At 42.2% G+C, this 72,089-nt stretch overlaps 1 protein-coding gene across 1 annotated transcript; it reads left to right on the forward strand.

The window, feature by feature from the left end:
• Positions 1 to 10,822: 10,822 nt before the first annotated feature.
• Positions 10,823 to 49,550, forward strand: KIF5B (kinesin family member 5B). The gene is made up of 26 exons (XM_060248183.1): positions 10,823 to 11,288; positions 20,050 to 20,137; positions 21,787 to 21,860; positions 22,530 to 22,634; positions 26,654 to 26,702; positions 28,945 to 29,000; positions 29,076 to 29,163; positions 30,156 to 30,280; positions 31,011 to 31,115; positions 31,437 to 31,582; positions 32,779 to 32,927; positions 33,383 to 33,576; positions 35,571 to 35,639; positions 36,489 to 36,695; positions 38,411 to 38,554; positions 40,095 to 40,283; positions 40,753 to 40,870; positions 41,272 to 41,337; positions 41,441 to 41,546; positions 42,099 to 42,200; positions 43,577 to 43,637; positions 43,719 to 43,790; positions 43,895 to 43,999; positions 44,744 to 44,960; positions 45,556 to 45,708; positions 47,104 to 49,550. Exons 1-25 carry the CDS (start codon positions 11,163 to 11,165, stop codon positions 45,690 to 45,692), a joined length of 2,898 nt encoding a protein of 965 aa, XP_060104166.1. The 5' UTR covers positions 10,823 to 11,162; the 3' UTR covers positions 45,693 to 45,708; positions 47,104 to 49,550.
• Positions 49,551 to 72,089: the final 22,539 nt, after the last annotated feature.

Here is a 72,089-nt window from a genome sequence, read left to right on the forward strand (position 1 = left end):
GGCCATGGGCTCGTAGGCGCTGCAGGACCTGGCGGACGTGCTCGGCGTGCTGGGCAGGATTGCGGGAGTAAATTAGGCTGTCATCCAGGTATATGATCGCGAAGCGGTCGAGCAGGTCCCGGAATACATCATTCATGAACCTCTGGAAGACAGCGGGGGCGTTGGTCAATCCGAAGGGCATCACCAGGTGCTCGTACTGCCCGTATCGGGTCCCAAACGCGGTCTTCCATTCGTCTCTGGGCCGTATGCGCACCAAATTGTACACTCCGCGGAGGTCCAGCTTGGTGTAGATTTGGGCCCCCTTTAAACGATCCAAGAGTTCAGGGATCAGTGGTAGAGGGTACCGGTCACGGATGGTGATCTTGTTCAGGGCCCGGTAGTCATTGCACAGCCGGAGCTCCCCACTTTTCTTCTTCACGAAGAGGACTGGAGCAGACAGGGGAGAAGTTGGGGGTCGGATGAATCCGCGTTTCAGGTTCTTGTCCTGGTAGTCTCGCAAAGCTGCCAACTCAGGCTCCGACATTGGGTACAGACGCCCCACCGGGAGTGGTGCCCCAGGTACCAAATCAATGGCACAGTCATAGGGTCGGTGAGGGGGAAGCTGATCTGCTCCTGTCTCTTCAAAGACATCGGCGAAATCCGCATACTTCTGAGGGAGCTGAGGACCACCACTCGGGATGCCGGCTGCTAGAGTGGTGGGAGGAGTCAGATGGGGGCATGGGTCTCGGAAGCGTAGTTCCTGCTGGGCCCAGTCCATGATGGGGTTGTGCAGCTTCAGCCAGGAAAGGCCTAGAATCAGCGGGAAGCGAGGCATGCGGGCGACATCAAACTGCAGCTGTTCTTGGTGCTGCTGGACGTGGAAGGTAGCTGGAGTGACGAGGCCAGAACGGAGGAGGCGCCCGTCAATAGCCTCCACCAGCATCTGAATCTCTTTTGGCTGCACTGGGATCTGGTGCTGCTTTACAAAGGCGGCATCTACGAAACAGTAGGCCGCTCCCGAGTCCAGCATGGCATACACGAACAGCCAGCGTCCATCGGGCAGACGGAGTTTGACTGGTAGCAGGAACGGGCCCGGGGTATCAGCCTGTTGTTCGGAGGACCCAGCTAGTCGCCCCAGGCTGGAGGGTCCACTTACGCCTGGGGCTGGCCTTTTGGCGGCGGTGGCAATGTAGGTCCGGGTATCCGATGTTTAGCAGGGCAGCCAGAGGCATAGTGGCCTGCCGTGCCGCAGTAGAGGCACAGGTTCTGCGTGCGGCATCTGGCCTTTTCTTCTGGAGTCAGGCGGGGTCGAGCAGCTCCAAGCTGCATAGGCTCACCCTCGTCTCTGGTACTAGCTGGGGATGGGAGAGGAGCCAAGTGGCATGGCGCAGGGAGCTGGCGCCCTCGAGTCTTGGCTTGGCGGCGACTTTCCAGGTGGCCATCGATGCGGAGGCAGAGGGTGATAAGTTCCTGGAGCGTGGGGGGCCGCTCCACCCTGGCCAGTTCGTCCAGGACTTCCTCTGCCAACCCCTCGGTAAACTGGTCCATCTGAGCAGCCTCATTCCACGCCAAGTCTTGGGCCAGGAGCTTGAATTCGGTGGCATACTGAGCCACCGAGGACTGGCCTTGTTTCAGGGCCCTGATTTTCCGGTTGGCTGTGGCTGCTTGGACTGGGTTGGAGAAGGCAGCAGACAGGTGGGCCTCAAACCCCTGGTAATCAGTCAGTAGGGGAGAGGACCCAACCAGTAGGGGTGTGGCCCACTTGGCCGCCTGCCCCTTTAACAGACTAATGATAAAACACACCTTCGTCTTGTCATTGGGGAAGTCCCGTGCTCTTAGTTCAAAGTACAGCTGACACTGTGCCAGGAAAGCAGGAAATTCTTCCACGGCACCCCCAAATCTGTCAGGTGGGGGAACTGGGCACTTGGCTGGAGCACTGGCTGCAGGCTGTTGCTGCAAGTGCACTACTGCCTGTGTCAGCTGCTGTACCTGGGCTTGGAGGGCAGCCAGTAGTCCTGCGGTTCCACTTGCTTCAGCATCCATCCTGTGGAATGGGTGTTTGTGGGGTGGAAGTAATCTGTCACGAGCTGAGGCCAGGCCAGGCAAAGTCCAGGGGCAGTCCAAGGTCTGTAACCGGTGAGCAAGAGTGTCCAAGGTGCCAAAGCCAAATCGTCATCCAGGTATCGTAGGTCAGAGGTTCAGAAGCCGTAGTCAGGGGGTCCAGAAGTCAAGCCAAGGTCAGGAGGTCCAAAGTCAAAAGCTGAAGTGGATGCTAGGACGTCAGGTAGATGACTAGTTGCTTCCACAAAGCCTTCTCTCAAAGCCTACAGCTATATAGCCCTCTGCTGTCTGTTGCCCATTTGGGCTAATTGCTGACTCAGAGGGCAGCCAGGATCCTGCTGGGACTCAAGTACCCTCACTCCTAGAAGGGCCAGAATCCTTTCAAAACTCAGGGCCCAGGGAGCGTCTTGCTTGTGAGCGTGCCACCCTCCTCTGATCCCTGAGGTCCTGACGAAGGCGGTCACGCACCCGAGAGGGCGAGGCAGGGGGGCTTGGATCTTCTCCAGCAGGAGGCAGGGGCACTGGTGCAGGTGGCAGGGGCACAGTTTCTTCTGCAGGCTCGGCTTCTTCTGCAGGGCCCCCAGCACCCATGACACAATTCCCATCAGCCCCAGCCAGCATGGCCAATGTCTGGGGCTGATGGGAGTTGGGGGGGAAAAACATCTGGAGAGCTACCATTGGCCACCCCTGAAGTACAGCAATGCTGAAGAATCAAACAAATGGGGAAAGGGAAGTCTTTTAAAGGCAGAACAGATCTCTCTCTCTCCTTTTCTCTCTCTCTGCTAGGAGACCTTTCTGCTGGTCCTTTGGATATCCTATGGGACTGATTCCTCTATAAGTATGCATAGGATTGCAGCCAAGATCTTTCCAGTCTTCCTTCTCATTCCCTGCTCTGCTGCAGCTCTTCAATTAGGCAGGGTACAGCTAAGTGCAATCAGATAATGACATATTACATAGTTGTGGATGACTACACATTTTCTCTTTGGTTCAAAATAATGGATAGCTCAGCAGTTAAAACAATTGCTTACGTAAGTCACCATCAGGGGAATTTTTTAAAAGGCAACTTTCACCGCTGATGGCTGTTTAGCTTGAAAACGAGGAAGAATTACTCCTTCTGTATAGTGTTATCAGAGCTTTTTTGTATTAAAAAAAGGAACTTATTTGCATATTAAGCCACACCCCTGACATCATTATTGCTCTGTGCAAGTCTTTTCTGCAGAAAAAGCCCAACAGGAACTCATTTGCATATTAGGCCACACCCCCAACACCAAGTCAGCTGGAACTGCGTTTCTGTGCATTCCTGCTCAAAAAAAAACCTCTGAGTGTTATCATGAACTTGAATGGAGCAAAAGATTTAGGGTATATTTAAGTATAGCTGAAGACATACATACTGGGACTTCACTCACTCTGTTCCTCTCTGGTCTTTCTCTTCTGGCAGCAAACTGACTTCAACTAACTTGAGTATATTTTTTTTTTACCCAAATCCCAAGCTTTGGTAAAAATTTGAGTGAATGGTTGATGTGTTTAACCTTTTTTTTTGCTCCCAAATCGCACTATATTTTTAAAATCTGAATTGCTCTGAGCAAGATGGGGAGGGCAGGGTTGTCAACCTCTAGGTAAGGCCTGTTTTTACAACTGATCTCCAGGGAATAGAAGTCAGCTCCCCTAGAGAAAAAGGTTGCTTTGGAGGATGAATTCTATGGCATTGCACCCTGCTGAGGCACTTCCTTCCTCAAAATCCGCCCTCCCCAGGCTCCTCCCCCAAAGTCTCCAGGCATTTCCCAGCCCAAAGCTGGCAACCCTAGGGGAGGGGGAGAACTGGCTTCATAACTTCTACAAAGACCAAAATTTCATACAGCCAAATAGCGGGATGGCTTTGTGACTGACAGAAGGGCCAACCAATCATTATTCTGCACACTGGCTTTCCCGGATACAGAAAGCCCACCTTGTTTCTGGGATCAGTACAGTTCAGAAGCTTGTTTCTGCATCTGTCTTCAAAAGGTAAGAGCAGATTCACAATTAATTCAGATTTACAATTAATTCAGAGGGGCCGTGGCTCAGTGGCGGCACATCTGCTTGGCATGCAAAAGGTCCCAGGTTCAATCCCTGGTATCTCTAGTTAAAAGATCTGATAGCAGATGATGTGAAAGGCCTCTGCCTGAGACCCTGAAGAACTGCTGCCAGTCTGAGTAGATAATGCTGATTTACATGTCCACGTGCAGTTCAGTAGGCCATGCTACAAATGTCTCTTCCTACCAAGTTCTAAATTTGGTGAAAATTATTTTTATATGTATAAATTCTGCCATGGCAATAAATATTTCAGAATTTATTTATTTTATGAATTATTTTTATTTATAGTGTGTCTTTCTCGCCGGGACACAAGGTGGATTATACAATTAAAACAAACTTTCCAGTCAATCAATCAGTAAATGATTACAAGTATCATAACATCAGGCAATCAGTAAACAGATTACAAGATATGATAACATTTGGATCTGACAGCAAAGATTTCTAATGATACATAATAATGCAATTGGGATTATAGAACGGGGGGAAACACCCATGCATCATTGGTGATTTTACCTGTTTGCAGCAAAGGTGTGCCAAAATCATTTCCATCACATAGTCTTTACTCTGTTAACAGTCTTAACTCTAGTTTATTTTAAAGCAACATATTCTCCAACATTCCATAGATGAAAATAGGGACACATTGGAAAGCCCCCAATTTTCATGCAATGAATATTAATGTACTGACCCATGACAATGTATCTCATTATGGCACTTTAGGTGTAGATATTAAATTGGATATAGCTATTAAACAGTTACAGTTCAATACTTTTCTCTACTGGTTATGGAAGAAAAATACTGTAGTAGTTTTCATGTGCATATGTTCATATGTGGATACATGCATGCCAGGATTATAAAAAGATATCTTCTGTCAGTCCATCTAGCACAGTACTGCCTACTCTGACTTGCCCTCCAGAGTCTTGGACAGTGAAAGGCCTTTCCAGTGGCTGCAATCTAATATTGTTTAACTGGCAATGCCAGGGATAGAATCTGGGACTTTTTGCATGCAAAGTCTGTGCTACCACCAACCCATGGGTTCCTGTCATGTAGCTCTCCCTTCAAGACTAAACATGGATGGGTAGGGGAAGGCAGGCAAAACTCAAAGAAGTTTAGTTCCTGGGTATACTTGCTAGAAAATGTTTAAAAGGCATCTCTAAATTCTTCCGATAAAATGGGGACAAGTATTTCACAGGTGTGGTGGAATGGGCCTGCTTTGGCTTGCAAGGTTCCCCTCTGCCCTCCAACACCTGGAGAGGCTTTTCTTTCTCTCTCCAGTAACCACTGTTACCACCTGACCTTTCCAAGGAATTGCCCTCTGAGAGGGTCAGGACTCCCAGATTCCCTTCCAAGTCCTGAGGCCTTTCCTCTGCGTTACCCGCTGCCCAGCTCTAGGTCACCATGGCAACCATTTACTGCCTTCTGCACACCTGGGGGAACAGCCACTTGCCAACTGGCGTATTCTTTACATGGGCCCATATTACAGGCTTACTTGGACTCTCAGTCCAGGTTCTAATTCAGTCATCTTGACTTGCAATGCATATAGAGCCTCCCTACCTGTAAAGGTTGTCCCATTAATTCTCATGGAAGGGGAGATCAGGCATGAATGGACTTCTCCAGGTAAGCAGGAGCTCCAGGCAGCCATTGCTGTGCTCATGGCTTCCTGGACTGGTATGACTGTATTTTGTACTTTTCATTTAAAGCAAAGGCATGGGCATATTTGTGAAATCTTGTAGAGTCTCCTGCCTTAGACTTCATCAAAGAACAGTAGCCTTGTAAAAGCTGCGCTCGCACTCTCAGCCTGGTGGAGAATGACTGCCTGCGGCAATTCTTTCGCTGTGAGGTAGAGCTGTTTCTGCTCTGATTAAGGCAGAACACCTTCTTTCAAGCTTTTGCTGTATTAGATGGGTGGACTTGCCACAACATGATCTTGACAGTGAAGACTGAAAACTTGCCTTACCACACTGAACTAAACTTTGAAATAAGTCCACGTTATATCACAACAAAAAGTCCCCAAGTTGTGTTTAGATAACATTCATGTGTTTGTTTTTGAGAGGGGCAGGACCCATCAAAGCGCTGCATGCTGACCTACAGTGGGGTGCACTAGTGATGTCACATCCATCACTTCCCACTTAAAAAAAGGAAAGAAGAAACAAGAACAGAAGTTCTAAAGATTCAGACTTCAAGACAACCCAGGCGTAGGCTGAGCCAAGTAGCCCCTGCAATGCTGGGACGGCTTATAGTAACAGAGACCCACCATGATGTTTCCTGCTAGATGCAAAGGAGGATGGAGAAGTTTTCTTTTTAATTGCTGTGTAGAAGGGGCTGTGAAGGTTGCAACTGAGTCACACAGGGATGAGAAAAGCCGTGCTTGCCAAAATGTCCACTTTTACATAACAGATAAGGATGCAAGAGTCTTGCTTTCCATCTAGAGAAAGAAAATGGATACAGAGGGGTAAAAAAATAAAAGGGGTCACATGTTGCAAGTAGGCTGAATGGTAGTCCTGGGTGTGAGAATTATTGCATTATCAGTCTTGACCACTGGTGCAAATACTATCCACCTAATATGTGCAATTGCTATCCATCAGAATTGCAAGGTGTTATGATAAAATAATGCAAGATACCTTGATTAACATCCTGAGAAAACATTATTTCCTGGGAAAGAAACAATAAACTCCTCAGATTCAGACTGAGAGAAGACAATTTTCTTTTATGGAGCCAAACAGGCAGATGAAGATTACCATCTGCCCACCTGCCAGGAAGGGGTAAGACAGAAGGCTATTTGGACATCCTAGGTTGGGCCATAAGGGTTTTGGGATGTGCACCTTCATTAGAGAAAAAGTGCAAAGCAATACACATGGGGACCCACTCCCAATTTCATGAGGGGTCAAAAGGAAACCCTCCCAGCTCGGAAAAGAAGGGTTAAGATGTCTGAATACCCTGTCAAAGGTGCACAATCCACGGACCAGAGAACAAGGGAGCAACGGAGTAATATCTGTCTTGACTAGCCTGTTTTCAAAGTTCCAGTGGGCTAGCATCCATGCCAGGAAAAGGAATATTAAGGTAATCTCAGTGACTGTAAAAAAAACTTCCTGCATTGTGCAGGGGGCTCAACTAGATGACTCTGGAAGTCCCTTCCATCTCTTATGATTCTAAGCCGTAACTCAGTTGTATAGGATCTACTATGCATGTGGAAGGACCCAAGTTCTGTCCCCAGCATCTCCAGTTAAAAGGACCAGACTGGTGATGTGAAATACACCTGAGAGGGTGAAGAGCCACGGCCAGTCTGAGTAGACAGTGCTGACCCTGATTTCCAAATGGTCTGATTCAGTGTAAGGTAGCTAAACAGATTTAGAAGTAGAAGCAGGGTAGATTTTTACACCCATTTTTTCTACCTCAAGGAGTTTCTAAGTGGCTTAGAATTACTTTCCCCCAAACAGGCACCTTGTGAGCAAAGTTCCCTCTAAGATGTGGAGTCTTGTGAGCAAAAATTCTACTTTGTGAGCTTCTGGCATGAAAGTTGTGAGCTACTGCATAGTTTGTTCTCGGGTTATTTTTCCTGAGCTAAGACAAAAATGTGTGAGCCAAAGTCTTAAAAATTGTGAGCTAGTTCACACAAACTCAGCTTAGAGGGAACACTGCTTGTGAGGTAGGTGGGGCTGAGAGAGTTCTGAGAGAACTGTGACTGGCCCAAGGGCACTCAGCAGGCTTCATGTGGAGGAGGAGTAGGGAATCAAACTTGGTACTACAGATTAGAGTCTGTGGCTTTTAACCCCTACACCAGCCTGGCTCTACTGTACTCAGAATCCTACTCAGCGGGGCTTACACCCAGAAAAGTATTCTTAGGATTACACTGTGAATCAGCCAGGCTCTCATAAATGCAACCCTAACCAGACTCTTTCTCAAATAACATTGATAAATAATGCAGCTGTTTTTTAGGAAATGTCTTGGCTGTTCTGAGTCATTCAAAGTTCCTGTTTTGGTAAGAGACTGATACCTTATCAATGTCAAGCCCATTTTAGGTTTCCAGTGGAGACTAGTGACTGCCATCTCTGAATTGTCTTAACCAAAATGCACCTATCCCTTGGTTTGTATAACAGGGGTCTCCCTCAGTCACCTGATGCTGAAAATGATTTTCAATACTTTGCCAAATGATAATATGGAGCAGCCTGCACTGGTGATTTCCAAGTCTTATAAAATTTGTAGTGCAGCGTTCTTGCAAACTCTCCCTCATGCTATTATTTTGGGCTGCCCTATTTTGATACTTCCCTCAGTCCTGGAGAGCTGAGTTGTTTTGCGGAGGCATTTGACTGAAAATGCACTCCATCACTTGTTACCCCTTTGATAAGACAAAATGAAACCAGGCCAAGGAATTCAAATGTTGGTCATAGGTAACTTGATGCTTGAATGCACTGAGAAGGGGGAGAAAGGAAATCTCTTAAGCACAAAACACGGAGTACAAGAGAAGAGGGAAAGAAAGCGCTGCTGCTCATAAGGAGCAGCTTCTGGTGGGATATATTTTGTTTTTCCTGTGTGGAAGAAGCCTTGGGAAGAGAGACAGGAAGTGAAATGGGAAGTGTTGTTTCTGTCCAGGCAGTCTGTTTGATGCTGCCAGATTTGATGCCTAAGGAGTGCGAAATCTCTTTTTGTATTTTTCATGTGTGTGTCTGTCTGCTCCTGGAAATCAAGTCGACCTCTGGTGACTAAACCTTACTGAACTCACCAGGTGCCCTTATACTCATAAATCTTTTTTCTGACTCTTCCCCTCCCTCCATGTATAATATGAGGATAGGATTAGCCTAAGAGACCCATGGTCCAGAGCGGTAAAGCTGCAGTACTGCAGTCTGAGCTCTCCGCTCATGACCTGAGTTCAATCCCAGCAGAAGCTGGGTTCAGGTAGCCGGCTCAAGGTTGACTCAGCCTTTCATCCTTCCAAGGTTGGTAAAATGAGTACCCAGCTTGCTAGAAGGAAAGTGTAGATCAGGGGTCCCCAACCTCTGGGCCATGGACCCGGTCCATGGCCTGTTGGAAACCGGGCCATGAGTTGTATAATTATTTCATCACATATTACAAAGTAGTAATAATAAAACAACGACATTGGATTTATATCCTGTCCTCCACTCCGAATCTCAGAGCAGCACACAATCTCCTTTATCTTCTCCCCCCACAACAGACACCTTGTGAGGTAGGTGGGGCTGAGAGAGCTCTCCCAGAAGCTGCCCTTTCAAGGACAACTTTGCAAGAGCTATGGCTGACCCAAGGCCATTCCAGCAGCTGCAAGTGGAGGAGTGGGGAATCAAACTCAGTTCTTCCAGATAGAGTCCGTGCACTTAACCACCACATCAAAATCAAGTCCACAACTGTATCATCCCAAAACCATCCCCACCCCCCAATCTGTGGAAAAATTGCCTTCCACAAAACCAGTCCCTGGTGCCAAAAAAGTTGGGACCACTGGTATAATGACTGGGGAAAGCAATGGCAAACCATCCTGTAAAAAAGTCTGCCGTGAAAACATGATGCGGTGTCACCCCAGAGTCGGAAATGACTGGTGCTTGCACAGGGGACTACCTTTACCTTTAAGAGACTGTATGTGAAGCACTCTGAACAATAAATGGTGTGTGTGTGTGTGTGTATATATATATATATATATATATATACACATACATACATATATATACACACACACACACACAGTATATAGAAAGGAAAGGTCCCCTGTGCAAGCACCAGTCATTTCCGACTCTGGGGTGATGTTGCATCACGATGTTTCCACGGCAGACTTTTTTACGGGGTGGTTTGTCATTGCCTTCCCCAGTCATCTACACTCCCCCCACCCAGCAAGCTGGGTACTCATTTTACTGACCTCAGAAGGATGGAAGGCTGAGTCAACCTTGAGCCGGCTACCTGAATCCAGCTTCCGCCGGAATCGAACTCAGGTCGTGGGCAGAGTGTTCAGACCGCAGCACTGCAGCTTTACCACGCTGTGCCACGGGGCTGCCTCACAGTATATAGAACCAGGCCTCAGATTCAGTGGGAGCTCACAGGAGCACAGCTCCTGAATCTTTCTGAGAATTCCTCCTCTTCCTTCTGAGAGTTCCATCTCCTTGTCCATTGAATAGCAGGTGCAGCTGCATAACAATCCCTGGATGAGCTTCACCACCTATTTTTCTACAAAATGACTGCTGTATAGAACTATACCATAAAAGCATAAACAGCATATATATTATATATATAACTTTAGTGTTTAACTCTTCATATTTGCTATTGTAATATTTATTCACTTCATTAATAATCCACCTTTCTTGCTGAGACTCAAAAGCATATTACAAAATATAAAACAAGATTGTTGCAGAATTAAAACACAATGTATATAGCGTTAGTTTATTTACTACTGTACATAACACAATATAAAACAGTCCACAGAAAGCACTTTATTATTATACCGACATCTAACAGCAGTACCATTATCTCTAAAACGTCCCCGCTCCCTCGCCCTCCACCTTCGGCGCCTTCTCTTCTAGAGTTCCCTCCGTTTCCTTACGCCTGCGCAGTATAACACACCGTCTTCCCTCCCCCTACATCCCGTACGTGCGCCTGCGCACTACACCGGCCCCTTCGGATCGCAGCCGTCTGGGAGCTCAGTTCGATTGCCTCGCTTCCCAGGGGGAGGAGAGAGGGGCTTTTTTTCAAGTTGACACTAGGAGGGGACTCGGGTTCGATTCTGCGCCTGCGTAGTGAAACCCCGGGCGCGCCGGCGGCATTCTCTGCAGAGGGTGACGTCATCCCCTCCCTGCCGCCCGCTCCGCCTGGTGAAGGGGAGGGGCCGCGTTCGCCGGTTGCAGGCGCCGCCATGGCTGCCATATTGGAGAGGAAGTGAGTGCAGGAGGCGGCGAGGGTGGCCTGGGCGGAGCAGCGCCGGTCCTTCTCCCCGGGTCTCCTCAGAGCTGCGGGTCTCTCGACGGTGGTGGCTGGCCGGTCCCTCGAGGCGGGCGAAAGCAATCCCGAGGCAGGAGGGGCCGCTGTGAGCACCCGGGAGGCGTTTTCGGCCTTGGCCTAAAATGGCGGACCCGGCAGAGTGCAATATCAAAGTGATGTGTCGCTTCAGGCCCCTCAACGACTCCGAGGTGACGCGGGGCGACAAGTACATCGCCAAGTTCCAGGGCGAGGATACCGTCGTTATCGCGGTGAGTGGGAGGGAGGGGGCGAGAAGGGGAGACCCCCACTGGCGAGTGGGTGGGTGGGTGGGGGAATTGGGGAAGGGGGACGGCGCCAGGGTGGGGAGGCTGCGAGGGGCGGGGCCGGGGGGCGATGGGTAAAGGGCAGGCCTTGGATTCAGCAGGAGCTCGCAGGAGTGCAGCTCCTGAACCTTTCTGAGGGTTCCTCCTCACCTACCTACCTTGTCCGTGGAATAGTAGGTGCAGCTGCATAGCAATTCCTGGATGAGCTGCACCATCTATTTTTCTACGAAGCGACCCCTAGTAAAGGGTGAGGGGAAGTGGGCGGCACGCAGGAGAACTGTTGCTTTGAGTGCCCGGGGGGTGGGTGGCCATGGGAGTTGGCGATGGGAATAGCCGGATGGGGTTGAGGGAAGGGGCTTGGGAAAGGAGCAGGGAGGGGATCAGTGAATGGCCAGGGAGAGTTTAAGGGGCTGGGCGCTGGCTGGCTCGGTGGTGTCAGCAGCAGCTGAGGAAACTGTTGTTGCCTCTGATCTCCGTGTCTGCGTCTCTCTCGCCTATATACGGAATAGACCTAGAGACCGCGTCGTATTGAAGAATAATTAGTCTTCTCAGTGTTATAACCTTAGCTGGGGCAGTTTGGAGGATTCATAATTTGCCGCTCAGCCTCTCATCTGAATTGCTGGCTTTATGTGAAGTGGGAGAGAGGGGGAAATAGAACTGTTCTGTCAATGCATTTTTATAGCAGGCAATTCATGTCACAGTTTTCCACTCCACCCTCCCATCCTTTATGGTGGTTTATATCTCTTCGGCTTGCTAATTGTAAAGTGTTGACTCGGGAGAAGCTTGCAAGCATGGGAGTGACGAATATAAAAGAGTAATCCAAAAAGATGGGCTTGGAAATACGTTAATAGGCCATAAGCTTTCTGTTGGTAGCTGTTTAAACTGCACTGACTGACGGTGGTGTAGTTGTATATTTTAATGAAAGCCTTCAAAAAGCCATTGCGATTGGATGGATGGATGTCCGAGAGATTGGTCAAAAGCCAAGTCACTTAAAGCTCGCATGTTTGGACTCCAAATGCTAATGCAATCTGTACATTGGAGCATGTCAATAATCATTGGGTTGGATCCTGGTCGCTGTTCTGCTTATTCTTGTCTGATGCTGTACATCTGTTGTGTCTATACAGAAGATAAGTTTTTGTAGTGAGTACCTGAACCTATGCTTAGTATTTAAACATTTTAGATACAGCATCACTTTTGCAGGAAGTCTGTTCTGCATAGAGAACTGAGAGATTTCATGGGAGAAGTGACATAGGTAAATATCTCTATTATTAGTTTGCTCACAGCAAATACTACTAGATTAGTGTACACAGGTTGCATTCTCAGTCTTTTCCTGACAGTAAACTCAAATGAATAAATGACTTCTACGTATGTAATGTGCGAAGGTTTTACAATACAGCATTTCTTTTCCCCCCCCTTAGAAGTCTTGAAATGTGTAGTACTAATTTCAGTGCCATGTCACACTAAGTCTAAAATCTTTATTTTAAAACAGGCTTTGATTAGAAACAAAGCCACCTCAAATCAAATTTTGGAAAAGAACAATTTTTGGCTAGCACCTGGATAAACTAACTCTGTGCATTACATTTACAATTTTAAGCTTATACAGGATATTGGACATTAATGTTTGGCTGATTTTAACTTTCACTGAGAACAGGATCATTTTTTACAGCCATATAAATGAAGGCCAGTATGTTAGTAACAGTGTCACTATTTTATTCCCTGTGGAACAATCACCATTGGTCTATTTTGTCTCCCCTGTTGCTCACATATGTATTTGTTTAGTTGCCTGGAGTTCTTGGCTATGCATTTAATTCCTTTTCTATTAGATTTCTCTTGTAAAAAGAGATCAGACACATGATGGTTTATTTAAACTCTTCTATCCTGCCTTATCTCGTTAGACTCCAGGCAGCAAAGGATGGGTAGCTTAAAGCTCTGGGTTTTTTTTGTCTAGTGATCTCAGTGAAAGAATATAGGAAAAATCTGTTGCCAGTTGTAATAAAATGCCTAAAGTACTGTAAATATGGGAGGAAGGGACTTAATGGTGGTGAGCTTGAGTCAAATCCCAGTTTAAATTGTGGGCTCAGTGATGTGACCAAAGGGTGACCAGCATTTGTCCCAATTTGTAAAATATGAATTATACTAACCTTTTCTGCAGTTGTTGTGAAGATGGAACACTAGGCTATAAAGAAGGTGTTGTGTGGCCAGCAGTACATTCTGTTCAAGAAAGGGTGAACCACACTTTAGGATGGGATCCATGATACAGATTAAGATGATGAAAGTTGGGCAGGAGTTGAAAAAGCTCCTAGGCATCAGTAAGTGATAGGGCAGGGGTGTCAAACTCTTATGAACATATGAAGCTGCCTTATACTGAATCAGACCCTCGGTCCATCAAAGTCAGTATTGTCTACTCAGACTGGCAGTGGCTCTCCAGGGTCTCAAGCTAAGGTTTTTCACACCTATTTGCTTGGACCCTTTTAGTTGGAAATGCCGGGGATTGAACCTGGGACCTTCTGCTTACCAAGCAGATTCTCTACCACTGAGCCACCGCCCCTCCCCATTTGTTATGAGGCCTGGATCTGACATAAATGAGACCTTGTTGGGCCAGGCCATGTGTGTACCTATTTAAGATTAGGTAGCAGAGATATAAATTTTATAAAGAACATAGACAAACACAAATAATATATTTTTAAAAAATTAAAACATGCTTAAAACATTAGCACTTATTGGTCTTAAAGATGCTTTCTTTGTATTTCTCCCATGGGATCCAGGGAACTGGGCAAAGGAAGCTCTGGCTCTTTCTTCCTTCTCCAGGGGACTGGGGGGGGGAGCTTCAGCCAATAGAAGGAAGAGAGGTTTGGCTCAGTAGCTCAGAACCTTTTTGGTCATATATAGTATCAGCCAGTACATATGTAAAGAGACGGACACCCCCCCTCAAAAAAAAAACAAAACAGCAGCAACAACCGTGGCCCTCTATGAGTTACACTAGCGACTCAACTTGGCACTTGTATGGTAGCATGGAGTGAGCACAAACTGCTTCTAGGCAAAATAGCACCTCTTTGTACCCCTTTTTTTCTTTCTTGCTGAATACTTGGAGATCCACAGAAAGTGTTCGACTAGTCAAGCCCTGTTTACCTTTGTAGCTTTTGGAGTTGACTTTGCACCTTCCTGCTTCGCCTCCCTCCCACAGTGGTCTGTAACAGCAGCCAAGTACTGTCTGACAATCTGCAGGTTGAATTGGGAAAGAGGAAGAATGAGTAGTCTGGACTGGAGAATGTGAACAAGCTCAATATTGGCCTTACCATTTAGAAAGAGAACAGGCAACTACCTAGGGCAGCACAATTCAAGGAGTCATAGAATTCTGGAAGAAATTTGTGGGTCCTGAAAGTAACACGAGTCCCAGCTCTTATACCAGGGGTGGCCAAACTTGCTTAATGGAAGAACCATATAGAATAAATGTCAGATGTTTGAGAGCCGCAAGACACGAAGGAAGGAAATAGATGGGGGATGGAGAGGTGGAAAGAAAGCAACTTTAAATGCATTCTCCGAGTTGGCTGACCCTGGTGGGGGCTTCAAGAGCCACACAATATAAGTGAAAGAGCCACATGTGGCTTCCGAGCCACGGTTTGGCCACCCCTATTTTACACCAATTTTGTTGTAAGTAAACCCTCAATTTTATCTGAACGTGTGGCAGACACCCATGCCTAGTAACTACATAAAGTCCTGATTGGTTTAGAGCAGGGCGTTTTTTGTAGCAGGAACTCCTTTACATATTAGGCTACACACCCCTGATATAGCCAGTCCTTCAAAAGCTTACAGGGCCTGCAGTAAGCTCTTGGAGGATTGGCAACATCAGGGTTGTGTGGCCTAATATGCAAAGGAATTCATGCTACAAAAAAAGCCCTGGTTTAGAGACATTTCTCTTCCCCCCCCACACCAGTGGTAGACTAACACACTTGATGAGCTGGAAGATGTTTGTAGTTACCTGTAAAGACCCTTTCACATTTGCAATTCACCCATTCTTAGTAGAACCCTGTTGTTTTAAGGTAACAGTACCTGCCTTTCTTACAGTAGTGTTTTCATCTAGAACAGACAATAGAAGAGAAAATAGGTTTGATGTGGCTCAGTAGAAGAGTCTCTGCTCTGTATGCAGAAATTCCCTGATTTGATCCCTGGCATTTCCGGTTAAAAAGGACCAGACAGTAGGTGATGTGAAAGATCCCATCCTGAGACCCTGGAGAGCTGCTGCCAGTCTGAGTAAACAGTACTGACCTGGATGGACCAATGGTCTGATTCAGTATAAGGCAGTTTAATGTGTATTCATGTGTAATACTACTCAAGGAAAAATATGCCTCGTACCCGTTCACCAGCACAATGCCAAGATTTTCTAAGAATATTTGAATCAAAAAATTTTCCAATTAAAGAACATAAGAGAAGCCATGTCGGATCAGGCCAGTGGCCCATCCAGTCCACCACTCTGTTACACAGTGACAAAAAAACCCCAAGTGCCAGACCTCATAGTTCAGCCTACCACTGATACAAACCCAACTGTCTATTGGCTATCCAGAAACCCATGCAGTTTATGTTGCATTGTGCCACTGAGAACAGCTAAGACAGGGATAGCAAAATACTTGGAACATATGCTGCCTGCCATAGGTAAACAACTTAGTAGGTATTTGCATGTCTGTGTTTGCTAAGCATGTGTTAGCATTATTTATTTATTTATTTTTTATTTTGGTAAATTTATATTCTGCCCTTTCCCAAATGGGCTCAGGACAGAGCGCTGATAGTACTATGTTGTACTATCAAAACATACTTGGAATCAAGCTTTGGCTTTATGGTATGGCTTGAATTCCGAGAGTTCAGGTTTACTGAAGCCCAGAAAGAATTGCTTCCTGTTCTTTTGTACTTTTCTTTCTTCAGATGGTACTTCTCATCAAGAAATATTCTTCTGGCAGTTTGAAAAATGCAAGATACATTTTCATTTTTAATTTGTTTTGGTAAAACCAAACACTTGATGTTTCAAAAGAAGCAGTGCTGTGCAGTACTATCAATTCATTTTTTTTTGCTTACATTGTTCTGTAAAATGGCAGGTACACTGATGCCACTGTATAAACAATAAATATTTATAAAGCACCTATATTATAACGAGATTAAGATTTCAGGAGCATTTGCAGCACAGTGATGTGTTAGAAGTTCCCACTGGGATGATAAGGTTTTATTTCAAGCCAATCTGTTTGAAATGTTACATCTAAATGCTTAGATGTGTTTCCTTCCAAAGTGAATTAGTTTATAATAGTATTGATTGCAGTGGGGGAGGTTTAGATATTTCTCCATTTAATCATATCTAAAGCTGCTCCATTTTGGATCATAATTTTAATTCTTTGCTGTACTTATAAAGTTATAAAGTAATCTTAAAAAGAGTCTCTGCTTCATCAGACAATATATCTTTAGCTTAATCTTGAACAGTACATACTTCTAGATGGCATATTCTGGCCATTATAGTCAACAAGCAAGGGCCTGCAAGAGTTGCAGGGGGAATCCCGTCTTACCCCCACTTTCTCGCTGAGAGACTCACTGAGATCACCTCCAGCTCTCTGCAGCTTGCTGGAGGGGGAGCCTGTGCTGGCTTCCTTCAGAGTCTTACCTCCCCAGCTGCTGCTCTTTGTGGCTCACCTGGAGCAGTTCCAGGCAAGCAGGCAGAGACCCCCCCCCTCTCTATGTGGGCCTACAATGAGGAGGGAAGACATGTGTGTGAGAGAAAAGGGAATGTGTTTATGTGTAGGTACAGACAAAAGCCAATCTGCAATAGACAAGAGTTAGGCTACAATGCCATTCTAAGTACAGGGGGAGGGATGGTGGCTCAGTGGTAGAGCATCTGCTTGGGAAGCAGAAGGTCCCAGGTTCAATCCATGGCATCTCCAAAAAAAGGTCCTGGCAAATAGGTGTGAAAAACCTCAGCTTGAGACCCTGGAGAGCCGCTGCCAGTCTGAGAAGACAATACTGACTTTAATGGACCAAAGGTCTGATTCAGTATAAGGCAGCTTCATATGTTCATATATGTTCATATGTACAGTTACACCCTTCTATATCCATTGAAACCAGTGGGCTTAAAAGGGTTAAGAATCTTCTTAAGATGGCACCATTACTTTCTGGCACAGAAGATAAAATATAGGAAATACTGAAACTATGATTATTAACCTATCAACTAGCTGTCTGAATCCAGTCCTGCAGTAAGACAGCTCTTCTGTCTTGTACTTGAAATACCTCCTTGGGTGCTACAATAAGGAGCTGAATATTATTGTATTCCTGGTAAAACTAGGGAAAAGACTACTAGAAATGCAACTGTATTCACCCTAGCCTCAAAGCCTATGTAACACTTAATTAACAAGTTATTTGGGTGGGTGGGTGTGAAAATTAGAAGAACATGGGTTTTACTCAAATGAATTCTTTTTTGCATACTAGCATTTCTTACTCTGTGTTTCAGCTGACGCTTAAATTAGGAACTTTAGATGTTACATACAGGCTGCCTTCAAGAAGGCATGATGGTTTTGTGCAGAGGTCATTAGGTGGAAGCAGCCCTGTGGCGCAGAGTGGTAAAGCTGCAGTACTGCAGTCCTAAGCTCTGCTCATGACCTGAGTTCGATCCCTGCAGAAGCTGGGTTCAGGTAGTCGGCTGAAGGTTGACTCAGCCTTCCATCCTTCCGAGGTTGGTAAAATGAGTACCCAGCTTGCTGGGAGGAAAGCGTAGATGACGGGAAGGCAATGACAAACCACCCTGTAAAAAAGTCTGCCGTGAAAACGTCATGATGCAATGTCACTCCAGAGTGGGAAACGACTGGTGGTTGCATAGGGGATTACCTTTACCTTCTACACTTGGTGGAAGAAGAAGAAGACTGCAGATTTATACCCTGCCCTTCTCTCTGAATCAGAGACTGGAGTGGTTTACAATCTCCTATATCTTCTCCCCCCACAACAGACACCCTGTGAGGTGGGTGGGGCTGAGAGAGCTCTCCCAAGGACATCTCCTGAGATAGCTATGGCCAACCCAAGGCCATTCCAGCAGGTGCAAGTGGAGGAGTTGGGAATCAAACCCAGTTCTCCCAGATAAGAGTCCACACACTTAACCACTACACCAAACTGGCAGACTTGGCTTGACTGTTTCTCATTATGCATTATTATCTTGTTGGTGGATAGTTGATTTTTGTGCCCTTGCAGCTTTTGCTGCTTTGTTAATTGCCTTGAATTTGAACAGACAGTGTGGGTTATAAATATTTTAAACAAAATTACATATTACATATCTTTGCCAGTCATGCATTGAGCAAAGTAACAACTTGGAGAATGCTCCCCCCACATTACTTAAGAAGATATTGGATTTATATCCCGCCCTCCACTCCGAAGAGTCTCAGAGCGGCTCACAATCTCCTTTACCTTCCTCCCCCACAACAGACACCCTGTGAGGTGGGTGGGGCTAGAGAGGGCTCTCACAGCAGCTGCCCTTAAGTGATTTGTTAGTCTTGAAATGAAGTTTTTAACATCAAATCTATAAGTAGAATATAAATTATTTATTTATTTATTTTATGATTTATATCCCGCCCTTCCCAGCAAGTAGCTCAGGGCGGCTCACAACATAGAATCCCACATAAATAGGGCTTAAGCATTTAAACAGTTAAAATAATTAAAACATTTAAAACATTAAGGACAGCAGAAGTCTAGTAAAACCACACTTAGTTTCTTGTGCCAGTTAGTTATAGGGCAGCCGGAAGAGGGTTGTCTTACGGGCCCTGTGGAACTGAGCAAGGTCCCGCAGGGCCCTCACCTCTTCCGCCAGCTGGTTCCACCAGAAAGGGGCCATAACAGAAAAGGCCCGGTCCCTGGTATTTTCTCCAATTAGTGCATATATAATAAAACACCTTAATGGATCAGACTAAGACCCATCTAGTTCAGAATTTTGTTTGGATGTGACCTGCCATATCCCGCTACCCATCTACAGATGGGTAAATTAGCTTTAATTTTTAGTGTTCAGGATATCAGTATGTAAGAGTGTATCTTTAATTTGGCTGTTATGCTCAAGCCTGTAATGAAGAAGAAATTGGATTTGTACCCCACCCTTCACTACCAAAAGGAAGAAGAAGACGACCACAGATTTATACCCCACCCTTCTCTCTGAATCAGAGACTCAGAGCGGCTTACAATCTCCTATATCTTCTCCCCCCACAACAGACACCCTGTGAAGTGGGTGGGGCTGAGAGGGCTCTCACAGCAGCTGCCCTTTCAAGGACAACTCCTACGAGAGCTATGACTGACCCAAGGCCATTCCAACAGCTTCAAGTGGAGGAGTGGGGAATCAAACCTGGTTCTCCCAGATAAGAGTCCGCACACTTAACCACTATACCAAACTGGCTCTCAGAATGGCTTACAATCTCCCTTCCATTCCCCTCCCCACAACAGATACCCTAGGAGTTAGGTGGGTCTGAGAGCTCTCCAGTGCTTTTGAGCAGAATAGCTCTGAGAGACCTTGTGACTGACCAAAGGCCACATCAGCAGGTGCATGTGGAGGAGTGGGGAATCAAATCTTGTTCTCCCAAATGAGATACTGTGCACTTACACTAAACTGGCTTGCTCTAATAAAATAATTGGGATACTATAAAGGTTGATACAACTAATTTATAATTCTGTTTCTATACTTAAATATCCTTTTGTATCTTTTCAGTCCAAGCCGTATGTATTTGATCATGTATTCCAGTCTCACACGTCACAGGAACAAGTATATAATGATTGTGCAAAAAAGATTGTCAAAGGTAAGAGAAGACTTTGGAACATGTAGTAGTAAAAAGGCATGAGTCACAAATGGAATTTTGTGGTATGATATTATGTGTGTCTTGTATTTGACCTAATGGCATATTATAATTGTACTAATTGTAGAAAGGGTTGGAAGTAACTGGTTTAGATTGGGGTGAATGATTTTGATCCTAAAGCCTTAAGGCATTTTTTTCAGATTGAGTGCTTTTAGTCTCACTTTCAATTTTGAATACATCAGAGATAATCTTATATTGCGCGATTGTTGTTTCTTCATTACATTAATGGAATATATATGACCATAAGGTTAATGGATTACAAAAAAAATCTAAAACAATGATAACAGAGGGATCAATGAATCTTACTTGTTAGCCCCTCGGGAGAATAAAACTGTCACAGTGTTGGTGTGGTAGAAATGTCTCTGGGAGGAGGTGTTCTATAAATAGAGTACCATCTCAAAAGGCTCTGTCCTTGGCTGTCACCCACCCTCTTCAAGGGCAACCCAGCTGCTGTTTGAGGGACATCCTTTTGGGTTTTGGTGGTTTGTTGTAAAATGATTGACAAGTGAGGTTAATTTGAGTATAACAGTCAGGTATCTGAGAGAGAATAAACTGAAGTTAAATCCAGGTAAGAGTAAGGGGATGTTGGCCAGAAGGGTCACCTTAAGGGCTTGGGAGTCTTGCTGGATCCTGGTCTTTTGTTGGAGAAATAGGTGTCTGTACAGTCAAATCTTTTTCCACCTACAGTTAATTAGGAATCTACTGCCCTCTTTGTAGATGCTGGATCTTGTCATGCTTATCCATATTTCGGTACCATTGAGGCTGAATTACATTAACATCTGTGTGGGGTTGTTCTTGAAGAAAATCCTAAAATTGGAGCTAGTGCAAAACACAGCTGTTTATTATAGGAGGCTAGCTGCTAGACCCATATTAGTTCAATTTTGTGGGGTCTTTGCTGCTGATTAGCGTCTGGATCTGTTGGATGGGCGCTCACATTTAAAGCCCTTCATGACTTAAGGCCCACATGCTTGAAGCACTGCCTCCCCTTGAATGTTTTCTTATAGCAGCTTCCTGTCAAGGTCTGTTGTCATCATTCCCTTTGTCTAAGGCATATTCTTTGACACTTCTTGCTTGTGGAGCAGCCTCCCAGAAGAGGTTAGGGGGATGTTTACTCGTCTGACTTTGTGGCAAGGCTACAAAACCGAGGTACTCTGGAGAGCGTTGGAGGCATCCTGAGCCTGGTCAAAGAGGAAACATCCTGGGAGATAAGATGTCTTTAGAGTGGTTTTGATGTATTTTATATATTTGTTTTAGTGTTTTTATTTCATTTTTATCTACCTTTAAGTCCAGAAATGATCAGGAGACAGGCTTAAATAAATATTTTAAATAATAATAAGACTACAGTTGCTTGGAGTTGTCCTGTGCAGTACAAAAATAAGTGCTAACCTTTTCCCATTCAGTTGATGGTGAATAGCCCAAGACTACTTGTTTTGTCCCCCTCCCATGCTAGATAAGATGTTTATTGCATACTATACAGTAAGGTCTTAATATTTGCTGAAATCTTTATGAAAAATAGCCCTGCATGTGGTGCTCATCTTGAAATAGGTGCTGTCACATAATATCTTCTTAGTGTGTATCCTCTTTTATCCTAGATGTACTTGAAGGATATAATGGTACAATATTTGCTTACGGACAGACATCATCTGGGAAGACACATACTATGGAGGTAATGTGTCTGGAAATGAAACTTTAATGAAAATTTTTGGTAGGAGCATTAATTCATTCTAATCCTTTCTTTCATTGTAAGCTGTGCAAGACAACTTACTATGTACTCTTAATCAGAGTAGTTAAATTATAAAGGATAGAGTTACCACAGCCTTTTCTGTTCTTGGGAGGACAGCTCCCCTTTGTGTTTAAAGCTCCCCCCCCTTTAACCCTTTCCAAATAAGGTCTCTATTCTTATTAACCATGTTAAAAAAATCTTTCTTTGCTTCTTTAAATGTAATTGTTCTAGTAAAACTGTACTAGTGTAACTGTTGCTCTGGATTTCTTTGTTTTTAAATGGTTGTCTTAATGTTTCAATCAGGTACACTTCTATTACATTTGCAGTTGTCCAGGTAGTGTTGGTCCAAGGTGTGCTCAGCTCTAACATTGATCCTTTAACAGTGTTGCATGAGACAAGAACAGGGATCCAAAGAGCTCTATACAGCGGGGGAAACAGCGTTGTTCTTGCTGTAGTAGTTTGCATCAGACTTCATTTCCGAGGGTACCCTAATCTTCAGGAGCAGCTTTTGTTGGGGCATGAGCATCACAGAAAAGTACTGTGTGGTCATTCATGGAATGTTCTTAATGGTATACTGCATTTAAATTTGTATTCTTTCCTTTTCATCTCAAGGGGAAACTACATGATCCAGATGGAATGGGGATTATTCCAAGGATAGTGCAAGATATATTTAATTATATTTATTCCATGGATGAAAATTTGGAATTTCACATTAAGGTAATCTTTGTTTTCTTTAAATATTGTGGGTCAAAAGTGTCTCAAAACAAGCTTGTTAAGATGTCAGCAGGTATTTTTAGAGAAGAGTTTTTAAAACACTTTTAAAAACAACTGGTATATGTACGTGTTTCTTACATCAAACAGCTTGATACCAGAGTCCAATGCTCCAATGCTGTTTATTTTCTCAGTTCTGTTTCCTAACTTTGAAACAGAGCTAGCAAAGTCAGTTTAAACCAGAGGTGTTAAACTCATTTGTTACGAGGGCCAGATCTGACATAAATGTCACTTTGTCAGGCCAGACCATGTTGTACAAGATACTGGAGATATAAACTTTATAAAGATTATTTCAGATAATGAATGGCAGTAGCAGGCTTGACTGGAATTGGTGTCATATGCAGAGGGGCAGTAGGCATGGTGATATCACCATTGGTAATGTGATAGGTCTCAGTTTGGTACAGGAGGATGCAAAGAATAAATGGAAATAAGTCTAAAGGAATGAGCAGTGACTCATGAAAGCTCATATCCTACTGCAAATTTTGTTAGTATTTAAGATGCTACTGGATTCTTACTCTTTTTTACTGCTGTTAGAAACCAAAACATTTAAAAACCAGCGGGGAAACGTTTTAACCTTCCTGGACATTCAGTTGCTGACCTAAGAGTAGCAGTTCTCTTATAAAGGAATTTCAAATGGAGAATAGAAAGAAAAACTGCTGAATTGCAACTGATAATGATAAAGTCAAGTCAACACATCCTCCTGGACTGAACTGAGACCTAGGTTTCTTCTCTAGTTACCAGTGCCTGGTATTGTCATTTGGCATCTGAAATCAGTTCACTCTCCAAGGAAAGATGGACTCACATTCTGGCTGTATTTGAAGAAGTGAGCAGTGAAAGATCATGCCCTGCCATAAATTTTGTTAGTTTTTAAGGCACTACTGGACTCCTGTTCTCTTCCACTAATAAAGATTGCAAGCTGTGCTGTTAGGATACTTTCCCCCCTCATCTGTTAGAACTGGAAATTAGGATCGGTTTCCCCCTCCCTTGCGGTCTTCCACTAATAAAATAGTGCAGGATATGCTGCTAGGTGTCTGTCTGTTAGAACTGGAAAAGGGGATCTTTCTCTCAGACATTTTCACTCTCCCTCCATCTCTCTCTCTCTCTCTCTGAAGTGTGCATGCACATGAAAGCTTATACATGGAATAAAACTTTGTTATTCTTAAAGGTTCTACGGTACTCCATCCCTCCCTTTTCCTCTTCCTTCTTCCCCAAAGGAGGGGGGGAAGCCTTCAGGCAATTGAGAGAAGGGAGTCTTGGCTTTCTTTCTCTCCAGGAGAGGGGAGAGCTGGGTAAAAGCGAGCTACGATGCAAGAAACAAATGAGAGCCAGTTGCTCACAGGCTGTATAGAAGCCCAGGCCTGTTCCAGCCCATGGGCTGTATGTTTGACACCCCTGGTTTAAACTGAGAGCTTGATGTTTCTGTTTGGTTTGACATGTCTGTAGTGCCTAGCAATACAGATGTGCCTGAAAATGCTTTGATTTAATACTAGTTTTGACTGGTAGATTATTTTGTTCATCTCAGTAAATTATCTTGTTCATCTCAGTCACTACTCTAGAAAGAGTGCTTGTTCTGTTGAGGTTTAATTGTATACCAACTGCTCTTTCATAGGCAGACTTACTAATGCCTTTATGCTATCCAATTTTGCCTTTGTGAAATTTTATTGGTTACTCATTTAAATGACTGCTTCATATGTCAGTTGCAAATACATTTTGCCCCCAGATGTTATTGTACAATGAAAACTGTTCTTCAAAACTTTGAGATTTTAATGTGTTAAGCTTTACTGGAGCATAACAATTGAGTCAGCATCTTCTGCTCTGGTATTTCCAAGATCCCATGCTGCTCTCATCAAACCTAATCATTAATGGTTTTTATGATTATGTTGAAAGCTAGTCTGTTCTCCTTCCGTTTTATGTCTTGACTGTCTTTCCTTGTAGTGAACAGTGACTGATGAAAAAGGAGTATATTTCTGTCAGTAATCTATTAGGTTCAAGAAATTAATTCCATGTTACGAATAATAGAGAAACATAATGAAGATGTATAGGTCTAGTTGGTTTCAGAAGTCTAGTGACTGTGACCTGAGAACTGTCACGGCTGGGGCCGGGTCAGGCAAAGTCCAGAGGCAGTCCGAGGTCTGTAGCCAGTAAGCAGGAGGGTCCGAGGCGCCAAATCCGAATCACTGTAGAAGTATCGCAGGTCTGAGGTCCAGAAGCCGAGGTCAGGGAGTCCAGAAGTCCAAAGCCAAAGTCAGGGAGTCAGGAACCAAAGTCAAGCCGGAGTGGATGCTAGAATGTCAGGGAGATGACTAGTTGCTTCCACAAAGCTTCCTCCCAAAGCCCACAGCTATATAGCCCTCTGCTGGCTGTTGCCCGTTTGGGCTAATTGCTGGCTCAGGGAGGCAGCCAGGATCCTGTTACCACTCAAGCATCCTTGCTCTTAGAAGGGCCAGAATCCTCTCAGAACTCAGGGCTCAGGGAGCGTCTTGCTTGTGAGCGTGCCGCCCTCCTCCGATCCCTGAGGTCCTGCCGGAGGCGGTCACGCACACGAGCCACCCGAGAGGGCGAGGCAGGGGGGCTGGGATCTTCTCCAGCAGGAGGCAGGGGCACTGGTGCAGGTGGCAGGGGCACAGTTTCCTCATCAGACTCAACTTCCTCTGAAGGGTCCCCAGCACCCATGACAAGAACATCGCTTCTTAAAATATTTGTTTAATTATTGAAAAAGATCATCCTGACTTATTAGACCCTGCTTGATCTGTGAACATCCGCATTAAAGTGAAACTTGTATGTCTTACTAAGCTCTTTAAGAATATATAGTAAGAATAACTTTATATCCTATACAACATAAAATTTGATCAACTGATAGTTGTGCCATAATTCTCATTCACCTAAAGTGCAATTCTTACAATGTTGCAGTTGTCTAAACAGGCTATTCCAAAGTTTGGAGCAAAATGTTGGTGTTTGTAATCAGGTCCCCAGATGTGTATTTTGGGCTTGAAAAGCATCCCTAGAGAGGGTACTCTTCTATTCTGGGTCTAAAAGCAGTGTGGGGGCTTGGAAATAACACTCAGGATCAGGGAAACTGCTCGAGGTGGGGAATCAAGCCTTCCAGTGCCATGGCCATGTTCTGAAGTGATATACCAATACATAGGAGTATAGAGTGGGAAAGCTGCAGTACTGTAGTCGGAGCTCTGCTCATGATCTAAGTTCGATCCCAGTGGAAGCTGGCTTCAGGTAGCCGGCTGAAGGTTAACTCAGCCTTCCATCCTTCCAAGGTCGGTAAAATGAGTACCCCACTTGTTGGGGGGGGGGAAGTGTAGATTACTGGGGAAGGCAGTGGCAAACCACCCTGTAAAAAGTCTGCCGCGAAAACGTGAAAGCAGCATCACCCCAGAGTTGGAAACGAATGGTGCTTGCACAGGGGACTATCTTTACCTTTAAGACATGGGAGGGATGGTGGCTCAGTGGTAGAGCATCTGCTTGGTAAGCAGAAGGTCCCAGGTTCAATCCCTGGCATCGCCAACTAAAAAAGGATCCAGGCAAATAGGCATGAAAAACCTCAGCTTGAGACCCTGGAGAGCTGCTGCCAGTCTGAGTAGACTGTATTGACTTTGATGGACCAAGGATCTGATTCAGTATAATGCAGCTTCATACGTTCATGTTCATATGTACATTAATTTGGAAGATTTGTGCGAATATTGCTGAGAAGAGTCTTGTCTGTTTTACTGCAGACAATGTTTGAAACATTTTGGCTATAATGTACACATTTCGAATATGTCAGCAGCATATGAAACATCTAAAATGACATTAATATAATAAAGTGAAGTTGCTGCATTTGTTATCTTCTTAAGAGCTTTGTCTGACCTGGATCATCTTTGACCTAGTAGAAATGTATAGGTTTACCGGCTATGTTGTGTAGTTAGATAGGGATTACTGTTTTCATTATTTCCAGATATTTCTTATTCTTGCAGGTGTCATATTTTGAAATTTATCTGGATAAAATAAGGGACCTTTTGGATGGTGAGTGCACATTTATTCTTTGGAAATGACAGCTTGAAACAATATGTGCATGCTTATCATTGATCCAATGTTTGTTGAAGAACTAGAGGGACAGTCAAGTTAAGACCATGATCTATGCTGAAACTAGACAGAATAAGGTTAAGTGTGCAAAGACATATCCAAGCGGGCAGCCGTGTTGGTCTGAAAGCAGGAGTCAAGTTGTACCCTTAAGACCAACCAAGTTTTATTCAGACCGTAAGCTTTTGTGTGCTCTCTTAGCACACTTCTTCAGAGCACATGAAAGCTTACGGTCTGAATAAAACTTGGTTGGTCTTAAAGGTGCGACTTGACTCCTGCTTTGTTCAACTGCTTCAGACCAACACGGCTCCCCACCTGGATCTACAAAAGGACATGTATTTCCTTGTTGTTGTCCACCTAATTTATTTCTCAACATCAATCTATACATTATAAACATCATTCTAGTTTGCCATTAGAAAAAAAGAATACATAAAATGAAAATGGGTTAAGTATATGTAATGAGATAAACAGCCAATATCTCTTATTTGTGTATGTGAATATAAAACATTAATCTGATACACTGTTATTAAAGAGAAATACATTGGAATACTGTGGAAGTATTCTGTGATTTAAACCAGGCTGCAGGAGAAGGCAGCCCAGCCACAGGGAGCAGGTTGTTCCATGCTGGCTCAGCTCTGCGCTGGCTTTTCTTGCATCCTGGTTTAAACTAAGCTGCAGGAGTAGTGAAGCCCATCCCAGGATCAGATTGGCATTTTTGAAAACTTTTTTTAAAAAATTGGTTCTATGGGGAAAAATTTAAGATTTCTGCAAAATTATGGATCAAAATACCATACCAATATGGGAATCCCAATTTCCCCTCCCCCCTGGATCCAATAAACCCAAACCGAAAAAATACCAGTTAAAAACATTTGCACGCTCTTAATTACTTCATCAACAAAACCTGACATTTTGGCCTAGGCACATATGCACGTAGACACTCAGTAGTATTCTAACTTCTCAAAAAAGCCAGTTGGGGTCTAAATTATGCTGTGGCTGTCTTTTAACTTGATGTTGATGTTTATAGTGGAAAGGAGGGGTGGGGAGATTTGCACTTTATTTTTCATTTTTGCTGGAAGTGTTTTTAACTATTGCTGTGAGCTGCCTTGAACCACCCGGAAAGATGGATATAGATGCTTTTAATAAATAAAAGCTGATTGAAAAGTTCAGTGTCCTGCAGCAGGAAAGGACTAGTTCGGAGTTCTGAAGCATCAGGAAGCAGATTGAAAAGAGATACTAAATTTTGTAACTCTACAGTAGAAGGCTGTGGTGCAGCCATGCTTTGCAGCATTCCAGTCAGCCCATCTAATATCTTTAGAGTACAGAGAATGGTAACTGAAAACTGTCAAGCAATTGGGAAGCTCTTCCAGCGAGAAAAGACTAAAAAGTTTGAGGTTTAGAAAAATTTAACGTGCTAAGCTCTGTGAAGTGCTGTGATAAGCTCGTAAAAGAGAAATGGAAATAAGCTCGTAAAAAATAAGCTTGTAAAATTATTGATGACAGAAAGTTGACGGATAGGAAAGTTGGCTGGCAAGTAAGTTTATGACTGTCAAAGAAATACAGTGATGGCTACTAGGTTAGTAGTATTTAAACCAGGATTACAGAAATTCATATGGCGTAGATGTATCCACACATTTAAGTAGTGATAGTTAACAAACTTTAGAAGGGTATCTAAAGTGAACTAGCTGTTGAGAAACAGACTTGATGATGATCACCTTCATGTCTTCCTTGTGAGCTTTTCTGTGAGGCATGGATTACTCCTACTAGAAACCGAAAGAGATAGCAAGTGTTTCCAATGGGCAACGGTAATTTTTTTTAAAATGGTATTTTTTGCCATCTTTTCTCTATATGATCTCCAAGGTTTTAGGACCAATAAAAATCCCAATAAATAATTTAATTCAATGATAAGAGCAACGGATCAGTTACCAAAGGCTCAGGAGAATGAAACTGTCTTTGACAGAATTGGTGCAGTGTGTTCCATTAATAGGGCATTGGTTTAAAAAAACATGCTGTGTTTGTAGTTGCCTTCCACCCACTCTTTGCAGGAAGGGCACATGGAATAGCGCCTTAAATCAAACCTTAATGCACATGCAGGTTAACTTGGGAAGGTAATCCTTGTGATTTCTTCAGCCAGATAATAGCTGTCCAGCAAGAAGATAACTCTTGACTCTGCCTTTTTCTCTTCCAGTCTCCAAGACCAATCTTTCTGTTCATGAAGACAAAAACAGGGTACCTTATGTGAAGGTAGGTATAAGACTTGAGCCTAGTATCTTGGTTCACCTTGGAGTTCTTGTAACAGCTGCTATATACTTTTTACAGGGCTGCACTGAACGTTTTGTTTGTAGTCCTGATGAAGTTATGGATACTATAGATGAAGGAAAATCTAACAGACATGTAGCAGTCACAAGTAAGTAGTTTATTTGGCAAAAAGGGCTTGGTGTTCTATGCAAATAGTTCTAACATGGTGAGCACATACAAAGTAGATCCAGTATAAATAAAATGCACTAGTATTTCAATTATTGCACTTGTAAACTGCTGCACTAATTGCCAGATTCTTCTGCCTGGTTAATCTGGATTCACTAAAGTTAAATCTCTTAAAATGTTGGGAGTCACTGGCAATAACCCTTACACAACTCAGCCTTCACATCTTGGCTGGGAAGTGTGGAAGTGCCCCTGGACTTGGGGATCCACTGGCTTTTCTACAGTGCAAGGTTGGTGCGTATCTCTTCCATCAGGAAATAGATGACTGCAGTCTCTCATCTCCTGTTGAGGGAGAGGTATCTGTTTGTGAGGAAAGAAATAGGTTGTGGCTCTTATACTCCTTTTGGCTTGTGGCCATCTTCCCAACAGGCAGGCACTCTTTGAAAGGGAAATGAGAACTCGCTTCTCATTTCCCATTCAGGAGAGCGCTTGCAACTTGCAATTCAAATGCTTCATAGGAAACAGGAGGATGTAGGGGCAATAAGATGGTCAGATGCCGGCAGCTGCTTATATACAGTCAGTTTGTAGTCGTCTTGCTGTGAAGTTTCTTCTGCCTGTAATTACATATTTTTATTACTACATCTACATAAACAAGTCCTGATATTCATGATCCCTTAGAGAAAATATTTGTATCAGTTTTGACTAATACCTTGACCCTGGTGTATTTAATCACTCTGTACCTCTTCTCTGCTACCACAAAGAGTTTAATGTGGTTTTAAGGAGAACTATATCAGAATTTGTCAGGACCATGTATCTTCCTGTTAGCCTTTGGTCCCAAGGAACTATGCAATCTGTTGCTGTTGGTTTGTTCATTTAACCTCTTTCACTTTAGTTACTGGACAATGAAACTGACTTAGCCAATGAGATTTGTTGTCAGAATACATGTTTAACAAAGCCTATGAAATGTTTCTGTTCTAGACATGAATGAACACAGTTCTCGAAGTCATAGCATCTTTCTCATTAATGTAAAACAAGAAAATACTCAGACGGAACAGAAATTGAGTGGAAAGCTTTACCTTGTAGACTTGGCAGGTAGTGAAAAGGTAATACACATTTTTGAAATGTTGAATAGAAGATATTTTTGGATTTATATCCCGCCCTCCACTCCGAAGAGTCTCAGAGCGGCTCACAATCTCCTTTACCTTCCTCCCCCACAACAGACACCCTGTGAGGTGGGTGGGGCTGGAGAGGGCTCTCTCAGCAGCTCTCCTTTCAAGGACAACCTCTGCCAGAGCTATGGCTGACCCAGGGCCATGCCAGCAGGTGCAAGTGGAGGAGTGGGGAATCAAACCCGGTTCTCCCAGATAAGAGTCCGCACACTTAACCACTACACCAAACTGGCTCTCTAGAAAGTGAGTCATTATACTAAATTGTCCAGATAGGGGTGTAGGGTGTTGACATTATAGTACTGCAGTGGGTGTGGTGGCCTGTTAATCTGCATTGTGAGCCACAAATATTCAGCCTCCTCACTTTATATGCAGCAGCTTTTTGCAACCACGTGTGCTTAACCAGGAGTATCTGGAAGATACTAACACAGAAGTATATGTGATTGTCTTCTGTGTGTCCTGTATAGTCGAGTCTTAGCCTCCTTGGATTATTCTAGAAGGATCCCTTGGCCCCATGAAACGGCTTCTTGGAGATCGTAGCTGTAGCAGCAAAGCATTGGGTGGGGAAAATTTTATTGTACATGGGGAGTGGGGGAAACATGCATGTTTTTTTAAAATCCAGGTCAGAATTGATGATAAACTTGATTTATGATAGCCTTTATTTTAGGTTAGTAAAACAGGAGCAGAAGGTGCTGTGCTGGATGAAGCTAAGAACATCAACAAGTCTTTGTCGGCTCTTGGCAATGTCATTTCTGCTTTAGCTGAAAACAGTGTAAGTGTATCTCTGCTTTGAATGTGTGTGGTGAAAATCTCTTACGTTTTTTCTATTTGGTGATGTTGAATGTGGTTTAATATGATGAGAATCTACAGCAGGGGAAAAGATTTACAGTTGGATGTCTTTAACTCCCTTAATATGCTGTGCCTTCACGCTTATATAGAATTTTCTGCTTGAAAATGCTATTCTGTAAGTTTATGATCTCAGGATGTAATAATGCTGTGCTTTGCATAACTAGAAAAGACAAAGTGTTTATTCAAATGATACTTAGACAAAGTGCTGTAAACTAAACAGACTACCTTTTAATTTTTTTTACAGACATATGTTCCATATCGTGATAGTAAGATGACCAGAATCCTTCAAGATTCACTAGGTGGCAACTGTAGAACAACAATTGTTATTTGTTGCTCTCCATCATCTTACAATGAATCTGAAACAAAATCTACACTGTTGTTTGGTCAGAGGTGAGATTTTAAAATAAGAGTATGTTTATTGAGCACTATCTGGAGAAATTGTGCTGCCTTGGAAACCAATATACTCTAAATATATTGGTAGTCCACCTGATCTGCATTGCTTATCTCAGAGTTTGTCGGTAGTTGACTTCAGCAAATTTGCATTTAAAAGTCAGCATTCTACAAATGGATGGTGACATTGTTGGAGACCAGGATTATTGCTTGCAATGGCAGTGTTAGTGACCAGTTTTGTCAGTTTGCATAAATGGAATTCTTACCTCTTATAACCTCATCTGCAGCTCACCTTAAAACTTCTATGTGTGGCTACATTATGCTTAGACTTTTGATTAGGGAGATGTCAGGCCTGTACCTGAAACCTCTAGTCAGTTGTGGGGTGGGGAGGCAGGACTGCATCTGACCCCAGCTAGGGATGTCACTTCCTGTTGACATTCTAGAACCACATAGATTGGGAGGGGGGAATCCTAGGACATGTCACTTTTGGGGGTTGGCACCATTCCCCACCCCTTTCTCCTCCCATGGCTGTCAACAGCCGTGACAGGTAGGTGGGCAGTTGGCAAACCTTCTTCTGCTAGAGCAGGGGTGACCAAACTTGCTTAACACAAAAGCCACATAGAATAAATGCCAGATGTTTGAGAGCCAAAAGGCATGAACATCAGATGTTTGAGAGCCGGAAGGAAAGAAGAAAGGAAGGAAAATAGATGGTTCGGTGAAGGAGAGGTGGAAAGAAAGCAACTTTAACTTTGAATGCATTCTCCAAGCCACTGACTGGCTTGAATCGGAGAAGTGATTTAAAGAGACAAATGCCTTCTCCATTCTGGCCAATGAGATGGTGGGGGCCACAAAATATGTGTGAGAGAGCTGCATGTGGCTCCCGAGCCACAGTTTGGCCACCCCTGTGCTAGAGTAATTTACAAGATGAATGAAGTATCTACATGTGAGTTTATCATTTGAAGAAGTATGGAGATATTGAAAAACTATTTGAGGCTACTATAAAGTCATATGAACATATGAAGCTGCCATACTGAATCAGACCCTTGGTCCATCAAAGTCAGTATTGTCTACTCGGACTGGCAGCGACCAGTGCTGTAGATTTAAATTAAAATTCTTAGTATGTATCAGACCTGGAGTATTTTATGAACTGGCCAACATATTTGTTAACATAGTGAATTTTTAATTTGCCTTTCTAGAGCCAAGACTATCAAGAACACTGTTTGTGTTAATGTAGAGTTAACTGCAGAGCAATGGAAGAAAAAATATGAGAAAGAAAAGGAGAGAAATAAGACATTACGCAACACAATACAGTGGCTTGAAAATGAGCTCAATAGATGGCGTAATGGTTAGTTGAATCTTCATTGCTGTCTTCACTGTTTCTCTGATCACTTGCCAAATAAGTACATTCCTTATTGCATTGCAGACTTGTCTTGGTTGTAAAGATGGAAAAATCTCAGACTTCCAGCTGTATAGGTATCTGATATGAAACTTGCACCTGAGTAGAGTGTTATTACAGCCCTTCTAAATAATTTCTTCTTAACTGAATACTGCCTTTCAGTTCTTCATGCTAAGACCTGAAAGGGTGTTCTCCAGTTGATTAAGACATTACTCCATAAACTATAGCTGCATTATGGAATCCACAGATAAGCTTTTGGGGAGTGAAATAGCCTTAAAAATGTGAATATTTTATTCTTTGTGAAAGTTGTGCCCTGTTTTGGCTAATCTTAATATTGAATCAGCTTGTAAATATGTTTCCAGCAATATAGATAACATTTGTTTGGGGATTAATTGTATTTCAAGGTGAGACTGTACCTGTTGATGAACAGTTTGACAAAGAGAAAGCCAACTTAGAAGCATTTGCCATGGATAAGGATGTTACTATTACTAATGATACTCCAACTGCTCCTATTGGAGTGGTAGGCAGTTTTACTGATGCTGAAAGGCGAAAGTGTGAAGAAGAAATCGCTAAATTGTACAAACAACTAGATGACAAGGTATGTGTTAGATTTTAATGCACATGCTTTATCTTGGAATTTAAAATATTACTACAATCTCCCAGTGTGTGTTCTGATAAGCAAACAGCATCTCTCCACTGTAAATTAAAGGAATTTGTGTTGTTTCTAATGGAAACTGGAGGCTGTTTTTGTTCTTACTCAGATGAGACTGTAAGGGGCAGCTGATCTTAGGCAGTGTAAAAATTGATGGCAGCTGTGTTTCAGTACTTTGAGTACCTGAAAGTGCATGTTTTGAATAGTTTTGAAGTGACTAATTTAAGTTCAGTGACAAAATTGATGAGCTGAAAAATACCTTGGTACATTCTCATGACAGAGTTCTTTGTGTTCCAGTTTTCTATGGTACCAGATAACTTTGTTGTGTGCTGAACATGGTTAGTTGGAAAATTTTAAACTGAGATTTGGCCAGAATATGGCATCTATGGGTGTGCCCAGGTTTAAGATGCATAATCAGGATTCCTGGCTTTTTTGGTAGCCCGCTTCCACTTGTATTGTGCACTATTTTGATCTTCTCAAAAGTGGGTTACCACATGGTAAGAGAGGCTGCCGTTTAAGGAACAGTCCTATTAAACAATCTCAATACTGCTTACTATGTCGCAGTAGTACTTATGCCATGCTTAGTTATTTTTGGTGGTTTCAGACTTCTAAAATCCTAATGTATTGGTTATTGAATGTCCCATTTTGTTGGTTGTACTGACTCACTATGTGTAATCCTCCTTGCACCCCTGTGAGAAAGGCAGACTATAAATAACATAGCCCAAATAATTTCAGTAGCCAAGCAATTCATCTCCTTTCTTAAACATTTCTTTTATTCCAAGGGAACTCAATATATTTCATCAGCCATTAAGGGTGACTGAAACTATAATAAATAACACAGAAAGAACCAGTTGGATCTTTATCACTGTCTTAAATATGAAGCTGACCAAGCACTTTTTATCCTATCACAGTTACTATACAGTGGTTCAGTATGGATAAAGGTGCTTAATAATGACGCTGAAAGTATTCAGGCAACTTTTTCCCAACAACTCCTGGGTGTTCTGGATGTGTTCCATATTTGGCACTTTGCACTGAACTGGGCCAACATCTCAGAAACAAAAATTTGATTATCTAGTCTTAAATGTTGGCTCAAAATACATTTTAGAGCCCCAACAGATTCTCTAATTTCATGTCTAAAAACTGACTCATATAGTGTCACCTGGTTTGCAAACATTGAAAAGAAAATTCATCAATAAGGCTTTTCAGCTGATTACTTCATTTTAATGGAAGAAACTGCCATTTTTCATACAATCTAGCAAAGACTGTTCAATTGTGAACTTCAAAAAATTTGCCCTTGACAATCTCAACCCCTCATCCCAAGCCTCTTTAAACCTTTCACTCCAACACAATTAAATGGCTAGGTACCTCTATGATCTTGATGCACCTTCTTACTGCAGAGCATGTACATCGACACAATTAAATGCTTTCCCTTCTAATATATTATTGGGCAGATTAAAAAAAACTCCCTTTCATGAAAGGTTGCATAATTCTGCTCTGAAATCCTTAGATTTGATCCAACATATTATTTTAGATTGTCAACTACATACATTTTCTCATAAGAAATTTTGATTGCCATTATTTTATTCTGTTTCCAGTGCTAACAAAGATAGAATTATTCAATGTCTCTTAAATGTTGTTAATACTGAAATCACAGCTTTGGTTGCAAAGTTTCTGGCTGATGCAGCCAAAACCAGACATAGGCTTTTAAAAAGAGTTCTTTTTATTTTATTGTTCATGGTCATATATTAGCTGGTCAAAATTGTTATCGTGTATTTTAATCCTATTATGCCCCTAAGGGTGACTGAAACGATAATAAATAACATAGAACCGGTTGGATCTTTATCACTGTCCTAAATATGAAGCTGACCAAGCACTTTTTATTGAACTTGAACATTTGAATTGATTGTATAGTATAAGAGGATTTATTTTTTTATATACAGGATGAAGAAATTAATCAGCAGAGCCAGTTGGTTGAAAAGCTGAAAACACAGATGTTGGACCAGGAAGAGGTGAGTTTAGTTCTTGGTGGTGTTTGTTTTTTTAACATGTAGTATCCATTAATTGCTTGAGCAAGTCTACTAGACCAGGGATCCTCAATTTTGAAGCCAGCAAGTGCCTTTGGAATTCTGACATAGTGTAGTGGGCACAGGTACAGATGGCTGCCACAAAATAACTGCTTCAAGTAGGTGTAGCCAGCCACAAAATGGTTGCTGCATCTTACCTTCAGTCACAAGGTGAGGATCACTGAGCTGTGGCGACAGCTGCTGCCAAAATATTTTTAAATATCTGCACAGCCAATCATATCTCCTGTGAGCTATCAGAAACCTTGCTGGGTAAAAAAGCTCCTCCTGACCTCACCCACTTTCTAAACATACTTGGTGAGCACTGTGGTACCAAGAATCCTTGTACTAGACTGTAGTACAAAAAAAAGCATCATGTGCAGGAATATGTGGGATAGTTTTACAGATAATGTTTCTGCTGAAATTAAATGTAACTTGGAGTACTACCACTATTTCAGTTTTATTTTTTTTAACATTTCAGGAAGGTTGTTATGTCAAATTTTCTAAGATTTCATTTAGCATATCTGTGTTATGTCTTCAGAATCACCTTTGTGAGCACTACTGAAATCTAAGAACTCAGAACTGAGAGCATAGGCCAGTTTATTATGGAACATTCCAATGAACTGTTAAGTTGCATGTAGCTGAGCAAGGTACCAAAATATACTCAGGCAATTTCACCTAATCATCAAGTAGGAAATTAGGAGCATGTTAATATTTGTAAAATGAATAAAGTCTGCCATTTTAAAGTTGAGTCAATAACTGCTTAAAGCAGACAATTGACATTACTTCTGTGTGTAGCTCCTAGCATCTACTAGGCGGGACCAAGACAATATGCAAGCCGAACTGAATCGCCTCCAGGCTGAAAACGATGCCTCTAAAGAAGAAGTGAAAGAGGTGCTCCAGGCCCTTGAGGAACTTGCTGTCAACTATGACCAGAAGTCTCAGGAAGTGGAGGACAAGGCAAAGGAATATGAGCTGCTCAGTGATGAACTTAATCAGAAATCGGTAGGAAATGGGGGCAAAGAATCCAGCATCTCTAACTTTTTAGTTGCTGGGAGTTATGAACCAAACATTAAATATTCTTTTTAAAGCTAGGTTTCATGTATGTTTGTGCAGTCCAAGGACAACTGAAATTACGTGCATTCATGAGCCATTCATTTGCTAAAAGTGGCTGCATAAAGTTGTGGGGGTTTTTTGGCTGCTGTGTACTTGTCACCTATTTCAGATGCAGGCTAAGAGGAACTAGGTCATAAACAAGTCAGTTTAGGTTCCCAGATTAGAACCCCTTCTCTTTGTTTCAAACCAGTGTAATCTCATATAGCAACATCATGTGCGATTGTGGTGGTATTGTTAAGAGTGTTGGGCTAGGAAAGGGAACACAAGTCTCTTGTAGTGATGAAACTCATGGGTGAACTTAGGCCACTCACTGAAACTGATGTATACCTCACAGAGCTGTGTTAGAATAAAATAGTGGAGGGGATAGAATCATATACACCAGTGGTCCCCAACCTTTTTGGCACCAGGGACCGGTTTTGTGGAAGACAGTTTTTCACGGACCGGGGGTGGGGTGGAATGGTTTCGGGATGATACCATTATGTACTTTATTTCTATTAGTTTGATGTGGTGGTTAAGTGCATGGACTCTTATCTGGGAGAACTCGGTTTGATTCCACACTCCTCCTCTTGCACCTGCTGGAATGGCCTTGAGTTAGCACTAGCTGTCTCAGAGTTGTCCTTGAAAGGGCAGCTGTTGGGGAGAGCTTTCTCAGCCCCACCCACCTCACAGGGTGTCTGTTGTGGGAGAGGAAGGTAAAGGAGATTGTGAGCTGCTTTGAGACTCTGAAATTCGAAATGGGGGGCAGGATATAAATCCAATCTCGTTGTCTTATTATTATTACTACATTGTAATATATAATGAAATAATTATACAACTCACGGCCCGGTTGCTAACAGGCCACGAACCAGTAGCGGTCCACGGCCTGGCGGTTGGGGACTCATGATATACACTATCCTGTATTCCTTGGAGAAAAGGCAGGATTAAACAGATAAATGATACACAGAATCCATTAAACTGAAGAAAACTAAAGCCTTATGAGCCATTTCATTGCAGCTCATACTTATAGCATCACATATGCCTGCTGGTTTGGCAGTGTCTGTAGAGTCTCTGAAAGACTATGATGCATTTGGCAGCTCTAGTAGCATTTTTAAACTAGTTCCAGGATGAGTATTTGTAAGATTGTATTGTAAGATCTGCACTGTAATTTGAAGCTGTAAGAGGTACTTACTCAGAAACTTTTGAATGGAAAGGGTGTACTTAAAGATCAGGTCTTTTTCTGAGCAGGGACACAGTTCCTGCTGGCTTGAGGTCAGGTGGTATGGCCTAATATGCAAATGAGATCCCATTGGGCTTTTTCTACAAAAAAAGCCATGTGTGAAAGAATGGTGACATTAATGGTGTGGCCTAATATGCAGATAGGTTCCTGCTGGGCTTTTTCTAAAAAAAAAAAACCCCTGTTAAAGATTACATTTATGTAATGAAAGAAACCTTAGTACATATGGTGTATTAGTACCACTGAATTCCAGAAGGTAGCCTGCCCTTGCTCATCCATGGCTGCCCATATCATCCCACTTCACACTCCTTTTTAGGAGTTGCATTTTTTTTTTGTATACAGATAACATCTGCTATGCATTTTTTGTCTGATTATACTTGTCTTGTTTCAGATTACATTGACCAGTATAGATGCAGAACTTCAGAAACTTAAAGAAATGACCAATCACCAGAAAAAACGGGCCACCGAAATGATGGCATCTTTACTGAAAGATCTTGCAGAAATAGGAATTGCCGTGGGGAATAATGATGTGAAGGTAAGTGGGAACTCAGGCTCTCACAGAACAAATCCACACCCTGTCCTGGATAGCTCAGGCAAGCCCAATCTCGTCAGATCGTGGAAGTTAGGCAGGGCAGACCTGGCAAATACTTGGATGGAAGACTTCCTTGGAATATCAGGAATGGGAGGCAAAAGCAGGCAGTATCAAGCCACTTCTCTGAATGTCCTCCATACCCCGGTAGGTGTTGCCAGAAATCACATGGCTTCCTGGAGTTTTGGGGTCCAATAGACCAGATGAGACCATTGGTTCATATAGCCCAATACATTGACCAGCTGCTTGCCCTGGAGGGGCAAACAGCGCATAGAGGCCAAGGCCTTCTCCTGGTGTTGCCTCCTCCTTTCCCTGTTGTTCAGAGGTTTACTGACACTGGTTGTGGAGGTTTTGTTTTCTCACCATGACTGGCAGCCATCGACAGACCTCTCCTCCCTAGGTCTTTATTCTGGCAGCCTTATCCAACCCATGGAAAGGTTATTCCTGAGATTGTAGAACTTGCACAGAGGGATAGTTGCAGAGGCCCTGCAGGGAAGAATGGGAATGGTGTGAAATCATTCTTTCTGTGTCTTCTGAAGTGTAACTCTGCTGCCAAAAGAAAAGGCAGGCAGTTCTACCCTATTTCTCCCCCTTTCTGCAGCACCCCATTCCTCTGTGCAGGTCCTACAGTGCCAGGAATGATCTTGCTGGGGGTCAGATTGTGGGAATACAGGAAAACTAGACAGTACTTTCTGTGCACACATGGTTGGATACAGGCCACAATCAGTTACTACTGTTGTTGGTTCCTCTTCAAAATATTGGTAACCTGTAGAATAAAGGAATGTTAAGTTTGGTGTAGTGCCAGTTTGGTTAGTGGCTAAGTGTGTGGACTCTTACGTGGGAGAACCGGGTTAGATTCCCCACTCCTCCACTTGCACCTGCTGGAATGGCCTTGGGTCAGCCATAGCTCTGGCAGAGGTTGTCCTTGAAAGGGCAGCTGCTGTGAGAGCCCTCTCAGCCCCACCCATCTCACAGGGTGTCTGTTGTGAGGGGAGAAGATATAGGTCAGGGGTGGCCAACAGTGGTTCTTCAGATGTTTTTTGCTTACAACACCCATCAGCCCCAGCCAGCATGGCCAATAACTGGGGCTGATGGAAGTTGTAGGCAAAAAACATCTGGAGAGCTACTGTTGGCCACCCCGATATAGGCGATTGTAAGCTGCTCTTGAGTCTATGATTCAGAGAGAAGGGCATGTATAAATCTGCAGTTCTTCTTAACAAACCATGTTATAACAGTAGGATATCTAATGCAGTGGTCTAAAATGTGCATAGTCATAAACAAAATATTCTTCGTATTATACATAGCTGTGATATAGAAACCCTAAAGTTAGGGAGTTCATAATTGTTAAACTTTTTATCAGTTGTCAGACCTATAGATAAAAAGAAAATGCTTTGAAAACTGTCTTGAATGGTGGATATGATTACCCCAATGTATATATTGCATGATTATTTTTAATATTTAAAAAATTCAAAATTTTCATTTTCAGCAACCAGAAGGAACTGGCATGATAGATGAAGAATTCACAGTTGCAAGACTCTACATCAGTAAAATGAAGTCTGAAGTGAAAACCATGGTAAAGCGGTGCAAACAGTTAGAAAGCACTCAAACAGAAAGCAATAAGAAAATGGAAGAAAATGAAAAAGAATTAGCAGCCTGTCAGCTTCGTATCTCACAGGTGAGTGTTGTCTTAGTCAATTTGTTACTTCTGCTTCTTGAATGCTGGGCTAGCAAAATGTTTGCAAGGAGACAGAATTTTACACTAATAAGCATTGGAGGATTTTTAGAAAATATAAGCAGTTAATTGTGTATTCATTTTTTTCTAGTGAGCCTAGTGTTCTGTAGCCTTTGAATCAAGTATGAGTGATTTTTGACAACACTTTAGCAGCTTTTCCAGCTGAGTTTTTTTTTATGCCTTTACAGTGAACATGGTTTAGTTATCAGTAGGAGTCTTCATTTTTATTATAGTATTTATATATCTGAACTAAAGTAGTTCAAGCTTGCTGCTGTGCAAAGCTGTCATTAATAATGTACAAAGGTAACACTTGTATTGGATGTTGACTACTCCCACTGCTGGCAGAAGGCACCTCTTGTGCCAACATCTTGTGTTCTTGAAAGTGATATTCATCTTTTTTTCAATCCAATAGCATGAAGCTAAGATCAAGTCACTTACGGAGTATCTTCAAAATGTGGAACAGAAGAAAAGACAACTTGAAGAGTCTGTGGATTCCCTTAATGATGAACTGGTTGAGCTTCGAGCACAAAGTATGATTTCATAACGTATTTGTAGTGCTGAAGAATATGAGTTGTGAGGTTTGGAAGTCCCATCTTCCAGGATCAGTTATTTGTGGAGTTGTCCCTGGGCAGGCTACTTTTAGCCTCTTGACTGTAATGTGGAACCGGTAATGGCTTACTTCACATATACTTGGCGATCCTTATATTCATACTCTGAGGTGCATTTAATACTTGTGAAAAGTGCTAATACAGCCATGTTGCTGCCCAGAGACATCTGTCTGGCTGCTTTTGGAAACAAGATATAGAATCAGATTGGTCTAGTCCAACAGGACTGCTGTTTGATACTCTTTGTGTATAGCATACTGTTGTAGGAGTGGCATGCTGTGACTGTGAAATTGTGTATTCAGAAGTCTGTTTCTTTTTCTCACTAGAAAAAGTCCATGAAATGGAGAAGGAGCACTTGAACAAAGTTCAAACTGCAAATGAAGTCAAGGCATGTAAACTGTATATTAATAGATTGTTCAAAATGAATTTCTTCAAAAATACAGCTTCTAATTTCAATGTTGTAAAAATAATCAGAGTATTTGATTCTTTAGCAAGCTGTTGAGCAGCAGATTCAGAGCCACCGTGAAACTCATCAAAAGCAGATTAGCAGCCTGAGAGATGAAGTTGAAGCAAAGGAGAAACTCATCACTGAACTGCAAGAGTGAGTGCTGCAAACTTTAACGTTTGTGGATGAAAGTAGTAATTGCCGCAGAGTTCTAGAATTGAAAGAAGCATTGTAGGCTGTCTAGTCTACACTCTTCCCTGACCCTGCTCAATGCAGGAAATCCAAAGTAAAAGCTAGGTGTCTTCAGCCTCTTCTTGAAGATACCACCTCTCCTGCTAGTTCAGTTATTAAACCGCTCTTCATTATTTACTTTAACTGTGTCCCTCGTACCAGCTAGTAAGACATTGTGTATCTTTGCAAAATAATATCATCCGTTCATGTTGATTTAAGGCTGATTTTGCAAGGAACTAATTTAAACCATCACAAGCCTTTTTTCAAAGTACACTCTGTTTGTGTCTTCCTTGTTCAGCTTCAATCTGTCTGATTCTGCATGTTTTGTGGATTGCAGTTACAGTGACATGCAGAAATGATTCTATGATGTATATATTTTGTTATTTAGACTTCTCTATGTCACAGGATGAGGATCTGTTGACTTTTGAAGAACTCTTCTCTCTTCATAATTGCATGTTTGTTCCTTTCTGTGTTCAGTCAAAATCAGAAAATGATGCTTGAGCAGGAACGACTCAGAATTGAGCATGATAAGCTGAAAGCTACTGATCAAGAGAAAAGCCGGAAGCTGCATGAACTTACGTAAGTAAAAGTTACAATGAAAATAGCCTATAGCTTTGCATGTTTCGTAGCTAGCAATGTGTGAAAATGACTACTAAAATACTATGGACTTTTCATACCTGTGTATCCTAGATAATGTGTATGGGAGGGGCCATAGTTCCTTTCTATAAGTTGGTGATTAGGAAATTCAGTGATAGCACATTAAGCATCTGTGCTTTTGTACTAGAAGCTGTTCTCAAAAGCCCAAATGATAAGTTCCCTTTGGTAAATACAGTAGTGTATCTTACCCTACATTGTCAAGTATCTCTCATTAAAATGGCTTGCACACTTTGACATTTGGAAGAAAGGTGGCATGCAGTTCTGTGTAATAGTCATGAAGTCAACAGTTGAGACAAGCTCCAAAGGTTTTGTTTCAGATTCATTCCATTATATCAAAAGCATTGGTGTGGCATGCCTTTTGAAAGATTTGTTACAAATTGTTTGACCGACAGTGTGCACATAGCATCCTTTAAGTCCTTAATAGCATTTTGTGTAGTCCACCCTGTTCTGTGTGATGTCAGAACTGTCCAAAGAGCTCTTGAATTGTGAAATTAATATAGAGAAAAGGGACTAGGGACTATATCAGATATTTGCTTCCTATAATAATTTATATAAAAGTGATTGTTAAGGTTTGTTTTCTCTTCATGCTCTTAAGATTTTTCTTGCCCCTCTGTGTCACCTAAAACTATGTTACACTCTTGGGTCTGTGCAAGCTTTCCTGTGATTTGCTCAGTAATCAAAAATTCCACAAGTTTTGGACAGCTTGAAAGCTTGCACACTGTGTTGTGTCATTGAAGCGGATTCTAATAAAAGGTATTATATGGATTGCAGTTTGTCTTTGGATTGTGATTTTGGACCATGGCTATGAACAAATTTTGTCCAGATGTTGTCCCTGTTTTTTCCTGGTTACGGTTGATAAGTTCAATTATCCTTTCCTCTCTCTGCTGACAAAGCTGTTAGCTCCTTAAACAAAATTGTTTGTGATTTGACCTGTTTTTTTCAGGAGAAGCTGAGAACACATGGTCAGGGTATATTCTTCACATATCACTGACCATTCTGAATGCCATGCATAAAACATGTTGGAAGTTTATATTCTCCCCCATGCCCTATCCCATGTAGACGGGCTTCCCATAAAGCTTACTGCAGCCTAACCTCTCAGTTTTCAGCACGTGGACAAGGATTGCTTTGCTTCAATAAGAATTTAGTGTTCTGTTCTGAGACGCAGAGGCAGTTCTTTGAGTTTGAGGTTTTATGATGCATATCCTTTGTGTGTCGCATTATTGTAAACCAGTTTGAACCTCGGATTGACAGCCTCTGTTTCTTCCAAAGTTTTGAATCTGAATTTTTGTTACTTTTAGGGTTATGCAAGATAGGCGAGAACAAGCAAGGCAAGATTTGAAAGGTTTGGAAGAGACTGTGGTAAGTAATTTATGCAGAATGGTTTTTTACATGGTTGAGTTTCTCAGTTTAGAATGTTACTAAAAGATCTTGTATTATTAGGCCAAAGAACTTCAGACCCTGCACAATCTGAGGAAGCTGTTTGTTCAGGATTTGGCTACCAGAGTGAAGAAGGTAATGCAGAATGTTAACTGGGTTTGTTTCAAAGTTTGCTGCCACTTTTTGGGCTGGTTTCTTTGGAAGCTAAACTCATAGATTGCTCTTCTTCCTTCCTACAGAGTGCTGAGATTGACTCTGATGACACTGGGGGTAGTGCTGCTCAAAAGCAGAAGATCTCTTTTCTGGAAAATAACCTTGAACAGCTCACAAAAGTCCACAAACAGGTATTCTTGCATTGCTAGCTTCTGTGACCTTGACCATAGATTTATGAAAACTTGGTCACTTTTGTAGATCCTAGAGTCCTTGGACTGATGTGATGCCTCAAGAAACTGTGACTTTTAGGCTAATATTTCTTACTCTATTCTATGTGTTAATGAAGGAAGTTCAAAAACTCCTGTCAACTTTGACACTTTAAAGGGCCTTGGTTTGTTTTATTTTTCCCATTGCAGCTAGTTGTTCTTTAAAACCACAGTGGAGGATATTGAATCCTGAACAGATGTTGCTGATGTTCAATGTCACTCATTTCTTTCAGTGGTTAAAACTTGAGGGAAATTGAGAAAGTTTCTTGACTGTTCACCTGGAAGAGCTGCCTTCCATATTTCAGCCAATGGTCGCTAGAGGTTTTAAGAAGATCTTGTTTGACCAATTTTGTCATTTTTAGTGGAAATACAGATTTCTCTTACCTTCCTTGTTACCCTATAATTTTTGAAGCAATTTTTTTTAACAGCAAAATTATACTACACTGAATCATTTCTTTATATACATTAACTGTGGCTAAGGTTAGAGACAGATGCACTCAATTAATTTTTTTGCTTGTGCTATTACTGCACATGGATTTCCAAATCTATTGGTGGTTCATATTTTACATTTCTCTGTGTTCTGACCTCTGGCTTTTTGTAATCTTGAATTAATGAGATTCCTTTGGCAGCAAAGCTGGATATGAAGGGTGTTGGTTTTTTTCCCCTCAGCTGGTACGTGATAATGCAGATCTTCGCTGTGAGCTTCCAAAACTGGAGAAACGACTTAGAGCTACAGCTGAGAGAGTTAAGGCTTTGGAGTCTGCCCTGAAAGAAGCCAAAGAGAATGCATCTCGTGATCGCAAGCGGTATCAGCAAGAAGTTGATCGTATTAAAGAAGCTGTCAGATCGAAGAATATGATCAGAAAGGCACATTCTGCACAGATTGGTAAGTGGGAAAATGGAGCAGCATAGTCACTGCAGGTGGAATGTGCGTGATGTGTGTTGGCTGAGAATAAATGTTTGTGTATGGCATGTTGTTTTAAAGCATGCCATACACAAAGAGATCCACAAAGATGCATTTTTGAGTGTTGTTGCTGTCTCAAGTTGGTTAGTAATTTGGAAAAAACAATTACAGTTTATACGTCAGTACTCTGTGCATTTTTAGGGCAACTGTTAGCTGTTCTGCACACTTGCAGATTTAAATATTTTAGAAGTGCAAGCTTCTAAATATTACTTTCATTAGACTGTTGGCATGCAAGAAATGTATGTGACGATATAATACAAAACTGGTAACCTGTGTGTTCTCAATTATGGTTAGGTGCTCTTCTGGGCACTTAAAGGTGTGCTGTTTGTGTTGTCAGTGGGATCATTGCCAGAAGACTTCCAAACATCATAGGTTTAGGGAAGTCAAAGAAATGACACCATTCATCCTCACACTTCAGAATATTTTCCCATATAATGTGTAGAGTTAATTGTATTGAAGTGGCAGTCCTCATAAGTCCTGTGGTCTGCTTCATCTTTAACCCTTTTCTTCCATGCAGCTAAGCCTATTCGCCCTGGCCAGCATCCAGCAGCTTCTCCAACTCATCCAAGTGCAATTCGGGGGGGAGGTGCTTTTACACAGAACAGCCAGCCCGTTGCCCTCCGTGGAGGTGGAGGACGACAGGACAAAGTGTAACATCTACGTCATACAGGTTGGCTTTTAACTCAATTCTTATTTATTTCATTATAAAATTGTAAAGGAAGGAAAGTATTTCTTAGGAAAGTGCGGGGTATGAAATTAAAAAATTACGAAGTCCTAAAAGCACAAGAATTATTTGCACTGTAGCTCAGTTAGAGGACAGCAGTATTTACACAGTAACATAAAATACAACATGCAGTCTCCAGTCTGCATACTTACAGATACTACTTATCAGAAGGCTTTTAGGACCACAATTAGACGGTTGCCAACTCTTGAAAAAGGGTCTTCTTGAAACTGTCTTTATCAAATGTCTGCCAGGATTTTACTCATTTGATGACAAGTCTGTGCTTGAAGTCCTTATCCCAAATACCATGAGAGATTTCCCTGGTGATTCTTCTTTTCATATGAGAAGTTCAGCCTGTGGATTATGCATTATGTAGTCTTTATTAGGTGGTCTTTAAATTGCTTTTTGGACTGCTTATGGGATGTAAAATATGCCTGGATAATTTCTACCTAATGTGTTTAAGAATTATGTATTTTATTGTACTTGATCAGTTTGATTGCATTCCAGTGATTAACTCACAATGTATTGGATTAAATTGTCTTATTATAACACATATTATATTGTAAGCTAGTTCGTTTCATGATGTTTTTGTTTCTCATACTGTACAACCGTGATTCCCATAAGTATTTTGCTTGTCACCTTAATTATCCTGTTGAAGATTGGAAACAGTTCTAGTGGTGTGGTTTAAATCTTTCATGTTTTCATAAAACTACAAACATCTTGTTTGTGTCACTAGTTATATTTCTAGTCCAATCCAATCATACCGTTATTGGCTTAACGAAAAGAGATATACAGAGACTTGTCAACCAAGCAACAATCAGATATGTCTGTTCAAAGCATAAAAGGCTAAACTAAGATTAAGATCACAATAAAACCTGCTTAGAATAATTTTTAACAATTTCAGCCAAGAATTTGGCAACAGCTTTTGTGATATCGATTATGTTGTCTTTTAGTAAGAAATGGCAATCAATCCCATTTTCTTGAATGTAGGACGGTAAGGAAAGACTATCTAACAGAACCTTCCAGAGATTTGTATACAGTTGCAGTTCAATAAGATATGCTGGATGGAATCCGGCAAGCTTGACCCGCATAGACAATGTCTCTCGCTAAAGGGGACTTGAAGAAATCTCCCATAGAGAACATTGGAGGGAAATGAATTCATCCTAGCCAGCATAAAAGCTCTCCGATATTGCTTGTCACCTTAATTATCCTGCTGAAGACTGGAAACAGTTCTAGTGGTGTGGTTTAAAGCTTGCATGTTTTCGTAAAACTACAAACATCTTGTTTGTGTAGCTAGTTACCTATATTTCTAGCCTCAGAATAAGTTTCTCTGGTTCTTTGTAGATGCTGAGAAGTACATGCAGCATGAAGATCGGTATTGTGCAACGAGAGTCATTCCGTGACAGTGATCTCTGTATCTGTCTCTTACTGGGAGTTGTAGGATTTTTGGGGGCGGGGGTGGGGGATTGTATAAACTTACACTGGTCTGTACAGCTCTCGTCATTCTACAGATTTGGCTGATTCCCAACAAAATTACAGAGAAAATTGTCCCTCTTGGGAAATCGACTTGTAACTATAAAATGTAGCTCTTTCCATTACACAATCCTGTCTTTCACGTCTTAAATTTAGTCTGCACTGTGCCAAGTTGAATGTATGTTAAGCAACATCCTAGTTTAAAAAAAAAATCCTAGCTTAATTTGTGTATATTTTATGGTCTTAGGGAATGTGGAACAATGTTAAAGTATGTTTTAATTTTTACCACTTTTAAATAACACTACTTGACCCCACTCTTGAATTAGAGCAGCACTGTACATTAAGTTTGCCCAAATGGCTGTATAGAGCATAAGACTGAAATTATTTGTACAGTATTCGGTTACTGAGGTATGCTTATGACGACTGCCCTAAGGCACTGAAGTCTCAGAAGTAGAACTAAAAAAAACTTATGTTCTAATGAGGCTGTTTTACTATGTGATTAAATCTCTGTTATCAGGTTAATGAGTTAATACTGTGTAGCAAGTAGTAAATGTAAGTTTACATAGAAAGACTTGGCAATGACTTCTTTCATCTATCCTGTTCCTGAATAGACACAGAATAGTGTGATGAAGTGAAAACATTCTGCTTCATCTTGAAGAGCCTGTTAATGGTCACCAGGGTTGGATAAATGGTGTTAAGTACAGTGGTGAGCAATTGGGACATTGTAGACCACCTCTTTTGCCAGCTGTGGTTTTACTAATTATCTGCAAAGTACAAATTGGGTTTTCAGTTTAAAGGGAGTGTGAGTCACTTGAAAACAAGGAACAAACTGAAGACAGAAAGGAGGCAAGTGTGTTCAGAATGGCCAGAAGTGTCAGATGGTTGTGGGAATTGTGCTACACTGAAACTGTACTGTAACTTATTTGTAAATCTAGACTTCTGTAAATGTTTTCTTCCAGAGTACTTTGTCGGGCCATTTTATATTACCTTTCTCTTTTGCAATTTTAAAAATGAAAAAAAAAATGCCCTGTAAAAAAGCACTTGTAATTACATCACATGAAAGTCAAAGAATGCCTTTGATGGGGTGCTAAAAAACAATAGAAGGTTCCTTCCTCATTAGACCAGAATTAGGATGGTAGCAGGCAAGAGAATAAATGTTGCAGTGGTGAAGATTTCTGAACGACGGCTCTTTTGAAGCAAGTCCATGCCAGTTTTATAGCTTGCTGCAAAACGTTCGCAAGCACTTCCGTTTGATCTGGAGGATTGACTGGCTGCTTTTTTTTACACAAACTAAAATATTTGTATTATGAAGCTTAGTAACGGGAAACTTTGGGTAGTCATTTCCTTCCTATTCCTTATGATTTGTTTCTTTTTATATATAATTTTGTTTTTAGAGGCTGGATTTTTATCAGCCAGACCCTCACTATTTAGGGATTTTCATACCCTAAACCTATTACTTTTGTGCTTGAATTCACACTCCAAACCCAAAATGAACTAATTCTGTAACTTACAAGGGGACTAATACAAAAGAAAAAAGGTGTTGCAAGTCATGCTTGAAGTTGCATTTCTCAATTTATGTCAATTTCTCAACAGTAACCATACATTTTCAGTCCTGATTCAATTGATGCAGTAAGTCTGGTTTCCTGGCCATATATTCAAATGAAGCAGGATATTTTCTCATGGCTGTTATGGTAGTTTCATTCCTGTAAGTAACGTATCACGGGTTTTGGTGCTGACATGGCTGTGTAATTAAGCGGTTAAATAAACTGTAACTAGCATGTAGCTCAAAATGTACATCCTTTTTATACCTAAGCTTTTTTATTTTAACCTTTTATGAAGTTTACCAAGAACTGCAACTTAGACTTTAAAAAGAACTCCTATTTTAGTTCTTTGGATCACCTACAATAGGTTGCATGAACAGGACAGTTAACTGGTTTTGTAAATTTAAGATCTTCAGTCTGCAATAGAATTTTAAAAGGATTGCTGTTCCAATTTACACTCCTGGGGTTTTTTTTTTAATTATTCCTCTAGGCCATTTAAAAATGGCTTGGGGATAGGAATTGAGTGAGATAAAAGAACACTATTTATTCATGGAGATCAACTAAATTATTTGCATAACTTTACTGATGTATTTCTTTATGTAACTCCAAATTAGACCGAAAATGACAAGAGTCTGCCTTGTGGACACAGTGGTTTATTCTCAGTACATGAGGATGCATCACAAAATAAATGGTTTGGAAAAGATGCCATATAGTTTTAACTACCTGCATGCTGTAAATGTTTTTTGTGTTTAAATAAAATCTTTGAATTTCAGTGAACTTCATTGAGATCTACATAATCTTTTAAATTTTGATAAGTTAGCACAATACACACGACCCAGTTAATATGCATAGGAAAAATGGTGCTGCCATGTTTTGAAGATAGGGTGAGCAATATTTTGTTGAAGTCCAATTCTGAAAAGGAGTTTTTTCAGTTAGCTGTGAGGGGTGGTGGCCATTTTGGCTCTTGAAAGGGGGGCGGGGGGGCAATGATAAGCACCTCAGTCTGCAGCACTACCCCCATAGCATTTTTAAAAATTACTTTAAAATGGTGGTGGTATCCACAGGTCAGGCCCATGGACTCCCATCACATCTAGTTTGGCCCACGCTGACTGAGGACTTTGAGGAACAGCCTGAGATGACTTGAGGTTCTGCAAAGGAACAGGAGAAAGCAGCAAAATTGTCTCCCTTTAATTCTCAGAAAATTTATTTGGGATCCAGCTCCTTGTGTGTTGTGTACATGCGCATGCCATGTATGGGCCACTTGATAAATATGTTTGAGGTCAAAACATCAGATTTCTTAGTTGTTAAGTAATTATTACATTGACTTGTTCCCTTGAGTTATGTGGTCAGAATTAATCCCAAGAGCTTCTCAAAGTCAGCCTGAATTCCTTTCTGGGAATAGCTTGGAAGTCCAATGTATCTTGCATGTAAAAGTCCTGATCCACTGTACTGAAAGCCTTGTTCAAATTCTGTTCTCAAGAAAACCACCTTCCATACTAAGAAAACATTCCCTGCTCTAAACTTCTAGATGTCAGTGTTTGCTACTGTTTATAATTTGCAGCCTCGGTAATTTCTGGTTGTGCCTATTTTAATCCGTTAATAATTTTATGAATGCATAGCCACTAGAGGGTGCAGCAGCCCTTCCGTCATGACCAAGCCTTGGAGGGAAAAAGTGGTGTAATTTGCTTACATTTTATACTTTTCTTTTAAGTTTACAGCATTTTTTAAAAAGTAGGAAGTCGTGGATTTTATAATGTGCAAATGGCCAGATACTTCAGGGAGCTCTGTTTGCTCATTTTGGAATTTGCATTTGTTGTTCTTATTCCTTGTAAAGTCACATGGGAAGTGACCTTGTTATAATGCACAGCTAATAGATGTGGAGCAGGAAGCCCCAGAAGACAAATCTGGTAACTTTGATGTATCCATTGGACTGTGGTGACTTCATCAAGAGGAAATAATGCAGCTTTTGCTGCAGACAAGACAGAAAGGCTTGATTAAGTGTTTTTGCCTGGTAACTAACTTAGCAGAAACTTGGACATGTTTCCCTTGGGCATCACCCAGGTCTACTGAAAACCCTTTTAAGCCCCAAGTGGCTAAAGAAAGATGTTGGTGGCTTCTCTGCCCCTTTAGCTGTTGAATGCATGTAGAATGATGTAGTTAGATTTTTTTAAAAAAATAGGATTGAAACAAGGGAGGAGAGAGGACAGTTTTTATGCTTAAAATTTGAAGAGTGGCTACTAAGATAAGGATGGAGAACAGAGAAAAATTCTAAGTTTGACCCTGACCTGGATAGCCCAGGCAAGCATCAACTGTGGTTAGTACCTGGATGGAAGACTGTCGAAATATCAGTCAAGAAGACAGAGGCAGGCTTTCAGACACCTCTGAATATCCTCGGCCCCCAGTAGGGGTCAGTCATCAGGGGTCAACATGACTTCTAGGTGCAGATGCACACACACTAAAATACCATATACATGTACACACAGACACAAACCAAATTTGTAGCTATTGAGACAATATTAGTGTGTCTGTGTCTGTTGGGTAACTCATCTGGGTCTTTAGTGGATTACTTTACTGTTAAATTAGTACCATATACTTGTATAAAATACCTCAGATATCACAGTTCTCTAACTACAGCAGCATTTTGCATGTTTGTGCTAGGGGCTTGATTGTGCCTTTCACCACAAAGTCAGGATTTCCACAATTACAACAAAATATGTGCAGTGGGCTTTTGAGGCATGACAAAGGGGAAATTAGGATTGGTAGTATTCAAAGCCAAATCACTGTAACTGTAATTTATATATATATGAGAGAGACACTCTTTGCAATTGATTACTTGTGGGTAATACAAGTTTTAGCAAACTGCTTAAAAACATTATCCTGACCACTGAATCTTTTCCCTCCCACATAAGAGAAACGTGATTCTGTCCCTTCGTATTGTAAACTGTTTCATATAAACTTTGCATTGTTCAATTTGCTGGTTAGAATGCTGAAATTCTGCCCCTCTTCATACTGACCGCTTGTTTCTCAAGCTTAGACCTAAAAAGCAGTGCTGGAATTCTTAGGATGCAGCCATTGATGGCATATTTTAAAACCAGCATTTGTAAGGAAATATAGTCTGTAGGACTCTTTCACCTCTCCAAATGAGATTGAATAAGGGAATCTGGAGCCCCTGCTTATTCATGACTGTGCCTCTTGAGCTCCATCCTAATGCCCTTTGAAATAGACATTCTTCTGAGTTATTCATTTGCCATGGCCCATTTTGGGGCTCTAGAAGCTGTGTGCCTTAGAGGTCCTCCCTGCCCATAATGGCCACTCACTGTGTGTACCTGGAATGCACAGGGCTGTGCTCATCTGTCAGGTCTTCCTTAACGGCCACAGAAGCTGTTGCCACCGCTAAAGGGACCTTCTCATTCTCCATTCCTTCAAACTATATAAATGCTACGAAAGAAAAATTTATTTAGATGTGAGCTGTGTGTTCCTGTTACAGTGCATAACATTTAAGAATTGTTCTGCCTGTAAGAGAAATCCTGTCCACAGACCAATGTGGTCTTTACCTTTCCTGTTTGGAGGAGGAGCATAAAGTAGACTCCTGCAAACATTGCCTTAAGTTTACAAAACAAGCTAGGTGCATTTGTGGCAACAGACTGACGTCTCTCTTGTGAGAGAAAGCTCTTGATGTAGATCAAATGCTGCTGCTACTGTCTGCAAGAGGCTGAACTTCCCCATTCAGTTTCCCTTGTTTCTGTCATACTCTTATTCACCATTATTTATGATGCATGTATTTGGAGCTTGTCAGAAAGGAGACCTACTTGCACTGATGCAGAAAGGAATTGGAGGCCTATGTAACCATTGGAATTTCTGCTCTTTGTAAATGCTTCTCTTTATATGAGAGCTTAAAAGCACCCAAAGCATACCACAACTTTCTTGTAACATGTCTATCATCTTGTAAATAATAGATGCGACCCAAATAAGCCTCCAAGTAAAATGTAGCTTGCGGTGTAAGATAACTGCTGTATTTGAGTCTCAACCCCCCGATCCTTTTGTGGTGTCTGCTGCGACTTGGCATTGGATAGCGTCTGCACAGCTTAAAAATGTACAGAAATATGCCATAAAGATCTTTGCTAGTTACACATTCGGTCATATACCCTTCCTCAAAAGCCTTGCTTTTGATCATTTAGTACCATTGAAATTATCTAAAAGATCTTGGTTGAATGTGTTCTAACAGACTTCAAAGAGGCATCTGGCATGTTTTATTGATCATCTCTTGTACCTCGGAGTGATCTTTGTAACCATAGAAACAGACATTTGTATTTAATGCTGTATCTGGGAGACTAAAGCAAAGGAGCAGATTATTTAAATTATGGAGGAACAAAGAAGGAATTTCTTCCATGACTGCCTCTTTACTAATTTAAGAAGGTAAATAATGGATGTGAACAAAATTTTGGGCCTAACAAATGGTTACATTTGCTGTGATTGATCTTGAAAGATCCTCATTCATTATGGATCTTTGAAATACTGGCTCTAGGCTGCAGCTGTGTTTTAATATGAATTTGGAATAAAGTTGCCAGTTTATTCCTGACAGGGCTCTTGTGCCTTTAAAGTGGTAGAGAATGACCAAAAATCATTAACTTAAGGACTTTCCCTGCCTACAGATGCAGTGGCTGGGTTCAGGTAGAAAATATAAATTGCTTCCCATTATGTGGTGGTTTAAAGGATATTAATACCAGCAACACTACTTTAGAAACGTTATAGTTAATATGTTCACCAGAAGGGGGGCAGGGGTGGCAACACTGTAAATAAATGCTGCTGTTTGTTACTGTGTTTGCTCTGCAAAGATGGTACCTGAACTTGCAGTGGTTTTGAGCAGAAGCCCTTCTATCTACTGAGCCTGTGCTGTCTCAGTAATACCACAGAGGGTTATGTGGAAAGGAGAGGAGTGTTGTACTGGAGAGCTCTCTGCAACAATCCTCCCTCCCCTCACCCGCCATGGGGGCCACCTAGGGCTGTAACAAGTTCTTGTAGCTGTTCTGCCTTGTTGTCTAACAGTGTGATGTGGCTAAAAAGCCAAATGCAATTCTGGGCTGTATCAACAGAAGTATAGTGTCCAGATCACGTGATGCGATGGTATCGCTTTGCTCTGGTAAGACCTCACCTGGAGTATTGTGTTCAGTTTTGGGCACCACATTTTAAGAAGGATATAGAAAAGCTGGAGCGGGTCCAGAGGAAGGCAATGAAGATGGTGAGGGGTCTGGAGACCAAGTCCTATGAGGAAAGGTTGAAGGAGCTGGGGATGTTTAGCCTAGAGAAGGCTGAGAGGTGATATGATCACCATCTTCAAGTACTTGAAGGGCTGTCATATAGAGGATGGTGTGGAATTGTTTTCTGTGGCCCCAGAAGGTAGGACCAGAACCAATGGATTGAAATTAAATCAAAAGAGTTTCCAGCTCAACATTAGGAAGAACTTCCTGACTGTTATCCTCAGTGGAACAGGCTTTCTCAGAAGGTGGTGGACTCTCCTTCCTTGGAAGTTTTTAAACAGAGGCTAGATGGCCATCTGACAGCAATGAAGATGCTGTGAATTTAGTGGGAGGTATTTGTGAGTTTCCTCCATTGTGCAGGGTGTTGGACTAGATGACCCTAGAGGTCCCTTCCAACATAAATCTTAATGCATCTAACAGACTTTTTATTGTTAGAAAGTGCCATTAAGGAAAGACTGTATAATAGGGTTTCCAGATCCCTTGGGGCAGACAGCTGGGGATGGGGAGCACATTTACTAGGAGTGGAAAAGAAATGCCAAGAATTAATGCAATGTGCCTACATGACCTGAGGTGATGTAGGCATGTTGGGGGGTGACAGTCTGACTCTTGGGCAAAAACCCTGGTAAAATTAGCATCTACCACAGAGTTTTGCCCAAAAACCAGAGTGTCGCTGCCTGACATGCCTATGTCACTTCTGTGTCACATAAACATGTTGGATTAATTTCTAGTGTTCCTTCATTTTTTGGGTGGCAGTTCTCCTGGCCGGCCAGCGATGGAGAGGTGGGGTCTGCCAATGGACGATTCCTGCCCCCACTGGGAAGTCTGGCATCCCTACTGTGTAAGAACAGTAATGCCCCGTGTGCTCTTTATGCATTTGAATGGTGTAAAGCCCAGTCTGCCCAAATGAGCTTAAAAAAAACCCTGATGAAGTTGCCTGTGGCATAGACTGGGGTCCCCAGCTTTTCAACCTGTGGGCACCTTTGGAATGCAGTGTGGTGGGCATAGCCACAGAATGGCTGCATAGCCAAAAAATCTTCATCCCCTGCTTGTGGCCCGGGGAAGAGAGGGCTGGTAACTACATACAAAAGTGCTGCAGATAGAGGTGGTAATAACCTTTTGCCAGTTTGGTGTAGGGGTTAAGACCACAAACTCTAATGTGAGAGAATCAGGTTTGAGACCCACCTCCCCCAGGAGCAGCTGTTGGGTGACTTTGGGTCAGTCATAAGTTTTCTCAAAGGTGTTCTCTCAAGAATAGTTCTCTCAGAGCCCTCTCAGCCCCACCGTCCTCACAGGGTGTCTGTTGTGGGGAAGGGAAGGGAAAGGAGGATTGTAAGCTGCTCTGAGACTCCCAAGTGAAAGGTGGGATATAAATCCAATCTCATTTTTGTGTATGACCCTTTTTTAAAAGGGTGGTCATCTTACATTCTTGATCCTTTTGGGGGGTAAATGTCCTCATCAACGCCCTTCCTTTGAAAGATGTTGGCATTATATGCGTGTGCAGTTGCCTCGCAGACAGAGAGAGCAGACATTGCCATGGGCTAGGCCCCATGCGGTACAATGTGATTTTCCCCTCACAGTTCACAGTATGTATTTTGCGTCTTGTTCATTTTTGATCCCCTGCATCATCTAACTTCTGTGGAGGGTGGTGTTAATTGACCAAAGGGTGTGGGCAGCGGTCTTTTGCATGGTGGCTGAAGACCCAGCAGGATTGGCCTTCTTTCTGGTTCTCCCTTTTCGCCTGACGTCATCCCTTGAAGGAAATTAGCACAATGGAATATAGTGGAACAGCCACTCAAGCGTGTTAATTTTTGCGTCAGGTCACTGAATGGAAACAAGGCAAACATTGTTCCTCTTGGGACAAGAGGAGCTTGGAGAGAAATGCAGGGAATAGAGATCAAAACCAAGTCGCACTCACTTGGGAGAGGCGGCAACAGAAAGGAAAAGGAAGGTGCATTTTTCTTGCTTAAAATAATTATCTAACAGCTCGGATTAGTGCTGCTTATATGAAGGGAGAAATCATTCTGCGCTGGCACTGGCTGGAATATCGGTATGCCTTTAAATCATGTCGATAGGGGACTAACCGTTAATTCACCCTGATCTGTGCAAAATTCAGTTATGCCTCTTGAAGCATAGGTCATGTCATGGACAGGCTAACAAAACAGCATTCAAAGCAATGTGGCACCGATTGTCAAGCTCTGTGGATTTGCTGCCTGTGGTTTATTTCCTTTGTTTGCAGTCTTCTGTAGTGAAACATGCTGGGAGAGGGTGGCATTTGTCTGCTAATAAATACCACTTTGCTCTCATCCATCTTTAACTGCTGCAAAGACAGCACTTATTTCAGCCTAGCATCATTCACTGTCAGTTGTGCACAGCGATGTTTCTTCCTCCCTGGAAACTGTGAGTTGAATAGGTCGCAGGGAAATTGCAAAGGATGCATTTCATTATTCTAATATGTACAATAAATGACTGAAATAAGGGTGGAGAGAGAAATTGGGGTGCTGTTTTTGAATGGAAGGAAGAACGAGATTCAGGATATGGTATCCTCCAAAGTATCTCGATTTACTTTTCCTTATCCATCTGCTTTTCCTATTTTTAAGACTTACCTTATGAATAGTCCACTCTGAAACAAGTTTGTTCAGTCGCACAGTCGAATCCGACTCTTTAACCCCATGGACAAAGTCACGCCAGGCCCTCCTGTCTTCCACCATCCTCCGAAGTCTGCTCAAATTTGTGTTTGTTGCATCAGTAACGCTGTCCAGCCATCTCATCTTTTGCTGTCCCCTTCTTATATACCTGGCTTATATATGTGACCCTAAGAGTAGCCCTGCTGGATGAGACCAGTGGTTCACATAGTCCCCTGTCTAGTTTCTAACAGTGACCAATTGGATACTTGTAGAAGGTTCTGCTGGGATACTGTTCCTGGCTATGAAGCATATGCTTTTGGAATCTTACTGTCGCACACACCACTGCACTGAACAGCAGTCTCAGGTTGGAAGAGAGAATTAAAATCAGCTAAATGCATATTCACCAGAAAGCCAGTTTGGTGTAGTGGTTAAGTGTGCGGACTCTTATCTGGGAGAACCAGGTTTGATTCCCCACTCCTCCACTTGCACCTGCTAGAATGGCCTTTGGTCAGCCTTAGCTCTCACAGAAGTTGTCCTTGAAAGGGCAGCTTCTGTGAGAGCTCTCTCAGCCCTACCTACCTCACAGGGCGTTTGTTGTGGGGGAGGAAAATAGGAGATTGTGAGCTGCTCTGAGATTCAGAGTGTAGGGCAGGATATAAATCCAATATCTTCTTTTTATATGTGTTAGGGAGGGTACCAGCATCTTAGGTAAGAGGATGTTCTAGAGGAAGGACAAGCAACATATTAGGAAGTGGTCTCATATTTAGTGCCGGTTAAAAATAAATCCCTGCTGAGACCCACCTAGGGGTGTGGTGCAGTAATATCTAAACTTGGCAGGAGGGGCATCCCCTTGGCATAGCCTATGCTGAAAGGAAATGGCGCCACTGGGGCCAGGAATCTCACCATGCTGTCCTAAACAGAGTTACTGGGGGAGTGGGCGGAGGAGGTAGTTATGAATTTCCTGCATTGTGCAGGGATTGGACTAAATGACCCTTGGGATTCTTCCAGTTGCATTTTTCCAGGTTTCAAAATATATAAATATACCCTATTTCTTGCAGGTGCCACAGTTGAGAGGAGGGGCTGTGAATGGGTGTCTGGTCAAAGGTGAATGAAAAATTAGGGGTGGCTGGAAAGAAGGACTTCTGTGGAGACAACTGACTTTCAGTGCTTTGGGGGGAAATGCTAGAAGAAATGCATTTAATAATACTTAAGTGCCATCAAGTCACAGCCAACTCATGACTGTCCCATCCACGGAGTTTTCAAGGCAAGATACGTGGTTTGCCGCGACTGCCTTCTAGCATTCCAACCTGGGTCTTTTTTTGTTGGTTTCCCATCTAAGTACTGACCACGGTCAAGCCTCTACTTAGTTTGGCGATCTGACAAGCTGAGGCTATTCAGGCTGCTCAATAAATGTGTTTAGAGAGATGAAAAGAGCTTCCGAAAGTGGCAGCACAGTAATTCAAACCATCCTTATCCCGTGCCCACCCAGGAACTCAAGATTAATGCAGTAAGCTGAGATCTTCTCTATGCACAACACTTGATTTTTCTCAGGAAGGGTTCTTGATCACAGGAAGTTAATTACCTCTCTCCATTCTCACCATTGCAGAAATTCTGTGTGACTCAGCAGCACTGCATAGTTAGGTGCTAACCAAACTTGGGTCTAATAAACATCACCGTTACATCTGTAATGCTGTTTCCTCCTGGGCATGCCAGATGAAGAAGTGTTGCAAATGATGCAAATAGAGTGGCTCATCATATTGCATGTTTGTGGGGAGATCTTATGGATCTTATGTAGGTGTGGAAGGCAGGGTTGCCAAGTTCAACCCAAGAAATATCCAGGGACTTTGCGGGTGCAGCCAGGAGCAAGGGTGTGACAAGCACAACTGAACTCCAACGGGAATTCTGGCCATCACATTTAAAAGGACCACACGCCTTTTAAATGCCTTCCCTCCATTTGAAAATTATGAAGGATAAGGGCACCTTCTTTGGGGGCTCATAGAATTGAACCCCAAGTATTTTTGAAACTTGGGGGGGGGGGGGTGTTTTGAGAAGAGGCACCGAATGCTATACTGAAAATTTGGTGCCTCTACCTCAACAAACATTCCCTGCCAAGCCCCAGATACAGATCAATTCTCCATTATATACTATGGGAATTGGTCTCCATAGGGTATAATGGAGTGCCCAGCAGACATTTCCCTCTCCCCCCACACCACTTTCTGGTAACCCTAAAGAAGGGGAGGGCCTCCAAACTAGCCTGCAGTTGAGGACTGGCAACCCCAAGGGTGGTTACTACCCTGAAGATTAATGATTCTAACCTTTTAGAGTATACTGAGAGGTAGAACACAACTCCCAAAAGAAGATATGTACTATAATCATAACAGTTAATGCTATGCATGGGCCTAACCTGGATGGCCCAGACTAGCCTAATCTTTTTAGATCTTAGGAACTAAACAGGCTTGGCCCTGGTTAGTACTGGGATGGGAGACATCAAGGAAGTCCAGGGAAAGACAAACTCTTACCTTGAAAACCCTACTGGGCCACTGTAAGTCAGCTAGGACTTGATGGCACTTCCCATTATCATAATCTACCATGGACATTTTTTGTTGGTACTTATGTTCAAGCCTCTGGGACCTCAAACATGGAGCAGAACACATCAACATTAATAATATGATACGTTTCATTTGAAAGGACCCAAACATTTCGCTTCCAAGACAATAATACTGATTAGTGAAAATGTAACCCCAGGAGCAATTTCTGTACTTAAAGTTTGGTCCATGCATTCTTTCAATTATTTATTTGATTGTACCCCACTTTTCTCACCCAGTGGGGGACCCAAAGCAGCTTGCAAGATCCCACCCCCTCTGCTTTCCCTCACAACAACAGCCCTTTGGGGTACATTAGGTTGAGAAAGTGTGACTGAGCCAGGTCACTCAGTGAGTTTGATGGAAAAGGGGGATTCAAACCTGGTTCTCCTTGATCCTAGCCCAGTGTTCTGACCAGTATACTATATTGGCTCTCATTTATTGTTGTTGACTTAAATTGAGATATTTGGTGCTCTTTAAACAAATTACCTGTTCATACCTTTATTCCACTACTTACCTAAGTACTGGTTAAGAGTGGTGGACTCTAACCCAGAGGACTGGGTTTGATTCCCCACTCCTCCTAAAGCCTCCTGGGTGACCCTGGGCCAGTCACAGTTCTCTCAGAACTCTCAGCCCCACCTACCTTACAGAGTGCCTGTTGTAGGGAGAGGAAGGGAAGATGATTGTAAGCTGCTTTGTGATTCCTCAGGGTAGAGAAAAGTGGGGTATAAAAACCCAACTCAGCTCTCTAACTCAGGCAAATCATTAGCTTGGTTGATAACAGATGGTACAACGGACCCATCACTGGAGACCATTGCAACGATGCATACTAATTTGGTTCACATTCCTGATACTCTGTTTCAAAGAGCCACTAGTTTTGATTTTTTTTTTTAAATATATATATATATATATATATGGCTTTTTTTGAGCATGAATGCACAGGAAGTTCCGGCTGGCTTGGCATCAGGGTGTGTGGCCTAATATACAAATGAGTTACTGCTGGGCTTTTCCTATTAAAAAAGCCCTGAGTGGAACAATGGTGACACCAGGGGTGTGGCCTGATAGGCAATGAGTTCTTGCTGGGCTTTTTCTACAAAAAAGAGCTGTGTGTGTGTGTGTATTGTTTGTGAATAAGGTAGCTTCTAAAAAAAAAAATTCAAGGCAATATTTTGGCATACTGCTATATTTAACTGTGCTCTTTTGGGGGGTTTCTTCTTGGAAACATCTTGCTCATTATGCTGGTTGTATAAGCAAGGCCATTTGGCTGAGCTTCCTGTGCAAAGGGGAAATGTGTTCTGGGGTTCTCTACTTCTGTCTCCAACATTTGATCTTGCGGATTGCACTGAAGCACATGAGATTCATTGCCACTTCATTGTTTGGCATATTCTATGCTGTGCAACAATTAAAAGACATAACCCTACCAGGAATGCTGAGAACTTTGATGTAAAACCAAATTTACTTTGATGGAACTCTTCGTTTACACGCAACTTGAGCTCTCAGGCCAACTTGTCTCAATGTGGTTGTTGGCTTTTTGACTTGAAGGCCATATTGAACATTTTTGCATCTGCACAGTGATCACTTATGCTGCAAGGTGATGCCCAGGTCGGGCCTCGGTAAATAAATAACATTTGTGTCCACAGATCCAGGTGGGTAGCCATTTACCATCTGGAGGCTGGCAACTCTGGTGCTAGGCTTGTCTACTTGTGCTAGACCACTATTTTTCCAGGAACCCTGAAGTATCTTGTGTGACAGGATCACAGTGGAGGTCTGCCTTCACAACCTACAAAGAGAGACAAGCCTGAAGCAAAGGTGTTGGATCCAAACCATCATTCCAAAACAGAATAGGAGTACTCCTCTTGGTCTAAAAAGGCTTCAGGCTGGGCAGTTTATACGAGACTGTAAGTAAGACCGGTGCTACCATTAAGCAGCAGGGTGGAGGTGCATGTGGCAGGTTTTGGACTACCATTAAAGGCACCAAATTGTCAGCCTTTTAGTCTCTTATCGTCTTGCAATTATTTCTGCCTCAAGTTCCAACAGGAGTTACAGCAGGATGTCTAATCAGGATGTTGATGGATTCCAAGGTATCATCAGCAAGCACAGATAGCCAAAACAGCCAGTGTGGTTTGTGGAACAATTTGTAAATGCTGGCATTCTTCTAAGGGCCAAGGGATGTGGGAGGTCCTGAGGCAGGCGCGGCATTCTCACTCAGTGATGGAACATGTGTGGTGACAAGAGGGAAATAATTTGAATTACGCCAGGATCTCAATGAACTCCAGGGACTGATGTAATCATTTTTCACAAGCTGGCTGAGTCAGGGAGGAGCACGTGCTCTTGACACCAGAAAGGGGAGGGGGAATAACACATCTATGATTCATAGGAAAGTCCTCTTGCCCTCAGGTGCTGTATGGAAACAAACAGGCAGCCATGTTTTGGCATCTGGCCATTGCCATAAATTCTGTAATTAGCATCCTCTGTAGAGTGGAGCAGGTCTGAGATACAGTTTAAGACTCCAGCTGATCCCATGGTAGTATTCTCAGGCTATGGGCAGGGCTTGGTATGACAGCAAGAATGGATTGATAATAATGCCCTCGCTGTATTTATGACCAATGGCATCTTTAAGACCAACAAAGTTTAATTCTCATATCCTGAGTTAAACTTCATTGGTCTGAAAGGTGCCACTGCACTCAAACTTTGTTCTGTTGCTTCTGACCAACATGGCTACCCACCTGAATATGTATGTATTCCCCTTTTCCTAGGGGTGGAGCCTTACAGAGGAGTGGTTGATACAGACTAAAAGGTTTGCAAATAATTCCCTGTTGCAATATAGATAACATTTGGCCCAATAGACAGAATCCTGTAACTTGCTGTCCACCAATATAGCTTGGTTTGCTAAAAGGATTGGATTTACCTCTCAACATTATGGTAGGTTTTTTTTTTTAAGCTGCTGTTAACTCGAATATTATGCAATGTATTCTTCTGAAGTAGTCCTGTGGCATAGAGCTGTAAAGCTGCAGTACTGCAGTCTGAACTCTCTGCTTACGACCCGAGTTCGATCTCAGCAGAAGCTGGGTTCAGGTAGCCAGCTCAAGGTTAACTCAGCCTTCCATCCTTCCGAGGTCGGTAAAATGAGGACCCAGCTTGCTGGGGGTGAAGTGTAGATGACTAGGGAAGGCAATGGCAAGCCACCCTGTAAAAAGTCTGCTGTGAAAACATTGTGAAAGCAACATCACCCCAGAGTTGGAAACGACTGGTGCTTGCACAGGGGACTACCTTTACCTTTTTATTCTTCTGAAATCTGGCCAGACTATACTGCTTACCAGCAAGATTCTGTTAGCCAGATTTCAGACTGGCAGACCATTGTTTAGATTTTATTATGATTTGTTATGGCATTATAATGGTAGAACGTGGTTTAACTAATGTTGTTAAAAACCCTATGGAGCAGGCATTCCTAAATAAGTGTTCCGTGGAGTGTGAGGTAGAGAATTTGAATAACAAATATGAGCTATGAATTTAAAATAGTGGATGATACAAGCACCTTTTATGTGTTTGTGTATATTGTGCTATATCAGGTAACTGAGTAATAACTGCAGTTGTCAGTGACTGCTTACTCTGTTTCTGAATGCAAGTAAAATGACAGTGTCAAAAATCTCACCCAGCGTGTTGGGCCACTTGGAAATGTGTCTATGAGTATCTATCCACCTACAGAGCAGCACTCGACTGGTGTATGGTAAATGCCAGTCAGTAATTCCACTGAAAGACTAATCAGGGGATCATGACCTCCCTGCACTGGAAGCTGTGATGCAGGAGGAAGTTAGAACTGGCCTCCAGCTAAACCATGCTGTGTATTTCCTTCTAAATGTCTATTCAGGATGACAACCTGCTGACCTCAGCTGCTTTTCATTCTTCCATAGCTACACCTGACATGGGAGACCCATGATCTGATCAGATACTCAGACATAAATTTTACTGTAAAAAAAGTTTTAGGAAGAGGAAATCTAAATTAGGCGTCTATCTTTTGTTATGTTATGAAAATGAACACACCCTAAGGAATAAGCCATTTCCAAAAAGGGAAACAATATGGTATGCGGGGAGAGTCAGCATGGTGTAGTGGTTAACAGCAGCAAACTGTAATCTGGAGAACTGGGTTTGATTCCCCATTCCTCCACATGAAGCCTGCTGGGTGACCTTGGATCAGCCACCATTCTCTCCGCGCTCTTTCAGCCTTATAAGATGCCTGTTGCGGGGAGAGGAGGGAAAAGGTGATTTTAAGCCACTTTGGAAATCCTTAAACTAGAGAAAAGTGGGGAATAAAAACCAATTCTTCTTCCTCTTCCTCCTCCTTCCTGCAGCTGTTTTCATAGTCAAATTACACTTTGGAGGATCTAATCTTAGATCCCCAGTACCACATGACTAGCCATAATTCTGTGGCTTGGTTTAGGTGGACCTCTGTCAGAACTAGAATAAGAGCAAAAATGGAAGCTGGCAACCTGGGTCCAGTGCTTCCTCTAAGCTGTGGAGTCTTGGGAGCAAAATTTTTACTTTGTGAGCTACTGAAATTAAAGTTGGGAGTGAGTGATTTGACTACTGCATAAATTAGTTCTGGGCTCATCCTTCCTGAGCTAAGACAAAAATGTGTGAGCCAGAGCCTTAAAAACTGTGAGCTAACTCACACTAACTCAGAGGGAACACTGCCTGGGTCCCATGAAACTTTAGGACTGTAGGAAATGGGAACATCTGTCATCATGTTGATAGCAAAGGGGCCAAAACAGATGTGACATTGGAAGATATGTGGTTGGATCTTAGTGCTTTAAAGAGACTCATAGCTTCTGGGCAGGACTATCACTGGGAGAGATGCTGATCCCCTCCCCCACCCCCCCAGACAAACACTCAGTCTGTTGTTAGCTCTTGATAAGAAATAAGACAGGAAATCACTTTGCGTATTTCCCCCCCATTTCCTGGTGTGTGTGTGGCAGTAGGGAGCTGTTTCATGAGGCAGAACTGTGTAGCGATGCAAGGGCTACATGAACATATGAAGCTGCCTTATACTGAATCAGACCTTTGATCCATCTAAGTCAGTATTGTCTTCTCAGACTGGCAGCGGCTCTCCAGGGTCTCAAGCTGAGGATTTTCACACCTATTTGCCTGGACCCTTTTTTGGCGATGCCAGGGATTGAACCTGGGACCTTCTGCTTCCCAAGCAGATGCTCTACCACTGAGCCACCATCCCTCCCCAAATTTATTTACATATTTATTTATTTACTTACTTCATATATATCCCACCGTTAACCCCAATGAGTCAGTTTCAAATTTTTAAAATAATGGAGGATATCTGGAATAAAGTTTTGTGCCTTGCCCCTGCCTCCAGCTCTGGTATTCCAAGGACAGTCTCCCATCCAAGTACTTGCCAGGGTCGACCCTGGTTAGTTTCTGAAATCTGACAAGATTGGGCTTGCCTGGGCTATCTAGATCAGGGCTCAGATAATGATTCTTAATTAAGGACTGATTGGTTTGCCTCAGTGAAGGAGCACCAACAAAACTGAGGCTGCAAGCACATACACTAAATAATGCACTTTCCAACTGGTTTTACTGTATGAACCGGCAAAATCCAGGCTGATTCCGCACTCACCTGATTTTTCAGGTTTACACTGCGGCAGGGCAAATCATGGATTTGCCTTGCGCAAAATGGCGGCATGGAACAACTGGTGTGAAATCGTCAGCTTGCTCCGTGTGGAAACGAAAGCCTGCCCCGGACCAAGGTGAGTGCAGAATCAGCCCCAGTTGGAAAGAGCATTGAGGTGGATTGAAAGTATTATTTAGTGTATGTGAAAGCACCCGATTCATCTGTTCATGTCAATGGTATTCACTGGAACCAATTAGCAGCCCTGGCTATAGAGAAGCTGCCACTCAGCCTTCCACTTTGGCAAAGATCCACATGATGGGAAATCATGAGGCCCTCTGTCTGAAATCAGCATCAAGTGAAAAATCTTCAAGATTACTTCATTCTCAGTGGAGTAAAGGTTTGAACAACAACATTCTCTCTCATTCAGAAATTCTGACAGTTTCCTCCTTGGGTGACTTTATACAAAACAACTCCACACAAGGAACCAAGGGATTGTACCACCTCAGCCTCTTTGGTCTAAAGTCATAAATCAGTACAGCAATAAGCTTTTGACAATGTTTGGCTCAAAAGGAAAGTGCTCGGTACCACAGAATGCTATTGTGTTTCAACTCATTTGACAAAATGATATAGCTCTTAAAAATGTATTCAGTAGGTGCTGTGAGGGAAAGAACATGACTTAATTAGTAATTCTCATTATTTTCTACCTTCTCTGCACCATTTCCACACCAACCCCAGCTCTCCCCCACTTTGTCCTCCCCTATGACCCACTTCTCTCTTTTTCTTAAATGCTGTCTGTTCTCTGAGGCTATGACCTAGAAACAGGAAGACAGCCTATGGAGCACAAAGGGTATGGATTTGATGAATGCAGATAAGGCTGACAAATACTGAAAACAACCAGACATGAAACAGAGGAAGCACAAGGCTACTGCTGCTCATAATGTGATTGCCACTGATCCCTAAATTATAGAAGTGTTAATATTCCCTTATAATCCTTGGTTCTGAGGGCAGCTTCAGTCTGGTGCCAGAGACTCAAAGGAAACAGTTGTGTTAACAGCTGCAAGATTAAAATGCATGGTGATGAGTACACTAAATCCCTTTTTAATGTGCTCCTTAATGTGCACAAACATATTACTTATTTGTTCTGAGGTAATGGGTGTTTTATTCCCAGTGGATTTTCTAACAAGCTCTTTGGAACACTAATGGTTTTTAGTTCTAGCCTGCCTTTCGTGATCTATTTCATTCTTTCTCTCTCCTGGTCTGGAACAAAATTGCTCAAGCACTTATCTCCTCACATGGCTTAAGATCAGAAGAAAGTTATCTCACATGTGCCTGTGTCCAGAGCCTGGGGGGTGGGCAGTCTGATCGTGATTAGATTAGTCTCTAATGGGCCACTTCCAGGACTAGTCAATACAAATCAAGTATATGAATGCATCAATCTCTATAAGGTTTACAAGATTTTGCTTTAGGCCTTTCTTCCTCCACTGTACTTCCAGGGATCTGTAAAAAGTTTCTTCTGGACTCAGTTTTCCAAAGTGCAAAATTGGGATTTGAAATACTTGCAGTATATTGAATGTTAAGCGTTCGTATCCTTAGCAAGTGATGATCTAGCTTTGTCCTGTAATTAGGAAGATTGATTACTGGCCAAAGAGAGTAAAGAAAGCTAGTGTGATGTAGCAGAGAGTTAAGACTTGCCCCTGAGACCTGACTTTGATCCCCACTCGGCCATAGATGTCTGTCATTATCCACTGGCCTAACCCACCACAATATGGTTGTTCTAAACATAAAATGGAGGAGGGAAGAACCATGTATAATTCTTTGAGCTCCTTTGGGAGGATGACAAGAAGAAAAATATCTAAAAATAGGTAAGCAATAGAACAATTTTTACGTACTTCACAGGATAAAGATAACTACTAATAGATTATAATAAACATGAAAGCCTGTAGTAATCCATGCTGGTTTTCTGTTGGGGTAGGCAGCTGGCTGTATACCTCAAAACTGGGTCAGAGGAGCCAGAGTTTCAATAGATGTCTGCGCAGTGCAAACAGAATAATTGTTTGCTGAGAGATCTCTCTATGCTGGTGTGAGGGTTCATGTCTCAAAAGTGTGACCAAATTACGGTACTTGTCCTGCTAAAGGTCTCTTCTTTCCATAGTCGTCCATCACTTAATTATGACCTATTCCAAACTTTTTTTTTTTGGCTTGTGATTTTGTCCAATTTACAAGTGTGGCACTGCCAGCTTCCATCCTGTCAGTAAGGGTAAAGGTAGTCCCCTGTGCAAGCACCAGTCATTTCCGACTCTGGGGTGACATCGCATCACAGTGTTTTCATGGCAGACTTTTTTACGGGGTGGTTTGCCATTGCCTTTCGCAGTCATCTACACTTTCCCCCCAGCAAGCTGGGTACTCATTTTACCAACCTTGGAAGGATGGAAGGCTGAGTCAACCTTGAGTCAACTACTTGAACCCAGCTTCCGCCAGGATCGAACTTAAGTCATGAGCAGAATTAGGACTGCAGTACTGCAGCTTTACCACTCTGTGCCACAGGGCGCCTTCCATCCTGTCAATAGACCCTTAATAATTGCTTTGGTAACAACACGAGAATCTTCTGCTAGTAAATTGTCTGTCAGAAGTTTGGTTCAGATTTGCAAGAGATTGAAACACCTTCCTTCAGATGGACTTCATGATTTTATCATACCACCAGTGTGAGGCTTTCTGTTCATGTTACTAAGTTCAGGATTGCTATTTGCTAAAATAATATAATGCCTTTAACAAAGCTAGAATATTGGTTTCATAATGGATATAACCAGGGGTCGTTTTGTAAAAAAATAGGTGGTGGAGCTCATCAAGGGATTGTTATGTATCTGCACCTGCTATTCAATGGACAAGGAGATGGAACTCTCTGAAGGAGGAGGTGGAACTCTCAGAAAGGTTTAGGAGCTGTGCTCCTGTGAGCTCCCACTGAATCCGAGGCCTGGATATAACAAAAATGTTTAAAAGTTTCAAAATAAGAGCTATTGCATCCACTCCCACCCTCGCTTTTAATTCAGACATATATAAGCCCATGACGTAAATAGATCTTCAGCTCCTGTGATATTCCTTGGAGACAGAAATGTCTATGGATGAAATGTCTTTTGTGAGATATAACGTTTTAGAAGGAAAAACTTACATCTAATAGGATTAGAAAGACTGAGCCACTGTAATTATCAGATTAATGAATGGCACTGAGTCAGATTTGATCCAACCTGAAGACTTCCATCATGTACCACTCTACAAATTCTTCAGAGCTTTTTGGAATCCACCAAACAAAGATAATGTGCTGCATCATAGAGAGGATTCAGACACTAACAGAAATGGTAAGTGGACAGTCTTTCCAGGATGGTGTCATATGGGAATGTAGGCAAGGGTTACAATGCAAATATATTTCAGCAAATGGGAGCGTTCCCCAATCTTGTTAAGCCTTTGAGTACCTCTGGAAGCACTGCCATAAGATGGCTGGGAACTTTAAGGGTGGAGTCAGGAGACTTTCCCATTCCTTAAAATAAATAAGTAAAAATACAACAGTGCAGTTCCCTTGAATGCAGTATTCATCTCTTTGTCCCCCAGCAGCTGCACTTCCACTAAATGAAAATGAACACGCGCACACACACACCCCTCACAAAGCAGCCCAATTCAACATAGCAGCATGCACACACTTTGTGATCTCACTGGGCCAATTGACTCACAGGAGTTGCTGAATATAACCATGCTGTATTCCAACCAACTTCTTTTAGACTAAAACAAAAACAGAGCAGCCTAGGGGCTGGAGGTTTCCTCCAAACAAATAGGGGGCCCCTTATTTTAAGCCTGCACAGATTTAAAGGCACACAGTGGCTGTTGGGGCAGGGCTTCCCCCTGCCAGACAGACAGCTGGCTTGTGGTGGGGAACAAAACTGGGGATACCCCACTGAGACCTGGGGACTGGGAAGCCTAAACCACCCCGTGGAAATCAATGTAGTATAGTTATTAGAGTTTTAGACTAAGATGTGCAAGATCCAATTTCAAATTCTCATTCTGCCCCATGGCAGACCTTGGGCGAGTTACACATTATCAGCCATTGAGTGACCTCAGACCAATTATACATTCTCAGCCTAGCCTACCTTGCAGGGTTGTTGGGAGAATAATCCAAAAAAAGGAAAATACTGTACACTGCTTTGGGTCCCCATTGCAGAGAAACGCAGCATATAAATGAAGAAAATAAAAAATATAGCCAGGGCATTTTTTTAAAGCAGGAACGCACAGTAACGCAATTATGGCTGACTTGGCATTGGGGGTGTGGCCTAATATGCAATTTAGTCCCTACTGGACTTTTTCTACAAAAAAAGCCCTGTGTGGAACAATGGGGATGTCAGGGGGTGTGACCTAATGTGCAAATTAGTTCTTGCTGCGCTTTTTTGATATAGCTGAAGATTGTGGGCAGATAACTCAGCTTCATCATCGGGTGGGAAGGGGGAAAGGAAACAGGGGAAGGTGAGGATATGGTGATTGCCAGGAGGAGGAACAGAAGAAATAAGAGTCAGAAGGAAGTGAGGTGCCATGCCATTGGATCCAGCAGCAGGCAACATGCAATTGGATCTGCCCCAGCAGCCCAAAGTACAGAACTCAGCCATAGTTTTCCTGAATGGAGACTGCTGCCAGGGGAAAGAAAGAAGAAAGCTGAAGTTGGGATAGGGTAGGGTAGATAAAGGTAGACTGGCTAGTTGGAGGAAAGAAAGCAGAAAAAGGGGAGAGATTATGACGACTTTCAGGAAAGGGCGAGAGGAAATGGGAGGAAAATGAGATGCCTCCTGCATGTCCTTGTGGGTCTTCCACTTGTTTAATATAATTGCTTTGTTCATTCTTAAGTTCACTATGTTTGTCTGGGTGGATGTGGGATATTACAGCATCTTTGGGTATCTTGGCACATTAAAAATAATGTACTGTTGTGATTCTAGAGACTTTCTATATCTGATTGCTGAAAGATAAGAAGAAGACATTGGATTTATATTCTGCCCTCCACTCAAGAGTCTCAGAGCGTCTCACAATCTCCTTTATCTTCCTCCCCCACAACAAACACCCAGTGAGGTGGGTGGGGCTGAGAGGATTCTCCCAGCAGCTGCCCTTTCAAGGACAACCTCTGCCAGAGCTATGGCTGACCCAAGGCCATTCCAGCAGCTGTAAGTGGAGGACTGGGGAATCAAACCCGGTTCTCCCAGATAAGAGTCTGCACACTTAACCGCTACACCAAATCAAACCTGCTTTTTTGCACTTATGAGGTACTGGATATCTCTTTGAGATCCTCTATTTATATTCTGCTTAGTATATGCCATAAAATATATCGCCAAAACCTTATACTCCCAATGCAATGCTATCATGTGTTACTCATTTATGTCAACAAGGAACCTTGGAGTTAATTCTAAGCTAAAGTTCAGAGGTAGCTCAGGGATAGGCTGCTTTATATAGCCTCTGTACCTTAAGGAATTTGTTATACATAGAATGAAGACAGAACAAGGGGATTGTCTAACAAGATAAGTGGGGCAGTTAGATTGCTGGTTATATTTTCAGGTCACCACGCTTAAAACTGTAAAGAAGGAATAGAGGACTACAAATTTTGGTCACAAATTCCAGTGGAGTAGCAATGCTGCTGGTTTGTTTGTTTGGTTTTTTAAAAGATAAATGGTCATATGGTTAAGGAGGAAAAAAATTGCTAATGGCACAGTAAGAGCAATGGAATGTAACATGTAGAGGGTGTAACATTATTATGAACAATTCTTGTGTATTCAAGAAAGTAAGGTGACTATTTGCAGAGCAATAATTGGTGATAATATTTAGTTTATTTTAGAATTTTGTTTCCACAAAGATGTTCCAGAACTCTGTTCCACCATGTTCCCCCAGAAAAAAAGCCCTGACTTCAACCATGGAGAATCTCTTTGTTATCTCTCCATATAAGAGAATGATTTCCATGCCTTTATTGGTATAACAAAACTTTGTTTTTATTACTATCATTAACTTTCTATTGAAATTAAAATAAAATACTCCCACCCATCCTTACAATAACCATCTGAATAAAATATATTTGACTCTTTCTGTCCCAATGAGTTTTTGCTTTGTACATTGGCGATGTTAGTCAATGTGTTTTTAAGGGTGCATTGTACATCTGGGTGATAAGTAGGCTTTTTTTCTTGTTGATTTGATGCTTTGCATTATTGCTGATTTTATTGTTTTGTGCTTGTTTTATGTTGCTTTGCAGGTCTTAAGGGCAAAAAGTGGGTTAGAAATACTCTAAACTAAACAAATTAATATCACATTGTCTGCTGCCTGGATTTGCATGTAGTATTAATAATTCACATGTGAATCAATACTGTGTAGTGTGGTGGGTAGAGTATTGGACTAGGACTGAAAACCAGTGCAATATAATCAGCCCTAGACTGGGAGACCAAGGTTCAAGTGCCCAGTAGGGCATGCATATCAATGAGTGAATCACCATTTTTAATCTAATCTACCTCACAGACTGGTTGTGGGGATAAAATGTATGGCCCTTCATCATTACAGAGAGTATTCTCTGAAAATGACACCACCATTTCTTGGTTCAAATCCACTTAATTGCTCTAAGGATTAGTCATTCTTTTAATGCTCTGCAGAGGATTTCCCAAAAATCTAATTCAAAGATCAGGAAAAACAACTTTAAACATACTGGAAACATCACATAAACAATTATATGAACAATCAGGGCTTTTTTTGTAGCAGGAACTCATTTGCATATTAGGCCACACCCCCTGATATAGTCAATCCTCCAGGAGTTTACAGTAGGCCCTGTACGCTCTTGGAGGATTGACTACATCAGGGGGTGTGGCCTAATATGCAAAGAAGTTACTGCTACAAAAAAAGCCCTGTGAACAATCCTAATCTAGATGGGCCCTTCTTCTATAATTCATGTAGTTACTGACTAATGCCATCCCAATTAAGAAAAGTGCCAAACCAGGTCCTTGAAATATTTAGATGGCATAATTTAACAGCTCATTGGCTTTCTTTTCTTTCTCCCCATTTTGAAAGAAAATAAGATGTTTTATACACCATTCTATTAATAACACCATTCATAATTAAGTATCATATATTACCGTATATAGCCCAGTTCACAAAGTTGAAGATAAATTGAGTCCAGCTGGAAGCCCTGTGTTCTAATGATGTTTACTTATGCTAATTGCTTTAATATGTTT

The sequence above is a fragment of the Heteronotia binoei genome, chromosome 10, assembly GCF_032191835.1.
Source record: "Heteronotia binoei isolate CCM8104 ecotype False Entrance Well chromosome 10, APGP_CSIRO_Hbin_v1, whole genome shotgun sequence".
Taxonomy (NCBI): Eukaryota; Metazoa; Chordata; class Lepidosauria; order Squamata; family Gekkonidae; genus Heteronotia; species Heteronotia binoei.

What these genes read in the sequence shown, in the direction of transcription:
- KIF5B (XM_060248183.1), top strand. Translation starts at nt 11,163, where the DNA reads ATGGCGGACCCGGCAGAGTGCAATATCAAAGTGATGTGTCGCTTCAGG. An exon ending in ATGAACTTAATCAGAAATCG is followed by an intron (nt 36,696 to 38,410) that starts GTAGGAAATGGG and finishes GTCTTGTTTCAG; the next exon opens with ATTACATTGACCAGTATAGA. An exon ending in GTCAGCTTCGTATCTCACAG is followed by an intron (nt 40,284 to 40,752) that starts GTGAGTGTTGTC and finishes TCAATCCAATAG; the next exon opens with CATGAAGCTAAGATCAAGTC.